At 37.2% G+C, this 60,948-nt stretch overlaps 3 protein-coding genes across 3 annotated transcripts in view; all 3 read right to left on the bottom strand.

Annotated features, from left to right (window-relative positions):
- Nucleotides 1–10,656: 10,656 nt before the first annotated feature.
- LOC131993190 (B-cadherin-like) lies at nt 10,657–18,303 on the bottom strand. Its single transcript, XM_059358973.1, has 13 exons — nt 18,143–18,303; nt 16,733–16,877; nt 16,286–16,458; nt 16,064–16,192; nt 15,468–15,653; nt 15,055–15,299; nt 14,013–14,155; nt 13,833–13,924; nt 13,592–13,724; nt 12,961–13,179; nt 12,365–12,495; nt 11,923–12,066; nt 10,657–11,414 (listed from the first exon to the last, which is right to left on the bottom strand). Exons 1-13 carry the CDS (start codon nt 18,275–18,277, stop codon nt 11,202–11,204), a joined length of 2,088 nt encoding a protein of 695 aa, XP_059214956.1. The 5' UTR covers nt 18,278–18,303; the 3' UTR covers nt 10,657–11,201.
- A 1,360-nt stretch (nt 18,304–19,663) lies between these two features.
- Nucleotides 19,664–27,409, bottom strand: LOC131993961 (cadherin-1-like). The gene is made up of 4 exons (XM_059360038.1): nt 26,943–27,409; nt 22,839–22,927; nt 21,579–21,784; nt 19,664–19,721 (listed from the first exon to the last, which is right to left on the bottom strand). Exons 1-4 carry the CDS (start codon nt 26,998–27,000, stop codon nt 19,664–19,666), a joined length of 411 nt encoding a protein of 136 aa, XP_059216021.1. The 5' UTR covers nt 27,001–27,409.
- Nucleotides 27,410–48,616: 21,207 nt separating this feature from the next.
- degs1 (delta(4)-desaturase, sphingolipid 1) overlaps nt 48,617–60,948 on the bottom strand; it is a 14,794-nt gene continuing 2,462 nt past the window's right edge. The window contains exons 2-3 of the mRNA XM_059359570.1: nt 54,191–54,933; nt 48,617–51,416 (exon numbers count right to left, since the gene is read on the bottom strand). Coding sequence (XP_059215553.1) covers nt 51,270–51,416; nt 54,191–54,933 — 890 coding nt within the window. The 3' untranslated portion in view covers nt 48,617–51,269. The remainder of the gene's footprint in view (nt 51,417–54,190; nt 54,934–60,948) is intronic.

The raw sequence follows: 60,948 nt of genomic DNA, 5'->3' as shown, positions 1-60,948 counted from the left end.
ACTAGGAGCACAAGGCCCACAAAGGTGGATCTTGTCTGGTTGATCTAAACTGGTTATTCTTCCCCAAAATAAGAGCCTAAAAATTGTTGCCCAGGACTGCTAAGAAAAATGTAACTGAAAGAACATTCAGAAACACAAGCAACTTTCTGTTTCACTTAAGGACATGATGAACAATGCCGATTGTAAAAGGGTTTTTCCGAGCTCTTTGCCGTGGCTGAAAAAATACTGTATTTAGTACAGGTGGGAATCCCCAGAGGCCCCACAATACGGTTTTATCCCGAAATTTGAAGTTTGCAAGACAGCAGCCAGGATGCACAGACGGATGCAGGTAAAATTATTCTGTGGATCAAAACTAAGGACCAACCACTTCTTCCGATTAAGCAAAATGTCTTTCAACAATTCAAAATGATTATCTAATTATAACCATTTAGCTTAATTCTGTAATATATATATATATATATATATATATATATATATATATATATATATATATATATATATATATATATATATATAGCACTAGAGCATTAAGCACTAAGCATTTTGCGATATGGTGAGTATTATGATACAATATTGCGAATTAACGGTTTAATTGCATTTTGTGTCCACAAAATACAATTCAATCAAGAATTGTTTTGTCAAATAAGAGAAAATTCCCAGTCTATTCATCTCACTTCAGTCTTTTTATTTCTCCACAATGAGAGTCAAACCCACTGACTGACCATCAAAGTATTCAGTCAAACTGAACTCAAACATGTATGGACGACAACAACAGCAGCATTTTATCAAACTTTCAAAAAACAACAAGCCTCAATTTTTTTGAATGAAAACTAAAAAAGCCTAAATTTGCAGCGTTATCTTAACAACTTCCTGACACGATATCCTGACACACATGGTGCCTATAGATTCCTTAGATCTTCTACCTTCATATGATACAAAAACATGCACTCACCGGCCACTTTATTAGGTACACCTGTTCAACTGCTCATTAACACAATAAATATCTACTCAGCCAATCGCATGGCAGCAACTCAACACATTCAGGCATGTAGAATGATGAAGACGAGCTGCTGAAGGTTAAAGCGAGCATCAGAATGGGGAAGAAAGGTGATTTAAGTGACTTTGAATGTGGCCATCTCTATGGTTTACAGAGAATGGTCCAAAAAAGATAAAATATCCAGTGGTGCCTATAGATTCCTTAGATTTTCTAGTTTCATATGATACCAGTATCTCCAGTATATTCCTAAAAGTGAGACCGCTATGGCCTCCGGAAATTGATACTTGGCGGACAAGATATTGTCACCCAAAATATTGCAAAACTGTGCTGTATTGCGATATGGATTTTTTTTCATCACATAAAAAATATACTGGTATTATCATGAACTGCTATATGTTTCTGAGAAGTCCTCTAATATCTGTGGACATTCAAACAACAAATAACGTCTCAACAGAGTCACATTCCTGTTGGTTCCAGTGTCTTTAGCACATAGCTAAAACCATCATAACTTTGCAGCATTATTTCAACAACTTCCCAACACGATATCCTGACACGCATGTTGCATATAGATTCTTTAGATCTTTTAGTTTCATATGATACCAGTATCTTCAATATATTGTGAAAAATGACAATATATTGAAGATACTGGACTGAGAATTTTCTCTTATTGGACAAAACAATTCTTGATTGAATTTAATTTTGTGGACACAAAATACAGTTAAACAGTTAAATCACAATATATTGTATCGCAATACTCACCTTATCGCATAATGCTTAAAATAACAATAATATTGTATCTGTGTTTCATTGTTACTGAAACTGAATTAACCCATTTATCATTTGACGGTCTTTTACTGTCATGGTTTAGCAGTTTTTCACCATAAAATCTACAGACATTTTTTACAGTGTAGTTAGGTTAAAGGAAGCATCATGCATCTGAGTTTGCATGGACACAGGAGAATGTGAGAGAAAAGAGCTTTTCTAATCAACTTTTTCCCAACGTTTCATGTTCTCTGGGTGCTAAAAGTGGCTGGCGATATGGTTTTTTTTCTCATCACGTAAAAAATATACTGGTATTATCATGAACTGCTATATGTTTCTGAGAAGTCCTCTAATATCTGTGGACATTCAAACAACAAATAACGTCTCAACAGAGTCACATTCCTGTTGGTTCCAGTGTCTTTAGCACATAGCTAAAACCATCATAACTTTGCAGCATTATTTCAACAACTTCCCAACACGATATCCTGACACGCATGTTGCATATAGATTCTTTAGATCTTTTAGTTTCATATGATACCAGTATCTTCAATATATTGTGCAAAATGAGCCCTCTATGGCTTCCGAAAGTAAACAAAAAACGGCGAAAATACGCCCGCGGGCGGGCCGTCGGAAGACTTCGCGGGCATGAATCGATATAATATTACCACGCAAAATATCGCGGTACTATGCTGTATCGATTTTTTCCCCCTCCTCTAGTTAACTCGGAGCCACAAACAGACTTTATTACTAGCTAGCATCTGGGGACAAGCTAACAGATAGCCCAATATTGTCAGTGACAAACAAAAAAGTACAAATAAGAGAACAAAAACACTCACCTAACAAGCAGTAACCGAGGCCCTTCTTCTTTTGTACAAACTGTGAATATCAATATTTAAACATTAACCGTCAAACTAGTCTGAAAATATTCCTCTCCCTCCCAGCAATGCTAAGGTCAGCTAGATAGCAGACGTTTCTAATATTTATTAACTTTATACTCAGATTAATCAAACATTTCTACAGCCCTGCTTTAACTAAGTGTCTTAAATGACTGATTATGGATAAAAGAAGACTTACCGTACTATGGATATCAGCAGGCAATATTAGCTTCTTTTCTCTGACTTGAGTGCATTTATACGGAAGAGGATTAGAAACACACAAGAAAAAAATATTTGAGTTCTGACTTTAACCCTATAAAGCCTGAACCATTAAATAATTGCCAGAAAATTCTTCTTTTTTTTTAAACTGGAGTGTTTATTGAACCTGCTGACAGATAATTTAAAAAAAAATCCAAAAACAATAGGGATATATGATTCTAATTTGTATCATATTTGATACATCAGTTCTTTTTGTGCAATTTGTTGCTCACAGTTTGTTTTTCTTGAACTAACAAAAACATATAAAACCCAACATTTTTAACCTTTTAAGACTTTACTTTCTTTTAACATTTTCCTCAAACATGCAAAATATTTTTTTCCATATAACACAACATCATACATCTGCTGATATGAAGTTTTCACGCAGCAATGACTGATCCACCAGTGGAACCTGCATATAAATTTTGCTATATCTTGTATTTTTGTGCAATTTGTCGCTCAGTTTTTTTTTCTTTTTTTTTTACAACACATGTATACATCAGGTTTTTCAGGAAAAAAATATCACACTGATGATGTATAGGTCTCAAAAACTTGTGTATCAAATATGATACACTTGGTTTTATAGGGTTAAAGTCAGAATTCTGACTTTTTTTCTCAAAATTTTGACTTTAAAGTCAGAATTCAATAATTTCAATGAAGTAATTTAGGAACAAAAAACTGTGAAATTTGAATGAAAGGGTCTGATATTTGTGTTTTAATTTCACAATGACCTGGTTGAGTAAAAAAGTATATGTAATTGTTTATTTTTGTACAAATATCAATACAATTTTAAGTCATAAAAAAAGATTTACCATCCCTATACCCTATAAAGCCTGAATTTTAAACATCAGGTATTTTTGTGAAATTTGTTGCTCACAGTTTGTTCTTCTTGAATTAACAAAAACATATAAAACGTAACATTTTTAATCTACTTTGACTTTCCTTTTAACATTTTCAACAAGAAACACACAACTATTTTCAAAACTTTAAAGATGAACAGAAATTTCGAGTAGATGCATAAAAACATGACGTGAGGTCATATTTATATTTAACAATTTATGATTTTTTTAAAAACTGACTTGATGTGGAAATTCCTTTAAGCAGCATTCAATTGTAAAACAATTATTCCAAGTGTCCATTCCACCATAGACATTATGATATAGCTTATAATCAAAAAGCCCCTTAAAGCTTTCAGGGTGAACAAGCATGAAAGATGGGGGACTTTTTCAAAAAGCATTTAAGTGATGTTATCTTTTGCTCTTTCCCCTCAATCAATCATCATCCTTCTCACAGAAAGATGGAGGGGATGTGGGGGCAGATGAAAGACTGGTCAGCTTACAGTGTCCACCACTTAGCCAGTGATAATGGTCAATGTGGGGATAAAGAGGAAGAGACGGAGAAAAGAAAAGAGGAGGAAAGGAATGAGGGGGCAGGAGTGGGAGGAAGGCAGCAAGCAGTGTCACATTACAGTGTTAGTTTGTTGAGTTTAGACGGTGAATGATTCACTTCCTTATGTGGGACTGTGAGTGTATTCACGCCTTTAATTTCTATGTATGATTATTATTCATTAAAGTTTACATGGCACCTTTCACACCAAGTGGATACTACATTGAGCTAGTTGTAACCAATCTTGATCTTGAATCTGGAATCGATTGCTCCTCCTTTGGTCCCCCGATGTTGCAGTTGAATTTTTTGCGATTTAATTTTTTAGGGTTGAATTTTTTGCGGTTGAATTTTTTCGAGGTTGAATTTTTAACGTTGAAAGACATTCAGATACATAATTTCAATGCATAAATATTCAGTGCTAGAAATTGAATGTCTTTTTTATTTCAAACTCCGATGACACAGATTTACTTCCATAAAGCGGGCTCATTTTTGAGATTTTTGGAGATACTGGTATGATATGCGTTATGATATCGTGTCGGGAAGTTGTCAAAATAACGCTGCAAAGTTCGGCTTTTTTTATGTTTCATTTAAAAAAATGAAGCTTAGTGAAGTTTTTGAAAATTTGATAAAATGCTGCAGTTGTTGTCGTCATACATACATGTTTGATATCAGTTCAGTTTGACTGAATACTTTGTTGGTCAGTCTGTGGGTTTGACTCTCATTGTGGAGAAATAAAAAGACTGAAGTGAGATGAATAGACTGAATAGAGAATTTTCTCTTATTGGACAAAACAATTCTTGATTGAATTTAATTTTGTGGACACAAAATACAGTTAAACAGTTAAATCACAATATATTGTATCGCAATACTCACCTTATCGCATAATGCTTAAAATAACAATAATATTGTATCGGTGTTTCATTGTTACTGAAACTGAATTAACCCATTTATCATTTGACGGTCTTTTACTGTCATGGTTTAGCAGTTTTTCACCATAAAATCTACAGACATTTTTTACAGTGTAGTTAGGTTAAAGGAAGCATTATGCATCTGAGTTTGCATGGACACAGGAGAATGTGAGAGAAAAGAGCTTTTCTAATCAACTTTTTCCCAACGTTTCATGTTCCCTGGGTGCTAAAAGTGGCTGGAGACTCTAAATTGCCCATTCTTGTGAAGCCTCAGTATGCTTCAAACAAAACAGTTCATACAAAGTGTTGTGCAACCACGTCTAAAGACAAAAGTATCTATGCCTTTTCCAAATGGCCAAATCAAAATCCTGTCTTCATAAAGAGAGGTAAGACACAGTGAATCATACAAATCCTCAGTCCTAAAGTGGACGGTTCCATCCATCCATCTTCTTCCGCTTAACCGGGGCCGGGTCGCGGGGGCAGCAGGCTAAGCAGGGCATTCCAGACGTCCCTCTCCCCAGCCACAATGTCCAGCTCCTCCTGGGGGACCCCGAGGTGTTCCCAGGCCAGGAGAGAGATATAATCCCTCCACCGTGTTCTGGGTCTTCCCCGGGGCCTCCTACCAGTTGGACGTGCCCGGAACACCTCTAACGGGAGGCTCCCGGGAGGCATCCTTACCAGATGCCCAAACCACCTCAGCTGACTCCTTTCGACGCGAAGGAGCAGCGACTCTACTCCGAGCTCCCTCCGGATGTCTGAGCTCCTCACCCTATCTCTAAGGCTGAGCCCAGCCACCCTACGGAGGAAGCTCATTTCAGCCGCTTGTATCCGCGATCTTGCTCTTTCGGTCACTACCCAAAGTTCGTGACCATAGGTGAGGGTTGGAACGTAGATGGACCAGTAAATCGAGAGCTTTGCCTTCCGGCTGAGCTCCTTCTTCACCACGACGGTCCGGTTCAACGCCCGCATCACTGCTGACGCTGCACCAAACCGCCTGTCCATCTCACGCTCCGTTCTACCCTCACTCGTGAACAAGACCCCGAGATACTTGAACTCCTTCGCTTGAGGCAGTACCTCTCTCCCCACCCAGAGGGGGCAGTCCACCGTTTTCCGGCAGAGAACCATGGCCTCAGACTTGGAGGTGCTAACTCTCATCCCAACCGCTTCGCACTCGGCTGCAAACCGCACCAACGAGTGCTGGAGGTCCCGGCTTGATGAAGCCAAAAGAACCACATCATCTGCAAAAAGCAGAGATGCAATTCTTAGGTCACCAAACCGAATCCCTTCCTCCCCCTGGCTGCGCCTTGAGATCCTGTCCATGAAAACCACAAACAGAATCGGAGACAAGGGGCAACCCTGGCGGAGGCCAACACCCACTGGGAACGTGTTTGACGTTGTGCCGAGTATGCGGACACAGCTCTCACTTTGGTTATATAGGGACCGGATAGCTCGTAGCAACGAGCCCGGTGCCCCACATGGTACCATTGTTTATGTTCTGAATGTTATCGGTCTTCTTGGGTATAAAACGTTCAATGTCTGGGTTTAAACTCTCCATATTAACTGAATCCCAGTTCCAGAAAGGTTGGGATGTTGTCTTAAATTGACATTTATACAAAGACTTTTTATTTAATAGGAGAAAAATGTTGCAGATTTATGAGATTAAAATTGGCAAATCTCCCTTAGTTTTTGTATTGACCTGATAGAGATGTTTTGCTTTTTGATGTTCAGTGGATTTTGCCTCTCCCACTTTGATCTCTGGGGAATGGTTGGACTTGGTGGTGATGGATCTTGAGTGTTTTGTATTAAACTTTGTGCTCTGTATGTTCAGTGCTGGTGTTGCTGCTGCTGCTGTTTGCGAGACGCAGAAGAGTGGTGAAGACGGATCTTCTTTTGCCACCCGAGGATATCAGAGACAACATCTATCATGCCCACAAAGAAGAGGCGCGGGTGTGGGCATTTTATCCCCACACCCGCGCCGGGCGGGTGTGGGGATACTCACAAGCCCCCGGCTGAGCGCCGCTGTGTTGGAGTTCTCCCCGAGGAACGAGAGGGTCGTCTCCTTGCGGCTGCAAATCGCGAGGAGAAGGTCTCTGACTGTTGTTTGTGCCTATGCACCGAACAGCAGTTCGGAGTACCCGGCCTTCTTGGAGTCTCTGGGTGGTGTCCTGAAAGGGGTACCGCCTGGAGACTCTGTAGTTCTTCTGGGAGACTTCAACGCTCACGTGGGCAACGATGACGGTACCTGGAGGGGGGTGATTGGTAGGAACGGCCTGTCCGATCTGAACCCGAGTGGTGTTTTGTTATTGGACTTCTGTGCTAGTCATGGATTGTCCATAACAAACACCATGTTCGAACATAGAGTTGCTCATACTTGCTCGTACCTGGTACCAGAGCACTCTAGGCCAAAGATCGATGATCGATTTCATTATCGTATCGTCAGATCTGCGGCCGCATGTTCTGGACACTCGGGTGAAGAGAGGAGCAGAGCTGTCAACTGATCACCACCTGGTGGTGAGTTGGATCAGGTGGCGGGGGAGGATGCTGGACAGACCTGGCAAACCCAAACGTGTAGTGAGGGTGAACTGGGAACGTCTAGCGGAGGCCCCTGTCCGCAGGGTCTTCAACTCACACCTCTGGAAGAATTTCGCCAACATCCCGGGTGAGGTTGGGGACATGGAGTCCGAATGGGCCATGTTCAAAGCCTCAATTGTTGATGCGGCTGGTAGGAGCTTTGGCCTGAAGGCCGTCGGTGCTTGTCGTGGTGGCAGCCCAAGAACCCGCTGGTAGACACCAGCGGTGAGGGAGGCCGTCAAGCTGGCCGAGGGAGGCCTTTCGGTCTTGGCTGGCCGAGGGGTCTCTGGAATCAGCAGACAGGTACCGTTCGGCCAGAAGGGCTGCAGCTGCGGCAGTCGCTGAAGCAAAAACTCGGGTATGGGAGGAATTCGGGGAGGCCATGGAGGAGGACTTTCGGTCGGCCTCAAAGAGGTTCTGGAAAACCGTCGGGCGTCTCAGAAAGGGAAAGCAGGGCTTGGCCCAAGCTGTGTTCAGCGGGGGCGGAGACCTGCTGACCCGACCTGTGGATGTCGTCGGACGGTGGAAAGAACACTTTGAGGAACTTCTTAATCCAGCCAACATGTCCTCTGTAGAGGAGGCAGAGTCTGAAGACTCAGGGGAAGACTCACCAGTAACCCTGGCAGAGGTCGCCGAGGTAGTCAAAAAGCTACCCGGCGGCAAGGCGCCAGGGTTGGATGAGATTCGCCCTGAGATGCTGAAGGCTCTGGACACTGTTGGGCTGTCATGGTTGACATGCCTCTTCAGTGTCGCGTGGAGGTCTGGGACAGTGCCAGTGGAGTGGCAGACTGGGGTGGTGGTTCCCATTTTCAAAAAGGGGGACCGGAGGGTGTGTTCCAATTACCGTGGAATCACACTCCTCAGCCTCCCCAGAAAAGTCTACTCCAGGGTGCTGGAAAGGAGGCTCCGGCCGATTGTCGAACCTCGGATTCAGGAGGAACAATGCGGCTTCCGTCCTGGCCGTGGAACAACGGAAGTGGACGGTTGGGTTTGCCAAATCCTGGGGAAAAAAAGTCCTTAACCTAGCCCCACGTACCGTGACTGCAAAGGTGAGAACTACCAGAGAACCAGGCTGAAGATCTGTTTTTTAAAGATTATATATTGATATATTTGTTCAAACACATTATACATACAAGAAGGTACTGAATCTAACTCGGGTGAAACAAGTGCAATTTTTCAGTTACATGGACTTTTGCTGTTATGTTGCAGGTCAAATTGACCCATTTCAATGTTTAAAAATCTAAAAAATAAAAAAGTTAAAAGTGTTTTTTCGGGATGAAATTCTGCTTCTGCATGGCTTGATAAGTGTAATCAACATATAAAATGAAAATGGTTCATGTCAAATATTTGCATGTTTATATTACATAGATACGGTTCAATAGTCAATCTGACCCTGAACAGAAGAGGTGACTCGTGTTAATTTATCAACTTCTCTCCATAAAAGAAAAAAATCTAAAAACTCAATGTCATCCTTTTCATGTCTTTCTGTGTCTTTGTAAGTCATTTTTTGTCTTTTTTTGTTAATTTTTTTGTCTTTTTTAGTCATTTTTTGTCTTCTGTGGGTTTTTTTGGTCATTTTGTGTCTTTTTTGTTCATTTTTTTGGGTAATTTGTGTCTTTTTTTAGTCATTTTATGTCTTTTTTTGGTCATTTTGTGTCTTTTTTTAGTTATTTTGTCAAGACAAAATTGTGATTTTTTTTTGTGATTGTATCAAATCAAACTTTATTTATATAGCGCTTTTCATACATAAAAATGCAACACAAAGTGCTTTACAAAAAAAAAGAATAAAAACAAACAATAAAAATGACAAAACCCACCCCTCCCTCCCCCACATACACATCTGTAAGTATACATACACAAACATGCACACACGCATTTAGTCATGCACGCACACAAACACACTCAGACTCACACACAGCACATATTGATTGACAGTGTAGAGACATGGCAAGGCACCGAGGATTCAGATGAGGAAAAAGCAACCTGTGGGAGCATCCACACTGAGAGGTGGCAGAGCCCACAGCCATAGAGGATGCCGTCACAGAGACCACCAGGACCCGGGGAGACCGGGGCGGACTCCACACATGGTGCAGAGCCACCTAGTCCCCCGGGCCTAGGGAGTCTCCAAGACCACATCCCCATGGGCAGAACCAACACACCCCCCAGTGAGGAGGCCCCCATGAGGGAGCACTGGAGCTAAAAACTAAAAGACTAAAAGACAACAGGACAGGATAAAAACTAAAAGACTAAAGGACAACAGGACAGGATAAAAACTAAAAGACTAAAAGACAACAGGACAGGATAAAAACTAAAACACTAAAAGACAACAGGATAGACAATAAAAGATAAAAACTAAAATACGACGGGAAATAAATAGTAAAATAATCAGTTAAAAGCTAGACCAAACAGATGGGTCATTCACATTCACAAACACATTATTGTATAAGATAACTTTATAAAAAAAATCATCATTAGCACAAAGCATTCTCAATAAAGTACCATTGGAGGTAACTGCAAAACAGTGTTTGACACTTGATAAGGACATCAACACAAACATTTTAAAAAGCATTAATTGATAACTTGTAGACCAACATCTTGGAGGGTGATGTGGCGTTATTATTGGCTGGCTACCTGAAATCCCCCTTGATCATTTGCAATTTCATTCCTTAAACAGAAAATACAAAACCGGGGTGTCCCGGTAGCACACCTGGTAGAGCGCGTACCATAGAGGCCTTGACCTCGCAAGCGTGCGGCCCGGGTTCAAGTCCGATTCGGAGCCCTTTCCCGCATGTCTTCCCCTCTGTCTCCCCCTTTCACTCTCCTTCACACTATCAAATAAAGTCTTGAAAAACGGCCAAAACAATATCTTTAAAAAAAAAAAGAAAATACAAAACCATGGAATTTAAAATGAAGCAATAGTACAAACTCTACAAACAAAATAGAAACAAAAATTTTAAAGTACCATAAATTGCCAAAATGACACAAAAGTTACGAGTGCAACTGCAAGCATCTTGTGTACATATCCAGTGTCAACCAGTATAAGCTCCAGCACAGGCTGAAATATCTGCATATAAAGATCCATAAATCAACATTGAGACTGATGTCGCTCCATTACTCAGTGAAGAGAAAAACAAAGAGCATAGTTGAACTTAACAAAGATCTGAAAGACAGGCAGACAGAGCTTAACCACTCAAAATGGGGAACTTATACATTAATAAAACTCATCCTGAAGTTTCTGAGCAGTGGCTGTGAACCACTAAAAGGACTGCAGTGACAATAAACCTCAATCCCCACACAGTCATCTGTGGGTCTGTGGCTGTTTGGTTGTACGATACTTTCCCTTTTGGGCTGCTGTCACTCATCAGTTCATGCTTACACAAATCTAGCACTCACGCAGCCATAATGTGCATCCACCAATATACAACTTTTATTCTTTTGGTACGTTTACAGCATGTCGTCTTCTCCTCCTCCGTACATGTCGGCCAGCTTCTTGAAGCGCGGTCCCCACTCGGCGAGGCAGTCGTAGTCCTGGTCCCCGCTGCTCGACGAGTTCAGGGAGGAGAGGCTTCCCGCGTCTGAGCCGCCTCCCTCGTAGTCGAACACCAGCAGGGAGTCGTAGGGGGGCGCTGTCGGGTCATTGTCTGCTGCCTTCAGGTTCTGTGAAAGGAGCAGAAGATATAGGTTCTCGCTGATGTTAGCAGCCGATTGATAGCATGCTAGAGTTAGCGGCTGATCATAGCGTGCTAAAGTTAGCCGGCGATCGATAGCGTGCTAGCGTTAGCCAGCGATCATAGCGTGCTAACGTTAGCCAGCGATCATAGCGTGCTAACGTTAGCAGGCTAGCAAGACCAAGACCAACTCTGTGCTGTTGAGACCAACTAAAACGTGCATCATTCATTTACTTGATTTGTTTAACTGCAATGTAATTGATATGGGCTAGCGGGCTAACATTATATATTACATTATAACATGAAAATATCATTATCATGAAATAACTTGATAATATCACGTTATTACGCTAAAATTTTCATTATCTTGAAATAAATTGTATTCAATATGGTCTTCAAAAAAAGTCTTAAATTTGACTTGTTGAAACCTGCAGAGACCCTGTGTCAATATGTTTGTATGAAGTCTTGTTTTACAAGATGTTGAATGTTTTACTCACATCATCGATGAAGTTGCCGATTTCCTCCGGGTTGGCAGGGCGAGGTCGATACTGAGGAGCCGGCATGAAGTTCGGCACCACGTCGTTCCTGAACACCTCGGGCCGGTTGTCCAGACCGCGGTGGAGAACACTCAGATCGTAGTCCTGATGAACAACACGTTTAAGAGATTTATCATAATGCATGCAGAATCACATATTGAATGGCCTAATTAAGGTCTGATTTACCGATCTATGTTGAACTGAGGTTGAAGTAGTTTTACTCGTTTACATTTGTTACTTTAGACTACATTCCAGAAATATTGTACTTTTTACACCACTGCATTTATCAAAGAGTAGTTATTTTGAAGCAAACTCAAACACTGAAATGCTTAGAATGCTTAGAATTCCTTTGTTAGCCAGCAATTTTTGTAGGTGAAGAAAGAAGCAGAAGTCTCAAATTTACCTGATCATCCTCCCCGCCTCCTTCTTCATCGTAGTGATAGATGTTGTCTCTGATATCCTCGGGTGGCAAAAGAAGGTCCGTCTTCACCACTCTTCTGCGTCTCGCAAACAGCAGCAGCAGCAACACCAGCACTGAACATACAGAGCACAAAGTTTAATACAAAACACTCAAGATCCATCACCACCAAGTCCAACCATTCCCCAGAGATCAAAGTGGGAGAGGCTAAATCCACTTAACATCAAAAAGCAAAACAGGTCAATACAAAAACTAAGGGAGATTTGCCACTTTTAATCTCATAAATCTGCAACATTTTTCTCCTATATTTGCCACTTTTAATCTCATAAATCTGCTATATTTTCTCCTAGATTTGCACCTTCTAATCTTATAAATCGCATGCTTTATTTCTTGTAGATTTGCCACTTTTAATCTCATAAATCTGCCACTTTTTTCTCCTAAATTTGCCACTTTTAATCTCATCAATCTGTAACATTTTCTCCAAGATTTGCCTTTTTTTTCTCTAAATATAACCCCCTTCCCGTCGTAGATTTATATGCATCTCATCATATAACATAACTAAAGTCAAATATCACACTTACTGAGCAGCAACAGGATGCCTCCCAGTATTCCCAGGATGTGGGGCAGACTGCTGGCAGCTATCGGCCCTGGTTTGCAGATCACATCTTTTCCCTTGCAGTTGCACACTTTGGCCTGAACGGTGCTGTCCTGCTCCAGGCCCTCGTTGTCGGCTACCCTCAGGACCACAGTGTATTCTCCGCTCGGCAACTCAGAGAATAGTTTCAGGATGATGCCCGTTTCTGCAGCAAAGAGGAAAGTTGAGGCAAACATACTCACTCTACAGTTCCTGCACGGTTAAAGAGCTTATGTTTTTGTCTTATTCCATCAATATTTTCACAGAAAGGCTCAAAGTCAAACACAAGTGCCTTAACATCTCAAACAAACTAAAGACTCTAGGCATTCAAATCTGGGAAAACTATCTCTAAACCTTAACAGAGGCAATGTCTGACCTTGTACCAGAACAATAATTAATTACTATGTGGAGCTCACATTGTGTAGTCCACACCCTGTAAAAAGATGCAGCACCTGATATGAACTTTTTTGCTGCCCAAAACACCAGCAGAGAAAATTTGGTGAACCAATGAGTTTTTATCCTATTTGAATGGATGGTATTAGTTTGTGTTTTCAGTAGTTTATCAATAGTGTACATACTGGAACCATTCATCTTAGCAGTCCAGTTGCTCTTTGAGCTGCCCCGTAAAAAGACTCTGAATGGAGCAGCAAAGTCTGGTCCGTCTTTATCCGTTACTGTCAGCAGTTGAGGAGCCGATTCCTTGTTACAAACCTATGAAGACACAATGACAGATGCTTTTGTGTGATATATTTTAAAATCAAACCATGCACAAGTTTTGGACTAAGATGCCAAATTCCTCAACACACAAACAAGACGCACCGTGATTTTACGTTCCTCGATGGTTGGCGCATTGTCGTTGACATCTTCGAGATGGATTATCAGAGTACCAGTTCCTGTGGCCGGGATTTCATCTGGTGAGGTGACACACAAGATACAGTCCATATTTTTGGGCAGAAGAAAAGCTGATGAGTTAAAGTGTAAGTCTCGTCTCCCACCTACCATTGTCGTATGCACCGATGAGTGCTGTGTATTTGTTTTCCTTGACGAAGAGGGACTCCCTGTCCATCGGAGTTTTAACTTTAATCAGGCCTGTGTCTTTGGACACGTTCAGCCAGCCGGCAGGGTCTCTAATTACCTTATACCTGGACATAAACAAGAAAATATAAGATAGATGTAAATGCTATGCAAGCAAGCAGATTACAAAAAATATGCTTCACTATGAGACATTCACAGATCAGACCACCAGGAAAAAACATTTAGCGAATATTTACTATATACTGATTTTATTTTTGCTTAGACATGGTAATTTAAGCTTGAAATATAATTTGTTCGAAATGCAATTCTGTTTATGATGGCAGTAATTTAAGCATGCTCATTTTTTTTTATCTGAGCTGAATACTCTCTTACGATGGTGTATTAGGGCCAAATATGAAAAAAAAAAAATATGGACCAGGGGGAGGGGAGTAATATTTTGAGTTAAAAGTGGCAAATCTAGGAGAAAAGAGTAGCATATTTATGAGATTAGAAGTGGCAAATCTAGGATAAAAACGTAGCGGATTTATGAGATTAAAAGTGGCAAATCTACGAGAAAAAAAAGTTGCAGATTTGAGATTAAAAGTGGCAAATCTGGGAGAAAAAAGTAGCAAATTTATAAGATTAAAAGTGGCAAAGTTACGAGAAAAAAATAGCAAATTTATGAGATTAAAGTGGCAAATATGGGAGAAAAAAGTTGCAGATTTATGAGATTAAAATTGGCAGATCTACGAGGAAAAATGTTTTTTCTCATAGATTTGCCTCTTTTAATCTCATAAATATTACTCCCCTCCCCCTGGTCCGTATTTTTTTTTCATACTTAGCCTTAATACAACGTCGTAAGAGAGTATTCAGCTCAGATAAAAAGATTTGCCACATAATTTGTGAATCTTTTACCCAATATTTTAATCGATTGACAGTCCAAGCGTGTATATATTTTCTAATTTTCTCGAGCAGTGATAATCTTTTGCTAAAATACATGCATACAATAAAAAGAGTTTGAACTTACATGACTTTTTGTTTGCGCGCTGTGTCTGGGTCAGAAGCGGTGTACAGCACTATGTCAGTGTCGACAGCAAGGTCCTCTCGCTTCGACACCGTCTTTGTTATCGGATCAAACACTGGAGCTTCGTTGACATCCTCCACGGTCACCACCACTGTGGCAGTGGCAGTGGGCAGGTCAAGTGCAAAAGGAATCTCATTCTCCACTGCAACCAAAAGTGTGTGGCTTTTGCTCTTTTCAAAGTCGAGACCCTGGTAAGCAAAAGCACAATTAATCAGACAAGTGTCTTATCACTCATAATTCCCTCCTTTAGAGATTGTTACATAATAAGATGAAAATAAGTTGCCAAGAAATATTTAATGGCAAATCTCACAGATTTATAATATTGTGGCAGATTTGAGATTTTATTTACTTCCTACCTTGACAGTAGAAATGATTCCTTCCTTCTTGTTACTTCCTGTTTTCACTGCGAAAAATCCTTCAGAATCACCACTGACAATAGTGAACTTGGCGTTCCAGGCTGGGGAATTTGGCACGTCACCATCGCTTACAGTCATCACGACGATCTGAGCATCCACTTTATTTTCTTTAACTGTTGCCACATACTGGGAAAACACAAGAAATGTATTAAGTGAGACACATATATACACACACACTACATATACGTACATATACATATGTACTGTGAACGATAAACCGATGCGACCCGATTTTCGGTTTAACAAGTGAGAGACACGGCTGCATCGGTAGCAGCCACCTCAATCGATACAAATAAGCCATGAATTCCTAGGTTAATCTGTTGCAGAGTCATGGATCGGGTATGGCAGGACTTGGAATTGGCTGGTGGCTTCACACACTTACAGTTTGCGTCGGCGTCTCTAAAACAATGTGAGAGCTGAAGCTGCCCACAAAAGGGTTCTTGTGCAACTCCATGGGTCTCTCCCAAGTCTCTTATTTTGCATCCCCGCTTCCCTAACTTGCGTTTTAGTCCCGACCACTAGTATGTTGTACTTACATTGGACTTATCGAAGGTCGGAGCATTGTCGTTGCTGTCTGAGACAGTAAGGATTACTCTGGCTTCTCCCCTCAACCCTTCTCCATCCATGTCCGCTGCTTCAACCGTCAGAGTGTACTTGGGAAATTCCTGTAAGAAGAGACACAGAGTTGAACTCATTAAATGGAAGGCTTCACATCTTACAGACTCAGCTAGAGCAGAAACAAAACAACAAAATCTTACCTCTCTGTCTAGCCCATCGCCGTTGACTCTGATAACTCCAGTTTTAGGGTTGATTGCAAACATGTTTGGATTGGGCATCTCTGGTTCCTGACTTACAATACGGTACCGGATATCTGAGTTGGCGTTTTCCTCCTCGTCAAGATCTATGGCCGTGACCTGAATCACCTCAAAACCTAGAGAGAGAAAAGTCAGGAGTAAAAATGAATTACAGATCTTTCTTGAAGTATTCACAGCACTTAATTAAAGAGGTAACTTAAAAAACAACTTAAGCGACTAACACCCTATGCACACATGCAAGATCAGCAAGAAAGCAATCATACAAGAAATGTTGTTACAGCCATACCTGGCTCCCTTAATGTATCAAAGTTTGAGGTCATAAAGTTTATAGGTTGAAAGTTTAACTGTTCTTTTGTCTCATTAAAGTAAAGTGTTATCCTCTGATGGTACCTCTTTTTGAGGCCTCGGGAACTTCTCCCACGAAGGGGTCTTGAGTGAAACGAGGTTTCTCATCGTTCTGGTCTATCACCTTGACAAAAATATCCATAGGCTCCTCAGCTTTTCCTGAACCTTCGGTTACAGCATGTGCTTGAAACTGCAAATGAAAAACACAGCTGTATTACAATACTGTACATGTAAACTTTTATTCCAACTCAACACACATTCACACAAAATCACTCACCACAGGTGTTGGTTAGGCGCCAAGATAGGCAGTAAGAAGGCTGTTAGCAAGTAAACATTAGGGATGTAACAATTCTATTAAAATGTTTTTGATTTTTTAAATCAGATTGGTTTGGTCATGGTTCAAGCCATGTTTGTATTGTACGGCTTATTTTAACCATGCAGAATCTTCTTTCGTGATTTAGTTTCTTGAAAAACAAAACACTAGCCAATTTTTTTCCAGATCGTTTCTTGTAAATTTGCCACTTTCAATCTCATAAATCTGCTACTTTTTTCCCCTAGATTTGCCACTTTTTTCTCCTATATTTGCCACTTTTAACCTTGTAGATTTGCCACTATTAATCTTGTAGATTTGCCACTATTAATCTCATATCTGCTAAATTTCTTCCTAGATTTGCCACTTTTTATCTCATACATCTGCATTTTTTTTCCCTAAATTTGCCACTTTTTTTCCACTAGATTTGCCACTTTTTTCCACTAGATTTGCCACTTATAATCTCAAATCTGATACTTTTTTCTCATAGATTAGCCACTTTTTTCTTAAAATATTACACCCCTCCCCGGGGTCCATATATTTTTTTTTTCAATACTTGGCCCCAATATGACAGCGTAGAATTCCATTTTGAGATGAATGAAAAATCTCTGTACACAATTGTTCATGGATCACACAGATTGTTACAATCCCATTTAAGTTATTGAACAAAATGGCTAAAATAATGGTTAAAAGGTTAACGTGTCACCCTGTTGTGAGTTTAGGTGATTTGTGCTTCATTAACAATCCTTTGTTTTGTAGGCATTTCTGAGAATCAAATACTTGATCATGTCACGAAAAACGATTGTCTAAATATGTATTATGAGCACAGATGCATGTTTCAACAAGTTTAACATCATTAGAACATACAGACATTGTAGGGCAGCAGAGAAATGGATGATGCTGCATTTGTGGCTTGAAAAGCTTTATTGGATTTTTTCCTGCAGGCATTAAAATGTGATCGCTGCTCTGAAGCTTTTGCACTAAGGGTGAGGTATAACCTGAAAGACATTCTGAAACGTTGACCAAGCGTTCCTAATAATTATGCGCTTATGCTTTTGAATGAATTCTGTAGAGAATGGAGTCATAGGTGTGTTCTGATCATTTAAAGGCGTTAGTATGAAGCTATTATCAGAGAGGATGCTTACATTGTACATGGCTTGCTTCTCTCTGTCCAGCGGTTGTGTGACATACAGAATGCCGGAGAGACGGTCCATGGTGAAAAGGTCCACAGGCTCCTGATCAGCTCCTGGACCAGTGATGCTGTAGAAGACTTTCTTCATCTTATCTTCATTAGAACGGATCTGGACAAAAAGAAACGCACCAGGGCCTGTGTTATACATCTCTTATGACTACAACAATAGTTACAATATTGCAAAACAACTTTGACGACAGTATTGAGCAGTGCAGAGGTCTTTGAGTTGCACTGCATTAACATTTCTGTGGCACAGAAAACAAGAGAGGGAGGCCTGGTTCCAGTATTCCACATCCTGTCCATTATGGTGCGATCTCTGCAGAACAGTGCTGATGCATCATATTAGCATCATGGTGAACCTTTTTATCCCAAGATAACAAATAATAACTAGAAAATTTCTAAAAGAAATTATAAGTGTGCTTGACTCTGGCCCGTGACTCTGACCCATACATTATTGACACTGCTGAGTAATTTACAGTACTGTCTCTCCGTCTGTCCGTCTGCAAATAAACGCAGCTGTTCCAGTGACAGTTGACGCGACAGAGAGCAGGAAAAACAGCATAAAGTTCCCCTCAAACAGAAAGCATTTTTGGCCAAACCGTAGTTCCCATCATTGAACTGACTTCACTTTCAGCATCCTGAGTTCTTCTTTAACATCTACATATGTGTTTTGTGAAAAATTAGGAATTTGTTTTTTTTTAGAGCGATCAGAAGAAACTGGTATCTCTGCTCTTCTCCAAAAATGTTCCTGTCTTTTTAACATGGCGGTCTATGAGGCTGTTGGTGCGTGTAGGTGGCGCATCTGTGCGTCCTACGCCCAAACTATAACTCTATAACTTTAACTAGCAGACAAATGTGAGTGAGAAGACGAGTTTCCCTACTTTTTTATGTATAAATTATTTCTGTAGAGTAGCATTTGCGGCCTCAAGCGCAGTTTCCAAATGTATTTTTTGACACATTTTTCTCTCCCTCAGCATTCTAGCGATGATGTCATCCACTCTGGCCTCTCCATAAGGTAGCATTGGGGGGGATTTTGCTGAATAATTTGAAAACCATTTGCCGAAACGCTTTGAAAAGTCATAGTCACACACTTCTTGTCAAGGCCGAGCCGGTCGATTTGATACCTGTTTAGTGTATGTGCGACCAAAACTCTGGGAGGAGTAGTCAACCGGAAAAAAACACGTAAGAAACAGAAGAATAATAAAATTCGGATGAAGCCCGGTGAATAGTATATTGTTTGCTCTTTCAAGCACACTCAACTAATTAATTATTTTTATTAAACTATTTAGGGAGGAGTTGGGAGAGATTGCAGTGTAATCCTTTGCAGAAACAAATATTCAAAATACACTTGGGTGTAAAAAAAAATCCTCAGGAGCTTTGGTTGCACTTACTTGAGCTACTTTTAGGGGGTAGGATCCTCTCTCATTCTCAGGAACACGGAGCTCAGGAATGACCCAGTCTCTCTTCCTCCTCCTTAGCCCATCAACAGGCCCGGGAAACACCAGTATGGGTACCGGTGCATCGGTGGTACTCTGGAACACACAGAGACACATATGTAGTAAATTACAGTCACTGAACTCTCATTGGCTTAAATACTGGATCAGGTACATTACATTGACAATATATACATATTTGATTTCATTCTACAGTAGGGTTGTCACGATACTAAAATTTTCAACTCGATATCGATACTCAAGAAACTATTCGATACTCGATACCATTTTCGATACCACCAGGACAAAAACAAAGACCCCAAAATTTAACAGAAATATTTTCATTAACAAGAAAAATGCAACATGTAAAAATTGACAGAACAGAATATTTTCTCTTAGGTTATTAAGTTTACTGATGTACTGTATGTTTTATGTGGTAATTATGTTTGATGTTCGTTTGTGTCTAGTTTTACTTTTAATGTTATTTAATGTGTTAAAGTTCTTATTTATTGTTGTTTTATTTATTGATTTATTTAGGTTGGTTTTGAGATTTTGTTGTTGTTGTTCTTTTTCTTTCTTTTTTTTTTCTTTTTTACTGTGTTTGTCCATTGGTGACTTATGTTGTGTTTGGTTTAAATTAATGATAAAAAAAAAATAATAATAATTTTTAAAAAATTAACAGAACCACAGGTTAAATATTTATAATAAAAAACAGTTGTGCAAAAAGAAACTGCAACTATGATAACAAGCTTCAGATACTCGATACTTTTGAAAATGAATATTGTATCCGGATACAACGTTTTAGTATCGATACTTTTAACAACCCTATTCTACAGTTTGATATCACTGCTTGGTTTGGTAATTCGAGTGTGAAGGACAAGAACAAGCTTATTAGACCATCTTTGTTTTCTTCAATTTCTTGTACAGTTTAATGCCTGGTACAACTAAAGGTACATTTGTTTGGACAAATATAATGAAAACAACCAAAATAGCTCATAAGAGTTTAATTTAAGAGCTGATATCTAGATAATGATTTTGGTTATTATCAAGAAAACCATGGAAAATGTCTAGATATCAGCTCTTAGAGCTATTTCTGTTGTTATCATTATATTTGTCCAAACAAATGTACCTTTAGTTGTACCAGGCATTAAAATGAACAAGAAATTGAAGGAAACAAGGGTGGTCTAATATTTTTTTCCATGTCTGTACATTGGAGAAGCCAAAGACAAATCTCCACTTCGGTGGCCAATAAAGTCTAATCTATCCGTCTATCTATCGGATCATGTAAATTTATGAAATTCAAGTCCTGTAAAGATATTTGGAATATCAGAAAGACACTACTACTGCGTACTACACTAGTACTGCGTCATTTCTAACAGAAAGCTTTCAAGGTCTTTTTTATCCATTCAGGCTTAAGATAAAACACACAAACAGACAGGTAATGATGTTAAATACTAGTATTAGACAGCAACATAGAGCTGCAAGTCAGAGCTTACCAGTATGCAGCTGATAATGATCACTGACTCTGTATTTGGTGACTTTTTAAAGAGAAAAGATGTTCTTCGAAGGGGACGGTTTGAGAAGAAAAAGCGGTGTTGTTGTCCAATTTTCGACCAATCATATTCATTATTAGCTCATTATTATATTCTTGTTATTGCAAATATCCAACAGCAGGAACAGACAAAAAATAGCACAGATAATGAATTACAGCCTACATATTATCTACTTGGGCTTTTTTAACAAAAAATAGGTGTGAAACGGTTTCATGAAGGCACTATAATAAAAAAAAAGAAAAACAATGCTGTAGAGAAAAGAATGTAATTTGTAATCCAACATTGCTTTAACATGCACGACCTCAGAGGGGCAGTCAAAAGTCTCTAACTATGTACCTGCAATCTACATTTCATTAACTGTTTTATACTGACAGTGAACATGTCGTCCAGTTTCTAATCCTACCTCCGTGTTCGTAGCAGAGTCCGGCTGAGCGTCATGGTCGTGGTGTGCGTGGTGGTGTCCATGGTGATGCTCTGCATTTTGGTGTGGTTGCCATGGTGATGCCTTTGGTGCACTACCCTGACGTGAACACTAAATTTGTGTCTCTGCGTATCCCAGGTGTGGACAATGAAATCCTGCTGTTCATGCATCGTTGTAGGTATTTTAACCTAAAAAAAAAAAAAGGGGGGGGGGGGGGGGGGGGGGGGGCGGACAGTTAATATCAAAAGGCTTACATTCACTCTACATGACAAAATTAATGGATATATCAACAACAATGTTTAACTTGTTTTTAGTTACCGCATCTGAGATAAACCACCTGGATTGTGGCTGAGAAGTAGCAATTTTACTCACCTGATACCGCCCCAAATTATTTTAAGTTATATTATTAGGCATAAAAGGTGTGAGTTGAGCACTAGGGATGGCCGTTTGGAAGAAACCTGCCAACTGGAGCATCTATAATGTTAACGATCAATTAATCGCCATGTTTTTATACATACTCCAGTATGTGCAAAAACATGCATACATGGGCAAAATTACAATAAAAGATATATATACAGTACTATGCAAAAGCCTGTTTTGATAATGGACGCTTTTATTTTGAAAGGACGAAAAGAGACTTGATCCTGTCGATCGTAAAACTCACTCAAGTGAGATTAAAACTGTAAAGATAACGTCAAGGAGTTCAATGTTTTGGATAAAATTAAACCTAGTAATTCATGCTAGCAAGGTTTAATACAGTAACCAAGTTTTGTTCAAATGAATACTCTTGTATTTCTGTGTATTTTATAATTGTTATTGCAACTTTCAAAATTACCCAAAAAGACACAAAATGATCCCAAAAAGACCTAAAATAACCCAAAAAAGACCTAAAATGACAAAAAAAGAAACTAAAAATGACCCAAAACAGACCTAGAAAAGATACAAAATGATCCCAAAAAGACACAAAAATTATCCCAAAAATACACAAAATTATCCCAAAAGACCCAAAAAGACCCAAAAAAGGACCTAAAGTTACCTAAAAAAAAGACCTAAAATTACCAAAAAAAGATATTACACAAAATATTACACAAAACAGACCTAAGACACAAAATTACCAAAAAAGTACAGCAATTCAGCGTGATTGACCAAATTCTTAACAACAATTAATAGATCGATTAATTATTCCAATCCCTATTGACCACACAAAGTGTAAATTTGTTGCTCCTGTTGAACTCTACTGACCTTCAGTGTGCCGTCGTGATCAACGTGGAAGCGGCTGTGATTACTTTTGAAAGGAAATCTCGTGCGGTCTGTGCAGTCCGTGAAGTGCACTGGAATTGGACAGAAAAAAAAGTAATTCATTACAAATGCAGTACAAGTATTTGGAACATTAAGTAACATAATACTCCCCATTTGCAAAATCAGAAAGAAGTCCTAAAGTGACATTTTATTGCCTCTTTCAGGCAAACAGTGATGTAGATTAAACCTTCATTTAATCACCATTAAAGACTGGAGTCTGGAACTGAACATTTCACCAAAAACTGACACATTACCATCATGTAGGGCTGGGCGATATATAGATACATTTTTTTATTTAATTTGGAATTAGACCATATCGCATATGTCTATATAGTTCAATTTTCTTTCTTTATATATAAATGCTGCCCTTACTAGGGTTTGTCATGTTTAGTTATTTTGTAATGTTCGTTATTCTTTTCTCATATAAATATGTTTATTTCAGAAAAAGATTGGCCTATTTTATTTCATGGGCTATTTTCACTTTTTGGAGCTTTGATTCTAAAAAAAAAAAAGAAAAAAGAAGGGTACTCCTGTTGTTATACAGTATTTATGTTCACTCAAACGGTTTCAATAAAACTACTTGTGACATGTCAAATATGACTTTGATGGAACGTTTGCTCTCACTTTGCGATAAAAATATCAGGATATATATATATATATATATAGAAAGTGGACAGTGAATAACCGCGTGTTTGGATGAGTGAACTAAAAAAGGCATATTCATTTTTCCTTAAGGAAGCACAAGGACAATGTGCTGGATTTGCAATGGAACATTAAAAAACAACAACAACAACACTATGACAACAAACAGGCCCATTTAGAACAGAAATATCCCCAAAGAACCACAAAACTAAACCAGCTTTAAGTGGCCATATCAAGATTCCAGCACAATAACCGTAAAATCAATGAGAAATAAATGATTGTAGAGCTAGCAATGGAGGCGTCACTAAGAACAGCATCCATCCTAGACAACAAGAAGCCCCCCTTTCCAACACAAAAGGAATAAAAGTGTGTATCAATGGTTTGATAGTGGCCATGCGGGAAGAGCAGCAAAGGGTTAAATGAAAAAAAAAAACTAACAAGATACCACTTTCAGATTGCTTTGCAGTAAGAGAAACTGAGATTTTTGCTCAGGATTTGACACAACTCCTCACACGAGCTGAGGGTAAATCAACACACAATTGAGTGTATTTGTTAGATTTTATGAAGAAAAACAAGTTTTGTAAAGACGTGCTGCAGTTAGGGGTGGGCGATATGGGCAAAAAAAAAAATCTCTCCATTATTTTTTTAATTTTCCCATAACGATAATCTGACGATTTTCCTTTAAAATGGGATTTCTTTACCCCAAAAAAAGCTGTTTAAATTCTTATTGTTACCAGGACATCTATGGATGGACACAATGTTTCAGAACAACAGCTCTTGTTTATTTTCTTTAAACTCAAGTATTCAAAAGACAGTTAAACCTAAATGTAGAGAAGAGATGTTAGGGTTAACATCACTTTGTCTTTCTTTTTGAGATATTATAAATACTCGATCATATAAAATTGCATATCGTCAAAACAACGTTAACGATATTATCGTAGACGATAGATATCGCCCACCTCGAGCTGCAGTTACCTTCCCTTTATGGCCACGCCAGAGGGTATAATCTGCATTACATCATTATGCAAATGCTTTCTGATGCTTTGCATTTCTGTGTGTTTTATGATGATTGCAACTTTCAAAATGACCCAACAAGACACAAAATGACGCAAAAAAGACCTATGAAATGAAAAAAAAATGACAAATTACCAAAAAAGACACAAAATGACCCAAAAAAAGAGAAAACGATCCCAAAGACAAATGACCCAAAAGACACAAAATTACCAAAAAATACACAAATTAACAAAAAATGTCACAAAAATTACCTAAAATAACCTAAAATGACCACAAAAAACACACAAAATGACCCAAAAAATACCTAGAATGGCCAAAAAAAGACCTAAAATGATCCCAAAAAAACCCCCAAAAATACACAAAATGATCCCAAAAAGACACAATACTCGATAATGTAAAATTGCGTCATCAAAACAATATTAATGATATTATCATAGACGATATCGCCCACCTCTAGCTGCAGTTACCTTCCCCTTATGGCCACACTATCACACTATCTGCATTACATCATTATGCAAATGCTTTCTGAAAGAGAAACAGATCAGAGGAGTGTTGTGTCTATCGCTGAAGGAAAGCAGAGGCAGAGTCCGTCAAACCGGATCACAAAGTCAGATTGCAAAGGACTCAAAGAAACTTTAATTTCAGTTCTGCTCATTGGTTCCTGAACAACTACACATTAGCATCAATTCTGACGAGACGACACGGATCAAAACAAAATATTCTGTTTTGTTTAGGCACTACGGGAAGATCAAAAAGAGTGTATTTGCAATCAGAAAATCTGCCGCGTCTCCTTGCACACAGTTTGAACTGATCTATACGCTTTTTAGTCCTTCTTAGATTCACTTGAGAATAAAGAGACGGCTCAACATCCAGTTCTGGAACCCAACAAAAATTAAAGCGTTAAAAAAATTAACTCATTTTAACCGCACTTATTTTTGCACCGCAGAACGTTTCTCACTGGATGAGTTTCCGGCGGACCGATTATACTGGAGCACCAACTAGCGTTCATGAGTTCAGACAACAACAAACCACAGTGAACATGAAGGAAGAAGCTGATGAGACCTTTGGTTGGCCCCGTGGATGATGGGACATTTAGTTACTAAAAACCAACGGATGGAAGCGTCGATAAGAGCATGGTTGTGTTGCTATGCAACAAGGAATTCACATATCACCGCAGCACATCCAGCCTCAAGTATCACCTCAATGCTAAACATATAGCAGCTAGCGGCTAGTGTGCTAGCTAGCGTGGACTGAAGTTGGACTGAAATTAATTTGATTTTTTTAAACCAGCTGTTGGTAAATCAACAAAGTCTGTTATGGCCTCTGAAGCAACAGAGAGATGTTTTCTAATAGTCAAGGTTTCCAATGTTCTGAATATTCTCAGAACATAGAACAAAATGTACGTCATGACACTTCACCAACCCACACACACACACACACACACCCAGGAAATGACTAACGCCTCATGACTTACCTTGCAGCACTGCTGATGAAATCAAGTAAAGAGAAAGATCTGCCGTGAGACAATTTCTGACAAACGAGCAGCGGAGGACCAAACGGTTTAGACTTTGATAATGATCAGACGAGCCGCTCCTTAAAGGTTTATAAAGAACCTGAGCCAGAGAGACTGCACTGCTTTTATTTACTTGTACACCATATAAACACTAACAGCTGAGCTCCTGCAACAATATAAATCACAAGGTTGTTGTTGTTTTTTTTCTGATTTTCTGTTGGTAGAAAACTGGAAAATTGACGTTATAATAGTTTGGGATTGTTCATTAGTTTTCATTTCGTTGTGAATTTTTGTTTTCAAATCCAGTTCATTCCAATTAGTTTTTGGAGTTAGTTTGCTTATTAGTTTTAATATTGATTTTTATTAGTTTGAGTGTTAGTTTAAGTTTTGTTATATTAGTTTTAGTATTGTTTTTATTAGTTTAAGTGTTAGATTAAGTTGTTTTTATTCGTTTTATTATTGATTTTTATTAGTTTAAGTGTTAGGTTAAGTTTTTTTTCATTAGTTTTAGTTTTGTTATATTCGTTTTAGTATTGTTTTTTATTGGTTTTAGTTTATTAGTTTTAGTTTTGTTTTTATTTAATTTTAGTGTTAGTTTAAGTTTTGTTTATTAGTTTTTGAATTGTTTTTATTAGTTTAAGTGTTAGATTAAGTTGTTTTTATTAGTTTTAGTATTGATTTTTATTAGTTTAAGTTCTGTTTATTAGTTTAAGTTCTGTTTATTAGTTTAAGTTTAGTTTTCATTAGGTTTTTTTTGTAGCAAACATGCAAAAAGCAAGCCGTGCACTGTCCTTCAGGTGTGTGTGTGTGTGTGTGTGTGTGTGTGTGTGTGTGCGCATCAGCGAGAAAAACCCCCAGCTTCCTGGATTTGTTCGTACCTTTTCCCAGTCTGAAGTTCTTCTCCAGGTGCTTTCTGGACACTTTGAAAACCAACATGTCCGACTTGAATCCAGGCACACATGCTGGCTCCTCAGTCGGCTCTAAAGCAGAAGCCTAGGAGAGAAAAAAAGTGTTTTGATGAGTCATAATCATGCATTAGTGTAATCCCTGATTGATGCTCAATACTTTGCAGTACCATTAAATATCTCCATATCTTTTGGAATCATTTATTTAGATTGTTCTATGAAATGTCAAAAAGTTTTGTACATCCAACACAGTGTTGGAAAAGTATTCAGATCAAGTAAAAGTACTAATACCACACTGTGAAATTACTCCACTACAAGTAAAAGTCCTGCATTCACAACTTACTGAAGTAAAAGTACAAAAGTATCAGCATCAAAATGTACTTAAAGTATCAAAAGTTAAAGTACTCGATATGCAGAATGGACCCACTCAGACTGTTAGATATATTCTAAATATATTATTAGATTATTTGTATTGATGCATTTATGTAAGCAGCATCTTATGGCTCATTTTAACTAAAATAAAATTAGAAAAAAAGTCTAATTACTTACTAACTTTATCATGTTTTTTGTGTTAAATGTCTTCCTGAAAAGTAACTAAAGCTGTCAGCTAAATGTAGTGGAGTAAAAAAACAAACAATATTTGCCTCAAAATGTAGTGGAGTAGAAGTATAAAGTTGCATAAAATGAAAATACTCAAGTAAAGTACAAGAACCTCAAAATGAGTAAATGTACTTTGTTACATTCCACCACTTATCCAACAAACACAAAAAAAAGGGAAAAAATGAAGCAAATCACTTTTGAAAAGCTAAGCTTTTAATTTGCATAATTAATTAACTGGACAAAATTTGCATATATATATTATATGTCAAAACTTAAGTTGAGGTTGTCTTTGTTTTGGACATCCAACAGATATAATAATATGATAGAAAAATAGGGGGAAAATCATTCTTGAAAAGCTGGAAGTAGCACATTTGACGTTTTTGGAAGTAGCGCATTTGAAGCTTTTGCATAATTAATTACCAACTGGACAAAACGTGCACAATCATGTATATGAAATGTTTTCTGAAAATGATTACATAAAAGGTTAAAGTCATTGGTATGAATACAATTTTAGCAAAAACTTACTGAAGTAATAGTACAAAAGTATCAGCATCAAAATGTTGTTCGAAATATATAATTAGATTATTTGTATTGCTGCATTTATGTAAGCAGCATCTTATGGTTCATTTTACTATGGTTATTATGGTTATTTTTTATTCGGCTTTATTATATAAGAAGCACTTATTAAAACACATTTTCGCCATTATCTCATTGAATAGTGCAGAGCCGCGGCAAGTGGTGCGCCTACTTGACTTTTTGATTGAAATTAGGACCGAAATTATCCTCAGAAATGGACAAGAAAGTTCTTTTAAAAAACAATAGTGTCCCAGCCTAAGTAAAAAAGTAAGTTAACGACATTTTTTATCCGTTTAATTCGTGTCTTCTTAAGTTAAACACTGAGAAACGACATACAGTTGAAACCAGAAGTTTACATACACTATATAAAAAGACACATATGCTTTTAAATTCCAGAATAATGAGAGAAGGATTTTTTAGACCATTTTTTTATTACTTTCTTCAAAGTCAGAAGTTTACATACACCAACATTATTATGCCTTGAAACAATTTGGGAAAGCCCAGATGATGCTTTCATGTCTTTGGAAGCTTCTGATGGGTTTATTGACAACATTTGAGTTAATTCGAGACACACCTGTGGATGTATTTTAAGGCACACCTGAAACACACTGCTTCTTTGTGTAACATCATGGGAAAGTCAAAAGAAATCAACTAAGATATCAGGAAGAGAATTGTGGACTTGCACAAGTCTGGTTCATCCTTGGATGCAATTTCCAGATGCCTGAAGGTGCCACATTCATCTGTTCAAATAATTATAGCCAAGTATAAACACCATGGGAATGTCCAGCCATCATACCACTCAGGAAGGAGACAGGCTCTGTGTCCCAGAGATGAACGTTCTTTGGTCAAAATGTGCATATCAACCCAAGAACAAAAGCAAAAGACCTTGTGAAGATGCTGGCTGAAGCTGGTAAGAGTGTGTCATTATCCAGTGTGAACCGAGTACTGTACCGACATGGGCTGAAAGGCCACTCTGCCAGGAAGAAGCCATTACTCCAAAAGAAACATAAAACAGCCAGAGTGGCCTTTCAGCCCATGTCGGTACAGGACTCGTTTCACTCTGGATAATAACACACTCTTACCAGCTTCAGCCAGCATCTTCACAAGGTCTTTTGCTTTTGTTCTTGGGTTGATATGCACATTTTGGACCAAAGAACGTTCATCTCTGGGACACAGAGCCCGTCTCCTTCCTGAGAGGTATGATGCCTGGACATTCCCATGGTGTTTATACTTGGCTATAATTATTTGAACAGATGAATGTGGCACCTTCAGGCATCTGGGAATTGCACCCAAGGATGAACCAGACTTGTGCAAGTCCACAATTCTCTTCCTGATATCTTGGTTGATTTCTTTTGACTTTCCCATGACTTGACACAAAGAAGCAGTGTGTTTCAGGTGTGCCTTAAAATACATCCACAGGTGTGTCTCGAATTAACTCTAATGTTGTCAATAAACCTAAAAATCAGAAGCTTCCAAAGACATGACAGCATCATCTGGGCTTTCCCAAATTGTTTCAAGGCATAATAATGTTAGTGTATGTAAACTTCTGACTATGAAGAAAGTAATAATAAATTGTCTAAAAAAATCCTTCTCTCATTATTCTGGCATTTAGCAAATAGAAATAATTTTGGTAATCCTAACGGACCTAAAACAGGAAAAGTGATTGTCTGATTTCATGTCAGACAGTGAGAAAAAAAGCATATGTGTCTTTTTATATAGTGTATGTAAACTTCTGGTTTCAACTGTAAATGGGTGGCAGTTTTTTGAGGAGTTAACGAAAGCAGGAAACTCACCTGAAAGACGGCAATTAAAAAGCCCAAACTGGCAAATGGAGTGGTCCCCATTTGTGACTTAATCCTCATTCAGTTATTCCTCTCGATGAAAGTAATTAAAAATAAAAAAATAAATAATTGTAGAAATGAAAAAAGTATTCCTTTGCGAGTTTTTTTTCTGTTGTGTCTTCTTCCCTTGCAGGCAGACTCTTACTGACTGAGGATGCATGGAGAGACGCAAGTGAGATTTAAGAGACACTCAGCCGTTTCAGCATCCTTCCTTGACATTGGGACACAGCCAGCTTGACGAGTTTCAGCAGGTACTTTCAGCGTCAGCTCACAGGTGCGCACGGGTTCCGTGTTCCCTATATGGTCATAGAGGCTGAACACACCTGGAGAGACACAGACCACAAGTTCCTGTCACGTCAAGAGATGGTATTCAATACCCCCCAAAGCGTTTCTTATTAACCAGAAATGATTCTGAGCTGAGTAGGCAGCTTTCTTCTACTTTCTGTCTCAATTCCTCTTATGGACACCCCTCTCTCTCTCTCTCTCTCTCTCTCTCTCTCTCGAATGATACAATTAAAAACAGTGGAATGCAAAATCAATAAACTACCTTGTGGAGATTGAGATGACCAATTTATGTGAACCACATCAAGGACTGTTTTCTGTCACCATTATATGAAACCAACACCTAGAAACCAGGGGAAGTTCAGGTTCCCCATTTTCACGAAGCTAAATGAGATCCTTGCCAAATAAAAAAAGGTTTCAGAATGTTGTACACCACCACAGATTTAAGTCGAGACCTGTTGTGTTAAATATTGATACTTTACAGAGTTGTATAGTGGTATACTGATACTAATATCTGGATTTGTATATAATCAACATTAAACTGAACATCATCATCAATGTTTTTTTGTTGCCAATAGTCCGTAGTAGGGTCTTGTAATAAACCATTTTCTTAATGTGCTCACTGAAGCCCTTCTCTAGCAATACACATTAATAATTAATCCCTAAAACAAGAGCTATCTCTTCATCCATCCCTTCTTTTCTTCTCTTGACTATGTCGACATCAGCTGACTTAAAAATTAGTAGGTGAATGGCCGTGGACTCCTGACTCCCCAGCAACTTTTATTGCACCTCTTATACGCAAAACCTGCTTTGCTGGTTCAAATAAGGGCTTACATTTGTTTATTGGTATTTATTTACTCCCATTAAAATACTTGCATAGGCTGTTTGTGTACCTGAATTTAATATATATATTATAAACTGAAATTGAATGAGAAAAATAATAATCATTTCACCCGATGCTGCCATTGTTTTGCAGTTTGCTTTTAAAGTAAACATGCATTTTATTGAACACAACTGGGTGGGTAGCAAGAAAGGTATAGAGGTATAAAGACTAAACTATTAATACACTACTATTTCTATTACACTAGGCAAATATTAGGACTCCATCCAGAGAAAGTAAGGAAATATGTGTACATTCTCAGTTTTTCCAACTATGGCCTGGAAATGTAACTCCATATGATTAAACTGTAAATTTGTCTTTTTGTTAATTCATTTTTTCCCAATGTGTTTTTGGTTTCTTTAGGTCAGTGTAACAATAATGGTGTATTTATCATGTGTATAACTAGGAGCACAAGGCCCACAAAGGTGGATCTTCTTGGACCTGAAAGCCAGGCTAAACTGGTTATTCTCCCCTAAAATGAGAGGCTAAAAATTTTTGCCCAGGACTGCTAAGAAAATGTAAAGCGAAGGGGATATGGGGGCAGATGAAAGACTGGTCAGCTCACAGTGTCCACCACTTAGCCAGTGATAATGGTCAATGTGAGGATAAAGAGGAAGAGATGGAGAAAAGAAAAGAGGAGGAAAGGAATGAGGGGGCAGGAGTGGGAGGAAGGCAGCAAGCAGTGTCACATTACAGTGTTAGTTTGTTGAGTTTAGACAGTGAATCATTCACTTCCTTATGTGGGACTGTGAGTGTATTCACGCATTTAATTTCTATGTATGATTATTATTCATTAAAGTTTACATGGCACCTTTCACACCAAGTGGATACTACATTGAGCCAGTTGTAACCAATGTGATATTTTAGTAATACAGATGTCCAAAAAACTGCATGCAAGTCTGCATCTGTATACGTATCAAGGTCATAATAGTTTTGGATTTTTCATTAGTTTTAGTTTTAATTTCGTTGTCAATTTTTGTTTTCAAATTCAGTTCGTTTTTATTCGTTTTTAGAGTGAGTTTTAATTAGTTTTTATTTTTTGGGAAATGCTCTGGCTGTTTTATGTTTCTTTTGGAGTAATGGCTTCTTCCTGGCAGAGTGGCCTTTCAGCCCATGTCGGTACAGTACTCGTTTCACTCTGGATAATAACACACTCTTACCAGCTTCAGCCAGCATCTTCACAAGGTCTTTTGCTTTTGTTCTTGGGTTGATATGCACATTTTGGACCAAAGCACGTTCATCTCTGGGACACAGAGCCTGTCTCCTTCCTGAGCGCTATGATGGCTGGACATTCCCATGGTGTTTATACTTGGGTATAATTATTTGAACAGATGAATGTGGCACCTTCAGGAATCTGGAAATTGCACTCAAGGATGAACCAGACTTGTGCAAGTCCACAATTCTCTTCCTGATATTTTGGTTGATTTCTTTTGACTTTCCCATGATGTTACTAACAAGGCTAATTGTATAGCAGTAATGCAAGTAAAATAGTTTAATATTTAGTTGTGATTTTATTGTATTATAATTACCCCAAATCTGTACATAGAGTTACCTGACCTGTTTACAGTGGTGGAAAAAGTATTCAGAGACAGAAACCATTGTGTATATGACAAAAAAGCATTGATAGATGAAGCCAGCAATATTAGGAACTCCAGGTTTGAAAAGGAACTGATATAAATAGCATTCCCTCCTTCTAACACTGAGCCCTGAGACAGTGTCTTAGTTTATTCTTGTTAGTGCTGCACACTTATTAAAACTAATCTCATTATGGCATAAATTCACAATAATTGCTTCCCCTGCAAGCTTATTTTCTATTTCCTAATCAATTTAAGCCAAACAAACAAAATTATAGTCTTGGCCTTTGATATCAAACTTCCTATGATATGTCTATTTGTGTTGCATTATGCAGATGTACACGTCTTTAGAATTGCACCTTTAATTATTGATAATTCAGTAAAACCAGAGAAAAAGAAACAGAAGTCTCTTCCAACCAGCCGTCTTATTCAAGCTGAACAAACAATCAGCTGACCTTGACTGTGTGTCGAATAAGAGACAAAGTTTATTCTGACCACATCATTTATCTTACTGACTTTCTCTATCTCTTTCTCAGAGACACACACACACACACACACACACACACACACATAAACAACCACTGTGTTCTTCCACTATCACACTGGAATGTAGAATGAGTTCCCACACTCCAGACGGACTGGGTTCTGGATTCTGGTTCATTAGCAGAGAAAGCAAAAAGGCTGAGAATTGAAAAAAGATGTCAGATAAGTATTAAGCGAGCAATTAAATGTTATTTATGTATAAAGTAAGTAGTAAGTAAGTAAACTTTATTTATATAGCACCTTTCGCAGACAGAAGTCAAAGTGCTTCACATTAACAGAGGATAAACAAGTCAAAAAGAATAAAACAAAATAAAATAAAATAACAAACAAAATTAAATTAATTAGTTTAATTAAAAATGTACACACAAGTTTTAAAAGACCAAAACAACAGCAATTAAAGAACCATAGCAGACCCAAAGCAACAAATCAAAAGCCTGAACAAATAAAAATGTCTTCAGTTGGCTTCTAAAAGTGACATAAGCAGTTTTAAAACACATTTACACAGTGACGATGCTTTACAGGAGGAACAGCACAGACACTCATAAAACTTGGGTCCTGTTGAAATAAAATAGGGAACAAAATGTAACAAAACATTTAATTGGTCAAGTATGTATATCTTATCATATTTTATTCATATGTATTTATATTTTGCACTTGATCTGTTTTACTGTTACAGTGATAAAGTAAAAAAAGTCTACATTAGACCTCCCATTATGACTCTCAGTTTCAATGACACGGTCAAAAGTAGTTTATGAAGTGCATCAAGTATTTAAAAAAAAGGAACCCCATGTTGGCTGGTCCACATTGTGTTCATCTTTCCACTCATCCACCTCTGATCACTAATCAAGACATAGTGGCTTGTCTTAGTGTCTGTTTGTGTCTGTCTGTGTGCATGTGTGTGTGTGTGTGTGTGTGTGTGTGTGTGTCTCTGTTGTCCATCTGTGTGTGTGTGTGTGTGTGTGTGTGTGTGTCTGTGTGTGTGTGTGTGTTTCACTGAATCACCACCACTTGTGAAACTTCAGCCTTTGTTCCTACATGCATGAAAATCTTTTTCCCCAGAACCGGTTCACAGTTTGAAACACTAGACCTGGTGGATCTGGAATATTACAATCTCTGCTGTTCATCATCAGTGTTGATGGTGTAGTTACGACACAGTCTATTTAAAATAATTTAATTTAATTTTAATAATTTAAAATACCATTTAATTTTCCCACATTTTCCTTTCTGTAAATCTGTGGTGTAATAGTGTGTCATCATCAGTCTGAGTTGGAGGAAGCGGAAGGTTGTCGCGGTGATTTCACACACAGACACAATTTTACCGCTCACAGACACAATTTTCATCTCACATACACAATTTTACCTCATGTTCACATTTTTTGTGAATGTGAGAGGTAAAATTGTGAATGTGAGAGGTAAATCATCAAAGGCAGGCTGGGTTGGCAACAGGAAATCAGTATTTTCATTTTTTGTGTATGTGAGAGAAAATAATGAATTATGGCCTATACGGCCTCTCCCCTCATACAGTGTTTGTGTCCATTTGGAAAATATTTTTACTCGTGTTTTACGTCACCAATGCCATTGCATACATAAACTGCTTACCTTATACTTTTTTAGTCATGTTTTTTTTGTTTTTTACTACCATCAAACATTTTGGTGCTTAAACAGAATGTTACATGTTCAAAGCAGTGATTGTCCAATGTTTATTCTGAAGGATACCATACTATGTTGCATACATTTTCATTAAGAAATCCTAAGATTTTTTTGCATTTGGATCAGGATAAGCCAATCCAATGCTGCTTCAAAAAAAATGGCTCCTGAATGGCAAAACATGGGAGTTCCAAATCCTAAACATTGTGATTCAGATGGACAACTAGGCCCATATCACTATTTCAGTTTCAGTTAACAGTATTCCCATAAAACATGTAGCATGTTAGCTGACACTGTGTGCACATTGCCTCACAGAGCTGCTGATGTCACTGTGGACTCTTGTTGTAGAACAACTGGTCATGATCAATGAGTAACTGGACTGACATCAGATAAGGGAAGAACAGTGGGGGGTTGACTTTCTTTCACTTTTAATCTCCAACAGCAAAACACTTATAAAAGAACACAAATAACAGAAAATCCTCAAGATTCAGTTAACCCATAAGAACCCACGGTGATGCGGGTGTCACAAACATTTAAAATGTTCTAGTAATGTTTATGTATGTTTCCTCAAGTACATAAGTCTGTTTTTTAGAGTTCTACAACTACAGATATACAGTGTTATTTATATTGATTTATTATTGATTTATTATTATTTTGTGACTTAAAAACAAATCTGAAATGGAATTTGTTGTCTAACAGCACTATTAAAGTCACAATTTTTGATATATGTTATGGAGATGAAAACAAAACAGGCAAATGGTTATTTGTCTTTATTTATTATTGATTTCATATTATTTAGCTACTTTAAAAAAATCTAAACATTTTTTTATTTTTAAACAGCACTATTAATGTCACAATTTTGATAAATGTTGTGGAGATGCAAAGAAAAAAAAGGCAAATTTGTGTCTCTGTAAACAGAAAAGGTGTCTAGTTTATTTATTTAAAAATAAGAAATATCATAAATATAAATATCATAAACATAAATACCATAAACGGCCAATGTAACATTTATGTCACATTACAGATCTTTGACATTTAGGGGTAGAATTTTTTTTTAAAACATCATAAATGTGTTCTACGTGCTCCACTTAGTCTGTGGTATATCCCCTATAATTTTCCTTTATGGATAAATAGATCTGGGTTCTTATGGGTTAAATAATAAAGAGATGCCTCAAACTATTTCACATGTAACCAAAACAGACCACATCAAACATTAACCTCTCCTGTAATCCAGTGTAGTGTAAACTGTTCTTTGCCCCTAAATCACTGAATAAAAACACACGAGTCAGCTCCACATAGACGGATTCGACTGAGCTCCTCTGTGAGGAATAACCGCTGTGCTCCTTTGACTTTGTGCTCGGCGGATCGTCTCCATTAGTGGTGGCTGCTAATGGGTCATCATGTCAATCATTAACTGTCCGGTCAATGTTTAGCATCTAGTATCTGCTGACAGCAACTGGGAAACCTGCTGGACTTAAAACAACAGCGCAGACAGGGACGTTTGGAAAGTCGAGTCAAAATTAGTTGCAGTTTGACAACATCAATAATATTTAAACTCCCAAGCCCTGTAGCCTTTTTTAGAGGCTTTACCTGGCTCGGTTGTACAGTTACGGCATCATATAAACACTAAATGACGCTCAAGGGAAAAAACTGACAAGGCCACCTACAGAGTGGTCCCTTGACCTCTGACAGAAACCATTTAGTAACCACCAGTTAAGTTATTTTCACCTATTGTATTTGAATATTACTACATACTGGGGTCCCTAAACAGGGTTGGAATCACACACATATATACAGTCATGGGAAAAATGATTAGACCATCCTTGTTTTCTTCAATTTCTTGTACAGTTTAATGCCTGGTACAACTAAAGGTACATTTGTTTGGTTATTTTATTAAGTTTATTAAGTCATAAAATAAGATAGATGAAAAAGATTTCATACGAACCAAAAAGGTAGACGACTAAAGACATTTTTACAATAATTTTAGTTAGTTTTGTAACCACAAAATACAGTTTCAGTTAGTTCTCGTTTTTTAAAAAAAACCTCTTGTTTTTATTTTTATTTCAGTTAACGAAAATGTTTTTTCAATTCTAGTTTTCGTTATTTCGTTAGTTTTTGTTATCTATAATAACCTTGGTTAGCAGAGGTAATGTGCAGGGGGGAGGGGTCGAGGGTCTTCCCAGGATGCAACAGTTATCTTACAGGTGACGGGCGAGGCACTCGTCACCTGTAAGATAAAACTTTACCAAAAAGACAACTACAACCCCTGAAGAAATTCATAAAGCAGAATAATACTACATCTGTGAGCAGTGACTGTGTACAGTGATGTGGAGTTCCAGACAGGGGGATTACAGGAAATGCTTCTCTGTAGGACAGTATATATAATCTCTGTCTGTGTGTCCCTGCGTCTCTGTTTATCTATACGTCTCCAGCTGACTGCAGCACAAATGCACTTCACCGTCCAGTAACACTAGACTTCCTGTTAAGAGCCGTCATCAGGCCATTCACAGGCTTTTAGTTCCCATCAAATGATAATGGCAGCGAGCCGTTCCCTCTCTGATTAGAGCTTCACATGTACACACTCACTTAAGAGCAGTCACATGATCAACGCACACACACACACGCACACACACACACACCAGCAGACACACAAACAACTTCAGCTTCTGGTGAAAAGGTACAAGATGAGACACCTGAAACACTAAAGAGGTTAGATTATATCAGTCAGTGTGTCTGTGTGTGTGCGTGTCTCTCTGTGTGTGTGTGTGTGTGTGTGTGTGTGTGTGTGTGTGTGCCTGTGTCTGTGCGTGTGCCTGTGCGTGTGCGCGTGTCTGTCTGTGCGTGTGAGCGTGTCTGTGCGTGTGAGCGTGTCTGTGCGTGTGTCTGTGCGCGTGTTTGTGCATGTGTGCGCGTCTGTGCGCGTGTCTGTGTCTGTGCGTGTGTCTGTGCGTGTGCGTGTGTCTGTGCCTGTGCGCATGTCTGTGTCTGTGTCTGTGCGCGTGCCTGTGTCTGTGTCTGTGCGTGTGTCTGAGCGCGTGTCTGTGTCTGTGCGTGTGCACGTGTCTGTGCCTGTGTCTGTGTCTGTGCGTGTGTCTGTGCGTGTGTCTGTGTGCGTGTCTGTGTCTGTGCGTGTGCACGTGTCTGTGCGCGTGTCTGTGTCTGTGCGTGTGTCTGTGCGCGTGCGTGTCTGTGTCTGCCTGTCTGTCAGTCTGTCTGTCTGTCTGTCTGTCTGTCTGTCTGTCTGTCTGTCTGTCTGTCTGTCTGTCTGTTGGCGTCTGTGTGTGTGTTTCACTGAATCACCACCACTTGTGAAACTTCAGCCTTTTTTTTCCCACATTTTCCTTTCTGTAAATCTGTGGTGTAACAGTGTGTCATCATCAGTTTGAGCTGAAGGGAGCGGACGGTTGTCACAGTTATTCCACATAAAGATCTCTTACAGTAAAAAGGAGTTTTTTTCAAATATGACGTGGATGACCGTTTGACAAATTAGTCATTTTAAAAAAGCGATAAGAAGAAACTATTGCTCAAGAATGTTGAAGTATTACAAAATTATCATTGCCATTTTGTCCTTACATGGATTTTTTTTCAGAAAGTTTTGATAAAATGCCAATCTAAAGTTGTGACTCTTTTTGTATAGTTTCTCTTATAGTTTTGCTGTCTCTATTTACCTATTCTGTTCCTGTTGCTGCAAAATCAAAAAGTTCAATGAATCAATAAAGTCTGCAGTTAAACCTTTAAAGCAGAAGCTCATAAATCTTGAATCTGTGCTTGAATGCTGACATTGTGATTTGATCAGCTTCAGTTTAGCGGTCAGACAGTAAACAAGAAGAGCTGCAGCAGGAAGATGATCTCTGCCCTCCGCTGCATTAAAGTGACTCGTCAGGTGAAACCACTTCCTCCCAGCACACATTCCAGGAAAAACAATTATCACACACACACACACACACACACACACACACACACACAGACACAGACACAGACACAGACACACACACACACACACAATTTAAATAACCAATTATAATTTTACCTCTTACATTCACACATTTTTTTTATGAATGTTAGTGAGGTTGTGAATGTGAGAGGTAAAATTGTTAATGTGAGAGGTATTTTTTGTGTATGAGAGAGGTAAAATTGTGAATGTGAGAGTTGTAAATGAGAAAGGTAACGTTGTGAACCTGAGAAGTAACATTGTGTATGTGAGAGGTAAAATTGTTAATGTGAGAGGTAACATTGTGAATGTGAGAGGTAAAATTGTTAATGTGAGAGGTAAAATTGTTAATGTGAGAGGTAACATTGTTAATGTGAGAGGTAAAATTGTTAATGTGAGAGGTAAAATTGTGAATGTGAGAGGTATTTTTTGTGTATGTGAGAGGTAAAATTGTTAATGCGAGAGGTATTTTTTGTGTATGTGAGAGGTAAAATTGTTTATGTGAGAGGTAAAATTGTCAATGTGAGAGGTAAAATTGTGTATGTGAGAGGTAAAATTGTGAATGTGAGAAGTAAAATTGTTAATGTGAGAGGTAAAATTGTGAATGTGAGAAGTAAAATTGTTAATGTGAGAGGTAAAATTGTTAATGTGAGAGGTAACATTGTGAACGTGAGAGGTAAAATTGTGTGCAAAACAAAAGGGTGATTTTTTTCCCAGCAGTATCACTAACAAACGGACAAACTGATGGATGGAGTCAAGCACTCAAGTAGTAAAAATCCCTTCCAGGCTTTCGCAGTCATGATGAGCTGAAACTACTCTGATAGTCTTCTGATGCTTCTGTGCAACTTCCTGTTTGCCCTTTGTGTGTGTGTGTGTGTGTGTGTGTGTGTGCTGGTCATGCCCCTGAAGCCTTGTGAGTCATGTTGTGATGAGTCTCTGACGGTCATGCAGTGATAAGGGGAACTTTGACTGAAACTCTGATGAAAGAGTCCTCCCACATTCTCCTCTGGTGGGCGGAGACTTCTCCTATTCCAGCCATAAACATCAGTAATTATTAATACGTAAACAGCACTCTGCCTTCCTTTAAAGCTCACGCTTTACAGTCAGTACTGGTACCTTTAGAATTATTTAAAAAATAGTCTCGAAGTACCAGCACAATGTTCGAGGTGTCCTCATATTCATTTTAAATTAGGTCCAACAAATCATAAACATGTCTTTTTCTATGGCCATTGTATAGCAGATTAGAAACAAAATGACTAGTTGAATAGTCTGAATGTCACGCTGTACGTATGCTTCTATTTTTTTTGTTTAGATTTTCTAATTGCAGATCAAAAGTCACATGACTCATGAGTTGATGTACTGGAAATGTTGATTCAGACTCATGACAGAAGCTGATGAAGATGACTGTCCGTCAGAGAGAGAGAGAGAGGGCTATTTCCTGTTATGAACTATAAGGGGAACATTTGGTTCTCTTTTTTTATGCCCTTGTTGATTTTTTGTCCATGTGATAGCGGCAAATTTCCCCATTTATTATCCTTAATACCTGACAGCTAATGTAACAGAGAGACAAAGGTCTGTTGTGCGAATGACAAAAGGAAACACACTTTATAAAGACGAGGCTGTATTTAATCCCATGAAAGACCCAAAACTAGCAATTTATTTTATTCATGAAATCATGGTCAATATAATATGTTTTTTGACAAGAATTAGCAAAAAACCCCAAAAAACTCTTTAATATGAAATGTAAATTAAGTAATTAAATAAATATGCAATCATTTACTTCCCCCTATACATTTTTAATTAATTGACATAATTTTGTAAAAAAATCTGTGTTCTCTTTGATATTAAAGAGGGTTTTTTGCAAATTTATGTGCAAAAAGCCAAATTTTATTGACCATGATTTCATGTGCAAAAAGTAACAAAAGGGTGAAATATCCAAGGGGGGTTAATACTTTTTATAGGCATCGTATCTTAATGTATCGTAATTACAAAAATTAGAATAAAAAGTAGACTCAAGTTGACTCAAATTAATTCAAGTTAATTCAAGGTGACTCAAATTAATTCAAGTTAATTTAAGTTGACTCAAGTTGATTCACAATGACTGGAAAGTAACTAAGTACATTTCTTCAAGTACTGTACTTAAGCAAAAATTTGAGGTACTTTTACTTTCCTTGCGTATTTACATTTATGTAACTTTATACTTCTACTTCACTACATTTAGCTGACAGCTTAAGTTACTGTACAGGTCGAGATTTAACATAAAAAATATAGAGATTTAAAGAAATTTGACTTTTTTAAAACCTCATTACAGTATATGAAGTAGTTAAAATGAGCCCTGCATTGAGGAAATTAAAACGATGCTTACATAACATACAATAATACAATAATATTTTTAATATACATAAAACAATCTGAGTGGGGTCATTCTGCATAATGAGTACTTCTACTTTTGATACTTTAAGTTCATTTTGTACATTAAGTAAATCATCTGCTGGTACTTTTTTACTTTCACTTAAGTAGTTATACTGCATAATAGGGTTTTTTAATTGCACTCATACATATATGCAGTTAGAGCCCCACAAAGGTGAGACAGTTCTTTTGTTTTAACACTGATGATAAAGACTGAACAGTTGGTTTGTCTGGTTAACTTCCACCACTTCATAAGCTCATAATCTGCTGACTCAGCACATTGGTTCTCTTTCTGTTCTCATATCAAATATGTGTCACCAGAGTTCAAACGGCTCAGCTCTCACCTCTCACACTCTCTAATCCTATTTATTTCTTGCTTGTTGTGGTGGGACACACCTATCAGAACATGTCCTGTCATGCATTCTTCAGCTGTGAATTTCTCATATTTGTTTCCGCAGAACTCTTAAAGTTGAGTTACTCGATATGCATATGATGAAAAATGGAAATTCACCAATACATATCTAAAAGAAAGGAGTATTCTTCCAAAATGAAACTTGCAAAAACCTGAAAGAATTTCTCAGCATTCCTAATCCCCTCTAAGGTGAGGAAAGGTGCCTGAGGATAAGAGCTGTCTGAGAAAGCTCCTGACCACACCCTACACTTTAACCTCTCTTTATCCTTATTGTGTGTGTTTAACTACCAGTCTATTGTCACGGCGGCTCTGCCAGTGTAGGTGTGGTTCCTCTTTACAATTACAGTCATTGGCATTCAACAACACGGAGCAAATCCACCTTCAAAAACAGAGAGGGCATTACACTTTATCTATTAACCCACAATCATTTAGAACAGGGGTCTCAAACTCAAATTATCTGGGGGCCGCTGGAGGCAGTATCAAAATGACCAAAAAAGACAAAATGACTAAAAAAAAGACACAAAATTACAAAAAAAACCCCACAAAATGACAGAAAAAAACTAAATTACTAAAAAAAGACACAAAATGACAAAAAAGACAAAATTACAAAAAAAAAAAAAAGACACAAAATTACTAAAAAAAGACACAAAAAAGCAGCTGCCTTTCTTTTTGTAAACGTCGCCATAGAAACAAGTGAAACAAAGCTCCAGCTTGTGCAATAAAGGGACCTTCCACACACAACACGGTAAAGTGCCATTCATATAAAACTCACATTAAATTTTCAAATCAAGGTGGGGGCCACAAAATATCATCACAAGGGCCGCAATTGGCCCGCGGGCCGCGAGTTTGAGACCCCTGGTTTAGAATAAGATGTTAAAACAGTACTTCAAGTTATCGAGGTCAGACTACTTGTGGCTCATATTTTTTTTTCCACCAAGGTTTCTTTCAGGCTCAGACACATCTCTGCCTGCTGTTAGAGCTCAGTAAAGCTGGGCGGGGCGTCCTCTATTCCTATGTAAAGAGAAACAAACACTGTGTGTGTTACAGTTAGAGGAAGGTGTCTTATCATGTCCAGCAGCCATAAAACAACATGAGTGAGGCTGCAGCAGACAGACAGTCAGGCTGGCTGCAGCAGGGATCAGCACACAGAAACCTGCTTTATACAGACCACCCGGGCAGCAAAACATGTTCATTCAACACTAACTTATGGACAAAAGGCTGACTTTTAGTTTAGGCTTAAAATCCATGAGAAGTGATCTTTAAGTAGTGTTGAAAGGGTGAAATTAAATCAACATTGCACTGACTTTTATAAGTGAAATGTAAAGTTAAGAACTGGATGAGGGCATTTTTTAGGAGGGAGAGGGTTGTTTCACATATTTAAATACATTGCTTTATGTTGTGGACAACAGATGATTGATTTTTACTCAAATTTACCACTCATACACAATTTTACCTCAAATACACAATTTTATCTCTCACATTCACAATTTCACCTCTCACATTCACAATTTAACCTCTCACATTCACAATGTTACCTCTCACATTCACAATTTCACCTCTCGCATTCACAATTTTACCTCTCACATTCACAATTTAACCTCTCACATTCACAATTTAACCTCTCACATTCACAATGTTACCTCTCACATTCACAATTTTACCTCTCACATTCACAATTTTACCTCTCACATTCACAATTTCACCTCTCACATTAACAATTTTACCTCTCACATTCACAATTTCACCTCTCACATTCACAATTTTACCTCTCACATTCACAATTTTACCTCTCACATTCACAATTTTACCTCTCACATTCACAATTTCACCTCTCACATTAACAATTTTACCTCTCACATTCACAATTTCACCTCTCACATTCACAATTTTACCTCTCACATTCACAATTTTACCTCTCACATACTCAATTTTACCTCTCACATTCACAATTTTACCTCTCATATTTACAAAAAATACCTCTCACTTTAACAATTTTACCTCTCACATTCACAGTTTTACCTCTCACATTAACAATTTTACCTCTCAAATACATAATTTACCTCTCACATACACAATTTTACCTTTCAACTTCACAATTTTACCTCTCACATTAACAATTTTACCTCTTACATACACAAATCAGCCATTTTCAAATTTAAGCAACTTTCATATATTTCACCAAAACGTTTTCCTCCTGCAGTTTATCAGACTTCTTTCAAATGTGGGTGGTCTAAAACTTAAATGTGATGCTTAATTTCTGTTCTTGAATCCTAATTATTGATGCATTAATGTGTCCACCACTTCAGTGTCACAGCTGTTAAAGGTGCAGTTCATTTTAGTGGTTTAAATACAGCAACTGGGCGACTCCCAGTGACTGGAAGTTTACTGGGAATTGGGAGTCATTTGGCTGACCGCCCAGAGGCCTTTTGGCTGGGAAAGGAAATTCTAGCTGAAACTCACAGGAGAGGAATGAGGAACCAAATAATCACAATTGTGAGAAAAGAAAAAAAAAATACGATAACAAATGCATTCCCTTTTTTTCCAGTTTATAAATCTTTAAAATAGTAACAGCACCAAAAACTGACTGCAGTGTCTCACTTGTCACAGAAAGGTTATTTTTATCACAAAATGACTTGCTTTTATTCACAAGTGTGTTTTTAGCAGATTTAATTTATTTATTGAATTAATTATTTCAATATTTACAAATTTATTCTCGTATTTAATTTAATATTTAAGACTTTAATCTCATAATTATTTTATTTTTTTTCTAAATGTGGCCCTAATACTCCGTAAATAAATACATCTTAAACAATACATATTATATAATAAGTTAGCTTGACTACAGTCAAATATAACTATTATTACACGGTCAGCCATAAAGTTGGAATATTTTTGTTTTCAGACAAAATCTTCTGTTAATTGTGGTTTCATTTTCATTGTGATAAATTTGGAAGAGATTGATTAATAAAGTTTTGAGAAGATAATATACACTTTGTCTGTACAGAATAAATCACATTGTCACAATCATTTCATGGAAAAAGGTAAAATATATATATTATTCCAGGTTTCGTACTGTCAGTTAGGGCTGGGCGATACATTTTTAAATGTGATATGGAATTAAACCATATCGCATGTATCGATATAGTTCAAATTTGCACTGTGATCCTTGCTCAAGGCAAGCTGCGGCTTTTATTCAAGATACTTTTTTAATCTAAATGTGCTCTTTATGGAGCTTTGATTTTTTTTTTTTTTAAAAGGTACTCCTGTTGTTATATAGTATTTATGTTCACTTAAATATATATATATATATATATATATATATATATATATATATATATATATATATATATATATATATATATATATATATATATATCGGGATATGACTTTTGGTCCATATCGCCCAGGCCTACTGTCAGAAAGACATTTTAACTACTTTTTTGTATGTTTGTTTCCATAAATGCTGTAAAGTGAAACTAATTAGCAGAACACATACAGGCCCAGCACTTTGCCACACGTACATTTTATTACAAGCTCTAATCAAGGTTATTATAGATAACAAAAACTAACGAAGTAACGAAAACTAGAATTGAAAAAACATTTTCATTAACTGAAATAAAAATGAGAGTTTTTAAAAAACTATAACTAACTGAAACTGTCTTTTGTGGTTACAAAACTAAACTAAAAGTAACTAAAATTATAGTGAAAATGTCCTTAGTTTTCGTCTTTGTCAACTTCTTTCATACGTAAACCTTTTTGGTTGATATGAAATCTATTTCATCTATCTGGTTTTATGACTTAATAAACTTATTGGGGCTGAGATGGATCAGATAAAGGAAATAAAGGAAACATTTATTGTGACCTTATTGAATTTCCCACCCAACAAATACCCCATTACAAAAAAAACTAACACTAACACTAAAACTAATAAAAACTAAACTAAAACTAAGCATTTTCCAAAAAATAAAAACTAATTAAAACTAGCAAACTCACTCTAAAAACTAATTAAAACGAACTGAATTTGAAAACAAAAATTGACAACGAAATTAAAACTAAAACTAATGAAAAATCCAAAGCTATTATAACCTTGGTTCTAATTTGCAAATGCATATTAATCTGAGTCCTGTCAGTTCAATTTAATTTCCAACAGGAGCAGACAGGAATGCCTCTGAATAGACCTTTAACCAATCAGAGCAACCAGACGAGAGTAACCAGACTCACCTGCCAGAGCAAATAAAAACAAGCTCTGCAGATTTGTCTGGTTTCCAGGTTCCTGTCACAGGATATATTCAATTAAAATGTCTAATATCAGCTGTGGTGAACAAAGGAATCGCCTGTTTAAGTTCCAACAATCGCAGTTATCAGTGAACATGTGCCCTCTGCTGGTCATAAATTACATTTAAATGTCACAGAAAAGTGTTTTGTTGTCCAAAATCAGATATTAGTTAACAGATATAAGTTTAAATGTGTTTCTCCATACAATTATTCAGATATTTAATGATATAAAACTAATATTTGATGAAAGGCTTCAGTGATAGAATGTCCACTAAAGTGTTTGTTCACCTAAAAAATGCAGTAGTGGAGCAAAATGAGATAATATCAATCAAAATCAAATCAAAATCACTTCATTTATCCCCGAGGGGAAATTCAGTTAGTCATATTATAATATATTTATAATTATATTAGTAATAATAATAATAATAATAACATTAAAACTGCAGATGTAAAACTGAAAACCAAATATTTTATATTTAAAGGCTACAAAAAAAGGAAGAAAATACAAAAAAAATAAAAATAAGGGAAACCTAACCTGAGGCTTACAGAGATGTTTTAACCTTTAATGCTCAGCAGCCAATGAGAAAGTGTGACACAATTTTACCTCCCAAATTTTTGTGAATGTAAATATTTAAGAAAATATATACTGGAGATCCTGGTATCATATGAAACTAAAATATCTAACGAACCTATAGGCACCATGTGTGTCAGGATATCTGGTCGGGAAGTTGTTGAAATAATTCTGCAAAGTTAGACTTTTTTATACGTTTCCTTCAAAAAAAAATTGAGAGCAGTGAAGCTTGTCGTTTGTGAAAGTTTGATAAAATGCTGCTGTTGTTGTCGTCCATACATATTTGATATCAGTTCAGTTCAGTTTGACTGAATACTTTGTTGGTCAGTCTGTGGGTTTGACTCTCATTGTGGAGAAATAAAAAGACTGAAGTGAGATGAATAGACTGAGATTTTTCTCTTATTTCACAAAACAGTTCTCGATTGAATTTAATTTTGTGGACACAAAATGCAGTTAAACAGTCAAATTGCAATATCTCAATACTCGCCATATCGCAAAACACTTAAAATCACAATAATATCGTATCGTGCCCAGCAGGTTCTCTGAATAAGGCAGGTCTTAGACCTACATTTGTAAACCTGATTTGTACTGTGGTGTGCTTTTAGGAAATGTTGTACTTGAATGGGTGAGATGTGAAGTACAGTTATTGCTGGAGGCTATTTTATATTTTTTCTATCCTTGAAATGCTTTTTCTTTATTGTTTTACTATTTATTCTGTTGTTTGGGACATGTCTATGGTGAAACCAAAGAGGAATTTCCACTCAGTTGATAATAAAGTTTTCGTATTTGTATTCTTATTCCTATTGTGACTCAAGTATCATAATAAAATCATATCATGGGGCCGATACGCTGATTCACACCTCTTGATACTGCACACTGTAAATCTCTTACTCACCATTAGACGCTATATTCCAGGGCTGGTTGGTCTTCCCTGACCACTCTGCAAATATTTTATTATATCTTTTCATTGGACAACCGTGAAAAAAAGACTTCCATACAATGTAAAGCATTCAGTGCACAGCTTTTAAATTCATGCAGAGCAACAATTACTTTCTTGCCCATGAGGTGCCATGTTGAACTTCCAGTGACCAGTATGAGAGATATAACACCAAATTTAACACACCTGCTCCCCACTCACACCTGAGACTTCATAACACTAACGAGTCACATGACACCGGGGAGGGAAAATGGCTAATTGGGAACAATTTGGACATTTATTAGGGGTGTACTTACTTTTGTTGCCAGCGGTTTAGACATTAATGGCTGTGTATTGAGTTATTTTGAGGGGACAGTAAATTAACTGTTAAACAAGCTGTACACTGACTACTTTACATTGTATCAAAGTGACATTTCCTCACTGTCGTCCCATGAAAAAATATAATGAAATATTTGCAAAAATATGTACTCACTTTTGCGAGATACTGTGCATCTCTCCTTGTTTTATTTTATTGTTTTTCCTGTTACTTTAATGCTGCTGTCTTGGCTAGGTCTCAATGGGACTCATCTGGTGAAATAATAATAATAAAAATAAAAATAATAATAAGGGACGTCTGGAATGCCCTGCTTATCCTGCTGCCCCTGCGACCGGCCCCAGATAAGCGGAGGAAAATGATGGATGGATAATAATAATAATACCTTGCATTTATAGAGTGCTTTTCTAAACACTTAAAGACGTCTAACAGGGAATAAACATACAAATAAACAAAAAAATAATATTAAGGACAAAAATGTAATCTTAAAATACAATAAAATGATGGTTGATGGATTTACTGATTAATCGCCATTAAACCTGCAGTATAAAAATGTGATGAATGCAATTTCAATACGGTTTTAACATCAAATAACTTTTTTTCAATTTAATACATACATATGTGAAATATAAGTAACATTCATAATTGTATTCTTAGCATAACTTTTCTAAATAAGCAAAGATCTGCAGGTCTGTGGATCATCCACCAGGGGGAGACAACACCTGACAGGTTCCACATTTCATTCATAGATCACAGCCATTTTTATGCTCACACCCAGAGTATAACTCCTTTATTTAGCCTGGATTTATCGTTTGGATAGATGTTTTATGCTGTGTCCAAAAATAAAAATACATGCTGTAATTACTTATGATTTATTGAACATGTCATTTTCAGTATTTGGTAAAAATATTACGTTCCAACATGTTATTTCAGGAACTCACACAGATCCACACGACAGTTTGTTACATCTAGTCCAGAAATTCAAATAATAAGTTGATTTATTTATTCACGTTTATTTATTTATTTGAGTTTAAAGCAGTCAAAATGAATAATACTGGATATAAAAATGGCAGAATATCAGCTTATTCAACCATGAAATTTAGCTCCAAATCTTCCAAGTCTCCAACCAAAACAACACCAGACAGAGACATGGAGTCAACAGAGAGGAAGTGGACAAAAAAAAGAACAACACATTCCAGTGATTAAGACATTTAAAGTGAGTAACTTCATAAAATTTAAATTGGAGACCACAAATGTGGAATTAAAAACAAAGCTCTGAGGCTCTGATGAGGAACATCTAACGGTTTGTGTGGAAGTTTTGACAATAGGTGGAAATGTGGCGGCAGATTAAAGAGTTACAAGTTAAAAGAGCAGAAAAAAAAAAGTGGTCAGAGGCAAGAAAAGCTTGAACCGTTCCACCTGGATATAAAGCAACAATCTGTGCAGGCCTCCCCGTGAACTTAATACGTGTCCTATCAAACACATCCGATCACACTCATATATTTTGCAACAATTCATACGGAGGGGTGGATTCAGAGAGTTCAACTTTGGTCCACTTTGATACACACTCTCACACACACACACACACAAGCAGAGATGCTGTCAAACAATAGCAAAGCTGGGCTCCAAAAACTGAGTGAGACATGTCTGAGTTCATTCAGCTGTAATAATTAATCTCTGTGGCAGAACACCATCCTGCAGAGCAAACACCTCCATCCTCACAGGAGTAGATGATACAATACCTGTGTGGGTTTAACTTTAGCTGGCTGTGTAGCAATCCTGGTGGCTAACCTCTGGGGCTGGTTGCATGAAGACATCTCATACTGCTCTTGTTTTGTTGTTACAGTCTAACGCAAACGGTTTAACAACAGGGAGGGGACCAGGAGCTCAGTTTAAACATCTTTCAGCAGCCTGGACATGTTTTACTGTTGTTCAGGTAGGGCTGGGCGATATATCCATATATTTTTAAATGTGATATGGAATTAGACCAGGGATGGGCAACTTAAATACTGGAAGGGGACACAATTTTTCATGGACACATATAGGATCGTGCACTTAACCAGATATGATTAAACTGCAATTTTAAAATATGTTTAAAGTGCAGTAACGTAACATATTTCATGCTCAAATGCATGTATAACAGTATAAACAGGATTACAAAAGGTTTGAAGCAAATAAAAAATAACCACTTACTGTGATTTTTTTTGTCAGTGCAAGAACAGCAGACCAACATTAATTGCAAGAAGTAATTTTGTGTACTTTTACACTGCACTTTTAAGATTTCATGCTCAAATGCATGTAGTTGTACTGAGGGCCACTTGAAGTGAGGGTGCGGGCCGTATGCGGCCCCCGGGCCTCCAGTTGCCCATCCCTAAATTTAGACCATAGCGCTTATATCGATATAGTTACATTTTTTTTCTTTATATATATATATATATATATATATATATATATATATATATATATATATATAAATGCTGCCCTTACTAGGGTTTGTAACATTTAGTTCTTTTGTAATGTTCGGTATCTTTTTCTCATATATATTTATTACAGAAAAAGATTGGCCTATTTTATTTCATAGGCTATTTTTATTTAAGATATTTTTTTATTTAAATGTGCACTTTATGGAGCTTTGATTTGATAAAAAAAAAAGAGGTATTCCTGTTGTTATACAGTATGTTCACTTAAATAAAAAGTTTCAATAAAACTACTTGGCCCTCACTTTGCGATAAAACATCGGGATATATATCGTATATCGATATTCAACCTAAATATATCAGGATATGACTTTTGGTCCATATCGCCCAGCCCTACGTTCAGGGCTGTTTTACTTTTACAGCAGTGACAGAGACAGAAATGTAGGAGTTGTTTCAACCAAACTATTGAACAAATTGATTATAATTCATCATGATGGGGGGCAGGAGTATATGAGCCAAATTTTATGGCACTCCTTCATTCAGTTCTACTTAGAATTCAGTCTTTTTGAACTACAGTCAGGGGAATTTTTAATCATTTTAATGCCTGGTACAACAATAACCTAAATCATTATCAAGAAAACCATGGAAAATGGCTAGATATCAGCCCTTAAATTAAACTCTTATGAGCTATTTTTGTTGTTATCATCAGATTTGTCCAAACAAATGTACCTTTAGTTGCACCAGGCATTAAAATGAACAAGAAATTGAAGAAAAAGGGTGGTCTAATAAGTTTTTTTTCATGACTGTTTAATAATCTTCGTGCAACCAGCCCTCTGTTCTCAAACGAAAACTCATATATTTTCAATTAATATCATAATCTTGCACATGATATCTTTTTTGAGGTTTTTTTTCTACCTGGAGAACAAATACACTCTCTTTCTGTAAAGGAAAGGCACTCTTTCATAACGTCCACTCATATTTCCCATGCTGGATGCATTAATATGCAGAAGCGGTTAAGTTTATGGGATGTGAGCCGGGCTGCTGTCATGGTGGACGCTGCAGCTTTGTTCTAGAGGAGCTTTTACGGTGAAATCACTCCAGTTTGAGATCTTTGGTCAGCTTCCTCTTGATGCGAGAGTACGGGCTCAGCGTGTCGTCCATGATGAAGTCGTACAGGACCTTCACCCACGACGAGTACTGAGGCAGCTCGTCGTAATACTCTCCCGCTATTTTCTTCACCTGGAAAAGAAGCAGAAACAGGAGAGTAAACACTACTGGATGCCTTCAATGTTTCCACTACCATTATATTAGGAGGGTGATTTTATTTTCTATAGAGAACCAGATCACAACAGAAGTCATTTAAGGTTACCTTTCCTATAGAACAGGTCTATATTTTGTCCTTTTATTAAACAAACTAAGTACCCTAATGATCTGAATTACTTCCTGTCTCTACACACATGCAGCTTTCAGAATAAGAGCACAGTGTGTTAACAGAATCCACCACAGAATTTTTCGAGAAGACTGTCAAAATAAGATGCCTTCAATAAGACCTAGAAGAACCCTTAATATCTTTACAATAATTAATAAAATATGCAATCATTAAGATCAGTGTATATGATGAAATAGTGGCATTAGAATGTGTGAGAGGAGAGAGAGCTGGGAAATGTATTACACTTGGAGAAAATCAGGTATATCATATCTGCTAAAGAGGATATCTTTTTTAAAATCTGGCAACCTTTTCTTGTCTAAAAACTGAATTAGTGCTATTCTGTTGCTGTGCCATTTATTTTATACCCATGTTTTGTTTGTCTCATGTCAAAAACTCAAACATGTATTGTTCTGTGTAGCTCCACCAACTATCTCTAAGTTGTATATATTTTCCTGGTACGAAAACAATAAAAATAAATACACAAAAAAGAATGTGTGAGCGGCACCAAATTTGGGCTTTTTATTTAAAAAATAATTCTCCAGGGGGCATGCCCGCAGACACTGACTGTCTTCTCCATGTAGGAGTGTAAAGCTGTTTAACAGCAACTGAAAATGTCACAGTAGGATAACAATAAAGACTCTATGTCACAGTATCTCCTGACTGTGAAAAATGTCTCAAAGTGCACAAGATTGATTAATTAAAGTCTGACTATAAACCGAAGGGAAACACTGCTTGATGTTTTCTAACATACGGATCATTTATAGAGTTTCAATTTGTGATGTTGGGTGCTGACAGACAGACCTTTGATTCTTGTGATTAAATGTGGCAGAGCTGTTAAAGCCTTTGGACATCGAACACGTCATAAGGAAATCAAACAGTAATAATGTGTAATAAAAAATGAATACATAATGGGAATAAAGGGACAGTGATTGATTGGTGCCCTTCTAATGAACTGGTAGTGTAACCTAGTGAGTCTCTCCCTGTAATAAATCATTCGTGGAAAATGTGATTTGACCAATATTTACCATCACATTACATTGTTCTTTGCATGAACTGAACGACCCTTAAGACAAACCAATATACTGTCTGTAGTGAATGAACTACAGTATCTGAGTTTGACCTTTTTTACTGCCTTTCTCTGATATGCCTCACATACTGGAAGGTGTTTTTACAGCTCCTAATAGTCACATTTAACCGTTTTATTGTGTTTCTAATCTTTACTGCTGAAGATTTTTAGTTTACGTTTCTGCTCTTGTTATGTAAAGAAGGTACCAAGCAAATGTGACAAGTGGCTGGGGCTCTGATTAATTGAATGTAATCAAATCATGTTTTAAGCTATGGAGGTAAGAATATAAACATATACACATATTTACTATTTATCATGCTTATCTAGCAATAAATAAATATGAATATAATATTTTTGAACAGCTATGGGGTGGCCACTGTCGCAATTTCATTGTCAAATTATTAGACCGCACTTGTTTTCTTCAATTTATTGTTCATTTTAATGCCTGGTATAACTAAACGTACATTTGTTTAGACAAACATAATGATAACAACAAAAATAGCTCATAAGAGTTTCATTTAAGAGCTGATATCTAGACATTTTCCATGGTTTTCTTGATAATAACCAAAATATTTTTAAAGAAAACCATGGAAAATGTCTTGATAAAAGTTCTTGAATTAAACTCATACGTTTTTGTTGTTGTTATCATTATATTTGTCCAAACAAATGTATCTTTAGTTGTACCAGGCATTAAAATGAAGAAGAAACTGAAGAAGACAATAGTCTTACTGAATAATCTGTGAGTTTAGTCCTTACACACATTTATGGAAATATCTAGATTTTACAAACCAAGTATTATTCACAATTTTATATACAATTTTAAAGAAATTAGGACAGGTCATGGTAAATAAACAGTGTGAAATCTTGAACCATCTTTAAGTCCTTCTTTTGTCTTTTTCAAACTATTCTTAGAATATTTTATTTAATTTAAAGTTACCCAACTAGGCAAATAAAACTGATGTTCCTGTTACAGTTTCCAGGCATACAGTCATGGAAAAAAATATTAGACCACCCTTGTTTTCTTCAATTTCTCGTTAATTTTAATGCCTAATAATAACCTTGATAATAACCAAAATCATTATCAAGAAAACCATGTAAAATGTCTAGATATCGCCTCTTAAATTAAACAAAGGAGCCAAATTTCATGGCACTCGTTCATTCAGTTCTACTTATAATTTAGTCTATTTGAACTAGAGTCACGGGAAAAATTAGACCACCCTTGTTTTCTTCAATTTATTGTTCATTTTAATGCCTGTTTTTTTTTACTTTTTAAGTGTCCTTGTTCTATTCTGTGTTTTTTTCTATTGTTGTTTTTATTTATTCTACCTCAGTATTTTATTCTATTGTATTTTATTATCCACCCATCCATCCATCCATCCATCCATCCATTCGAGTTTCTGAAACACCATTCTTAAACAGTAACCATGCAGCACATCCTGTTTTTCAGATTGGTCTCCACCCAAATTATTTCTCCTTCCCAGCCCTGTGCAGCTGACTGTGTGAACCAGTGATACTCACCATGGGGAGTCTGCGTCCGGGGATGCTGGGGAAGTCGTGGTGCTCGTTGTGGTAGCCCACGTTGAAGGTGAGCAGGTTGAGGGAGCCGTAGTAGGAGTAGGTCTCGTGGCCCTTGAGGAACATGTAGTGCTCGGCGATGAAGTGCCCGGAGATGGGGTGCAGGCCCATCCCCAGCATGGAGCCAGCCAGCATGTAGAACAGAGGCTTGGGCCCCCACAACCAGCAGAGCAGGACGTCGAAGGTGAGCTGGATGAGCACGTTGGTCACCTCCAGCTGGGTGATGGGTTTGGGGTTGATGCAGAGGGGACGGACGGCGTAGAACAGCGGCTGCAGCATAATCCAGATTAATTTTCGGAAGCGCGTGCAGAAGAACCAGCCTTCAAACTCAGTGGGGATATCTACATCCACCCCGTCCCCGCCCAGGTAGCGGTGGTGGTCGAGGTGGTAGCGTTTGAAGGAGGCGGAGTAGGGCAGGCCGATGGGCAGGTTGGCAAATATGGCAAAGTAGCGGTTCCACATGGCCTTGTTGTTCCCAAAGGCCGTGTTGTGGGAGATCTCGTGAATAGCTAGGGTCATTGAGTGGTTGATACAGCTGCCAAAGGCATAAGTCCAAAACAAAACCCATTTCCAGTCCAAATCTTTGACCAGGTAGAATGCTAAAAACTGTATCGCCACCATCATCAGCACGATCCATTTCAGCCTCGGGTCAGGGCCCATCAACGTCTTGATCTCTGGGTATTTAGCTGTGGGAGGAAAACAGTAAATTCCAGTTAAACTCTGTGAAGGTTTACATGCTGAACATAAAACATCAGATAATCGACACCAGCTCAAAAAAAGATACAGTGGAAGTGGAGATGCCTGCTGGAGGTGTGGTATAGAAGGAGCTAATCATGTCCATGTTTTCTGGAACTGTCAATTTATTCGAAGCTATTGGGTTGAGATTCACCATCATGATTAGAATGTGTTCTCAATTGTTTTCCCCTTTTTATTTGAAACTGTGCATCTCTGTAATATAATACTATACGGCTTTAGTAATGGAGACAAGAAACTGCTTTATATTTTTTTAGCAGCAAGCAAAAAGGCCATTACCAGAAGATGCTCAAGCCTGAGCAACCAAGAAACGAGGACTGGATCAACATTATACAAGAAATCTACAAAATGGAAAAAGTGACTTTTTTTAATAGGGTTGTCAAAAGTATCGAAACTCAAAAAAGTATTGATACTAAAACGTTGTATCCGGATACAATACTCATTTTCAAAAGTATCGAGTATCTGAAGCTTGTTATCATAGATGCAGTTTCTTTTTGCACAAATGTTTTTTATTATAAATATTTAACCTGTGGTTCTGTTAATTTTTACATGTTGCATTTTTCTTGTTAATAAAAACATTTCTGTAAAATTTTGGGGTCTTTGTTTTTATCCTTTTGGTATCGAAAATGGTATAGAATATCGAATATTTTCCTGAGTATCGGTATCGAGTTGAACATTTTAGTATCGTGACAACCCTACTTTTCAACTAAAATTGAAAAAATGGAAATGGACTTATTTTACAAAACTTGGTCAAAATGGACAGAATATGTCAAGCCTATAAGATCTGACTTTATGTAAAGCTGTCGTTTAACTAATGACGACTGCTGCAAATGACGATGCTGGTTAAAAAAAGATGATGCTGTGTGGTGTAGGGACTGTTCCTGTTTCTTTGTTCTGTATAAAATGTTTAAAAATTCCTCAATAAAAAGTGAATTAAAAACAACAACAACATCAGATCATCGGAGTTCAAAGAACTATCATCCTGTCAGACAGACTGCTGAGGAGAGCTCAGTCCAGTCATCTATAGAGTAAATAAGTCAAATGAATGTGCATCAACAGCTCTGCATTTAATACATCTGATGTATTCAATGTCTGTATAGTCGCTGTGCTGCATTTTTATTGATTGACATCTCCTGCCCACATCCTGGTGCCCTCTTGCTCTGAAGTCACTGTTACATCAAGTAAGAATGTAACCAGCAGAAACTCTGCTACAATCACAGGTTTTCCTCCTGATAAGCTACACAGCTGTGCAAATAATGATAGGAATGTAGGAAAATGTCATCAGTGTGGCCCAGCGCTGTGCCTCTCTCCATGCTGCAGGATTATCTGTGTGTGGAGCGACGAGAGACGCAAACACTGGTGTGGCTTTACAGAAGAAACTGGTTATGTTACGCTACACCAAACTATATTAACAGTATAAAAAAAACAAAATACCGCACAGCCATATTACAGTACAATGTAATCTGACATAACACTGCCACACAATGGATTCAGTAGGTCAGTTATATTGGTAAGAGAAGTCCAAATACTTGAGATATTGAAAAAATGTTTCTTAGGAAATTCTTGGAAATGTAATCTTTGAAATAATGTCATTTCAAAATGTATTTGTAATAAACCCAGAATAAGCCTTTCATATGTAGATATGTTGGGCCATGTTGGTGTAGTTGTAGCCCTTACCAACACTCTGCCAGTTTTATGCATGCTTAAAGAAATAAACTGGTGGGTCTCACCAAAGAATAATGGTAATTGGTGAACCACTTTGTGTAAGGACTTGCTATAGAGCTCAAATGGCAGAATGTCCTCCCAACTACTTGATATTTTTTACTTCATTTATGTTCTTAGATGATCTTTTATCTCCTTTAACATCTAAGTGCTCATTCCTATCTTGATATATTTAAGTTGTTGCACAATATAACTGGCAGTAAAATTGCAATTACAAGTTGTGTGAAAAAACAATTCTTAGGAAGTTCTTGGAAATGTAATCTTTAAATAATGCCATTTCAAAGTGTCAGTTGTAATAAGCATGTAATAAGCCTTTAATATGCAGATATGTTGGGCCATGTTGGTGTAGTTGTAGCCCTTACCAACACTGACAGTTTTATGGATGCTTAAAGAAATAAACTGGTGGCTCTCACCCAAGAATAATGGTAATTGGGCCATGTTGGTGTAGTTGCAGCTGATATACTTCTCTAACTGGGACAGAAACTGAGACCTGGGCAGTAACAATGTAGTAAGTTATTTATCAAATCTTTGTTATCTTAATCACTGACAGGAGACTGAAGAACAGTAAACATTTTAGGGCATTTCAGCATTTCAGGTGACTTGAAGAACTGATTCAACCCAGGCTCTTTCCCACCTGTTGAGGTATCACACTTAAAGATTTTGAGAAGAAACACACCAGCTTGCTTGTGTAAACGCTCTACAAGCCAGTGCAAGTCATTACTAGTCCCGGTATTCAGGCATGTAGCTCGTCTCATCATGGTAATGTAGGCAAAGCAGGACAGAAGCGTCAGACTTGCCAACAATGGAGCAGTTCATGTTTGTGGTGTCATTTAAATTTGCTTACAGCCGGATCATTGCTACTTTTTTGCTATGAATAATCTTCTTCCTGAATGTTGATGGAAATTTGCATGCGACGGAACACTGCAGACACGTTACATTTTCACCAATGATAAAGTTATAGGATTTCATAATTTAATATGACCTCAATCAGCCTCATCAGCACTGTAACTGCTGGAAGTCCCTTGTTTGGGCTCTAGGAAGAACAACTGGCACACCTGTGTCTGCTGGGAGTCAATTAGAGTCCCCGCAGACTAACTGAAAGAGAAACGGTTTATAAGTGAGCTGTTGTTTAACCCTCTGAAATCTTGGGCTATTATGTCTGTTAAAAAATTTTACCATGCCATGTTGGTATCAGTTTTTTCAGCGTTACCTCACCTATATGTCCTGATAATTCATTTTTAAGTTTGACTTACTTGTTAAAATTTTGAACCCAAAAGAAACAAAGGAAAACATAAAATCTGATCTTGAAAATTATGATTCACACTAGGGTTGTCAAAAGTGTTGATACTCAAAAAAGTATCAATACTAAAACGTTGCATCCAGATACGATACTCATTTTAAAAGTATCCATACCTAGCCAAGGAATGAACACTTAAGTTAATGTTGTTTTTTTTAATCAAGCTTGCCTAATATTGTGCACAGCATACAACCTCAAAATATTGTTCTAATTGTTATTGTTTATTGTATTTATTTATTTTTTGCACTACCTCAGACCTGAAGCTTGTTATCATAGTTGCAGTTTATTTTTGCACAACTGTTTTTTATTATTAATATTTAACCTGTGGTTCTGTTAATTGTTTTACATTTTTCTTGTTAATGAAAAATATTTCTGTTAAATTTTCGGGTCTTGGTTTTTATCCTTGTGGTATCGAAAATGAGTGTCGAATATTTTTTTGAAAAATTTTAGTATTGTGACAACCGTAATTCACACACAGAAATGTACATGTTGCAAATATGAACACGGGTTGCAAATATAACATAACAGGTACAATGAGGATAATATCTAGTTCTATATTTTTATACTAAATATATTTGACATTATCTCCGTTTTTACTTGGCCGAATATCATCAAAAAAAATCTGGCATGGAGTTTCAAGCCAGAACTTTAGAAGGAAGCTGGTGGCATGACTCGACGTTGCTTCATTTTTATGTCTTCAAGTCATGAAGAAGTAATGTGCAGCTGCTTTCATGGACTCCAGAGGGTTAAGGTTTATCAGTCCAACAATGCCACATATGTTCAGCTCAATTTATCCTTTTAGTTAAACACTCCTTTAAGTGTTTAACTGGTGTATTGCCTGTGCTTATCTGACATTGTTCAGAGCAAATGAGAATTCCAGTAGGATATTCAAGAGGCGTGGAGTATAACAAAAGAGAAGGAAAGGGAGAGGAAAGATAAGACCCAACAGGAAGCTGGAGTGTAAGGGAAAGCAGTACACTCAGCGGACAGTTGATAAAGTATATTAGAATGCATATAATGCTTTCAATTGGTTTTAAATGTAACTGTTGTGAGAAATATTCCACTTAAGACTGATTCCATGTTGAACAGATTTGTGTAATATGATTTTATTGAGATAGTATATGACTTGATTTTAGATTTCCCAAAATTTGCTGAAATAGTGGCGGACTTGGGATGACGGAGCGTTTACCGTAGATGCTCCCAAACCAAAAGTGCAAAAATTCACATTTTCATAATTGCTTTTAATGTGTGACTGCTTCAAGTTGTTTTGTTATACTTCTGTGGCTCAAACTGCGTTTTTGTATGACTTTTTACAGGGTCTCTGCAGGTTTCAACAAGTCAAATTTAAGACTTTTTAAGGCTTTTTAAGACCCTGCGGATAGCCTGTTTTTAAATTGTTGTACTTACTAAGTTGTAAAGCATCCATTAGTTTTTTAAACCATTTACTTAGTTGTAAAGTGTGGGTATAATTGAAAAGCGCTCTGTGATCTTCAAGGGGAGATACCACAGATAGAAGCTACAGAAGTACTGAGAGTTGAACAAACAGTGACTTTAAAAAAAAGTGTTTCTCTCTAAAAACCAGTAATGGAAATGTAAATCAGGGAACCTAAATAGCCAATGGCAAAAAGCCCTATAGGCTGGTCTACACCCCCACAAGGCTGAGCTGGCCCTGAGTCGGCCTGAGGCATGTGACTGTATGCAGCTAATCTTTAAACAAGCAAAGACGTGACATAGCTCCACAAAATGTAAAGGTTAAAAGTGGTTAAAAGAACATGCTGTTAAAGATAATGTGTCACTGGTATTTTGTGGGGAATTCTTTTCACAGAGCTGGGCGGGGAAAGAAGCATTTTGTTTTTGTTTTTCTCTAAACAATGCAACAACCTACGTAATCAAGTCAAGAATCTGTACGTGCATTTGTTGCATGAACACCATTCAAATAGTTTTGAACAAGCTCTAAATAAAAACAATATCCAGCTCTATACTGCTTCTGTGTAAACACATTCACAGCTACCTTGCTGATCTGGAGTGCAGCAGTGCCTCATGATCACGCTGCATTCACTGACATGAATAATTCAACCTTCTGCCATCAATGAGTACCTGTAGCCACGGCACTCGTCTCACTTTCAACACAATGGCAGGACGTGTGTTGACAGATTAACCTAAGTGTCTTTTGCAAACAGTGAAGAGACATGAGAGACGCAAAGATCTACAGATAAAGTATCCATTTGTAATCAAGTCTTTGTCCCAGGACACTGAGGCAGACCACCTGATATCCATAAATGGGCAGTTTGATACAAAGGAGGTCTTTGTGATGGCCACAAAAGGAACATTTCATATGGGCCTGCCCCCTAAATTAAATTATGTAAATCACTGGGCACTAACATGACACACCAAATGCTTTCCAATACAAAAACTGTCAGTCAGGACCAAGGTTATAATAGTTTTGTTTTTTTCATTAGTTTTAGTTTAGATTTCGTTGTCAATTTTTGTTTTAAAATTCAGTTCGTTTTAATTAGTTTTTAGAGTGAGTTTGCTAGTTTTAATAAGTTTTTATTTTTTCGAAAATGCTTTTAGTTTTAGTTTAGTTTTCATTAGTTTTAGTGTTAGTTTTTTTGTAATGGGGTATTTATTAGGTGAGAGATTCAATAAGGTCACATTAAATGTTTCCTTTATTTATTTGTCTGATCCATCTCAGCCCCAATAAGTTTATTAAGTCATAAAACCAGATAGATGAAATAGATTTAATATCAACCAAAAAGGTTTACGTATGAAAAAAGTTGACAAAGACGAAAACTAAGGACATTTTCACTATAATATTAGTATTAGTTATTAGTTAGTTTTAGTTAGTTTTGGAACCACAACATACAGTTTCAGTTAGTTATTGTTTTTTAAAAACTCTCGTTTTTATTTTTATTTCAGTTAACAAAAA

Source organism: Centropristis striata, chromosome 20 (genome assembly GCF_030273125.1).
Source record: "Centropristis striata isolate RG_2023a ecotype Rhode Island chromosome 20, C.striata_1.0, whole genome shotgun sequence".
NCBI lineage: Eukaryota > Metazoa > Chordata > Actinopteri > Perciformes > Serranidae > Centropristis > Centropristis striata.
The sequence above is the reverse complement of the archived record's forward strand: the minus strand, read 5'-3'. Positions and strand labels throughout refer to the sequence as shown.

Excerpts from the sequence above, each read along its gene's own strand:
- LOC131993190 (XM_059358973.1), bottom strand. The coding sequence starts at position 18,277 with ATGAAGAAAGTCTTCTACAGCATCACTGGTCCAGGAGCTGATCAGGAG. Across the intron at positions 13,925-14,012 it reads CATCGGTGCATACGACAATG|ATGAAATCCCGGCCACAGGA; the intron begins GTAGGTGGGAGA and ends TCACCTCACCAG. Across the intron at positions 13,725-13,832 it reads TCGAGGAACGTAAAATCACG|GTTTGTAACAAGGAATCGGC; the intron begins GTGCGTCTTGTT and ends GTGTCTTCATAG.
- LOC131993961 (XM_059360038.1), bottom strand. The coding sequence starts at position 27,000 with ATGTTGGTTTTCAAAGTGTCCAGAAAGCACCTGGAGAAGAACTTCAGA. Across the intron at positions 21,785-22,838 it reads ATCACGACGGCACACTGAAG|GTTAAAATACCTACAACGAT; the intron begins GTCAGTAGAGTT and ends TTTTTTTTTTAG. Across the intron at positions 19,722-21,578 it reads ACTCTGCTACGAACACGGAG|AGTACCACCGATGCACCGGT; the intron begins GTAGGATTAGAA and ends TGTGTGTTCCAG.